This window comes from Miscanthus floridulus, chromosome 2 (genome assembly GCF_019320115.1).
Source record: "Miscanthus floridulus cultivar M001 chromosome 2, ASM1932011v1, whole genome shotgun sequence".
Lineage (NCBI taxonomy): Eukaryota > Viridiplantae > Streptophyta > Magnoliopsida > Poales > Poaceae > Miscanthus > Miscanthus floridulus.
This window is the reverse complement of record NC_089581.1, coordinates 135948109-136020197: the sequence shown is the minus strand read 5'-3', so window position 1 is coordinate 136020197 and position 72089 is coordinate 135948109. Positions and strand designations below refer to the sequence as shown.

Genomic DNA, 72089 nt, shown 5'->3' with positions numbered 1-72089 from the left:
AAGTGTTGGTCGACACAATGGGGACATAGCGTGTTGGCAAGCACGTAAACCTCGGGAGAAAATTGGTTGTCTCTTGCCCTTTGGTATTCTCTCAGTGATTGATTAAGTATTCATCTTGTGATTGGTTCACTCCTCTACACGACGGTATAATGACCCTACTCACTCATTTATATTCTTGCAAACTAGTTGTGGCAAGCTCTTTAGTGTAATTTGAATTGAGAGCTTGCTTTGTTGTTTTAAGTTCATCTAGTGGAGCTCTTTAGTGTAGCAAGTGTGAGAGCTCTTAGTGAGTAGTGACATAGCAAATTGTGTGTCTAGAGATCATAGCAACTAGAATTATTGGATAGGTGGCTTGCAACCCTTGTAGAGCTAGAGCAAGTTTGCATTTCGCTATTTTTATACTAATCAAATTGCTCTAGCTAATTTGTAGATTTTTAAATAGGCTATTCACCCCCTCTAGCCATATTAGGACCTTTCAAGTGGCATCGGAGCCGTGGTCACCATTTGATTGAAGGCTTAACAACCTCGGTGTCAAATTATGGCTCAAGTTATGTTCAATCATGTGGGGGGCAAACCACCGTTCTTTGATGGCATATGCTATGATTATTGGAAGAGGAAGATGATGATGTATCTTGGTTCAATCAATGATCAAGTATGGGATGTAACCAAAAATGACTATGCTATCATTGATCCCAACAATCTCACCAACCAAGACAAGACCAACAAACAATGCAATACAATGGCTCTCAACACCATATACAATGCCATTGATTCCAAGGTGTTTGAGCAAATCAAGGATTGTGAAAGAGCAAATGAGGTGTGGAGGAGATTGGAGGAAACATATGAGGGCACACCGGTAGTGAAGAGTGCCAAGTTGTACATCCTCAAGGATAAGTTGACAAGTTTCAAGATGAAGGATGATGAGAGCATTCCAGAAATGTTCCATCGGTTGCAAGTAATTGTCAATGACTTGAAGGCTTTGGGAGAGAAGATCAAGGATGATGATGTCTCTCATCAGTTCTTGATGTGCCTACCTCCAAGATTTGAGATGTTGAGATTGCTTATCATAAGAGGAGGATTGAAGGAGATTACCCCTAACCAAGTACTAGGTGATGTCATGACACAAGAGACATACCGTGTGGAAAGGGAGGGGGTTGACAAGGATGACAAGAAGGAAGATGAAGACAAGAAGAAGAAGAGTGTAGCATTCAAGGCTAGCTCATCATCTAAGAACAAGGGCAAGTTCAAGAAAAAATCAAGTGATGATGATGATCTTAGTGATATTGATGATGAAGCCATGGCTCTCTTTGTGCGCAAGATGGGAAATTCATGAAGAAGAAGGGGTATGGTGCAAGAAAGAGAAGAGATCACACCAAAAGTAAAGAATATGTAAGAAGATGCTACAATTACAAGAGCCCCGATCATGTTGTAGCGGATTGTCCCTACAATAGTGACAATGATGAGGATGAAAAGAAGAAGCACAAGGACAAGAAGGAAAAGAAGAAGAAGAAGAAGAGGATGACCTTCCAAAAGAAGAAGAATGGTGGAGGATATGTGGTCACTTGGGATAGTGATGGCTCTTCAGATAGTGATGACTCTAGTGATGGCAAGAAATCTATCAAGAAAGCACTAGCAAGCATTGCCATCAACAACAAGCCATCCATCTTTGACACTCCATCGACATGCCTCATGGCAAAGCCTACCAAGGTAAAATATGATGTGAGTGATGATGATGAATGTGAAAGTGATGCTTGTAGAAGTGATGATGATGATGATGAGGAGGAGGAGGAGGAGTACACCAAGGAGGAGCTCTTGGACATGTGTGAGCAAGTGCACACTTGCGTTGAGATGAAGAGAAAGGAGTGCAAAGAATTACACAAGAAAGTAAAATTTCTTGAGCAATCCTTTAATGAGCTCAATGCCACTCATGAGAGGCTAATGGAAGCCCATGAGAAGCTTGGCAAAGCTCACTCTAAGCTTGAAAAGGCTCACTCCTCTCTCATCGAGCAAGTCAAAATAGAGGAAGCCAAGAAGGAGCAAGTGATTGTCTCTTATGATGTGGGACTAACATGTGATATTATTGATGAATCTATTTATAAGCCCATTGTAGTTGATCCCACTAACCCTTCTTATAGCACTTCAACTTCAACTTCACCTTTGAGTGATGGTCTCACTTGTGATGCCTCACTAATGGTTGAAAATGAGACCCTAAGAAAGAGGTGAATGAGCTCACTCATGCCTTAGGCAATGCCTATGGTGGAGATGCCCGCTTGCTAAAGTGCTTGGGTAGCCAAAGATTTTCTCTCAACAAAGAGGGATTAGGCTATACCCTCAAGAAAGGCAAGGCGGCCTTTGTCCCTCCCAAAGTTAGCTTTGTGAAGGGCAATGGTCAGTTTTGCAATAGATGCAAGCAAGTTGGGCATATGAGCAATATTGCAAGACTAACAAGAATAAGCTACCTAATGTATCCTCAATTAAATTTGATTCTTGTTACATGTTTGTTAAGGGTGCCAATGGTGTGAAGGCTAAGTTCATTGGTACACCGATTGTGGGCCCAAAGAAGAAGGCTATTTGGGTACCAAAGACCTTGGTAACTAACCTTCAAGGACCCAAGTAAGTTTGGGTACCTAAAAAGAATTGATCTTCTTTTGTAGATCAATTATAAAGCCGAAGGAAGGCATTGTGTGCTTGATAGTGGGTGCACACAACACATGATCGATGATCCAAGAATGTTCAATTCAATCAATGAAAATAAGAGCAATGTGATTGATAGTACCACATTTGGTGACAATGGCAAAGGCAAGGTCAAAGGTCTTGGTAAGACTGCAATATCCAATGACTTGAGCATTTTCAATGTGCTACTAGTAGAGAGCTTGAACTTCAACCTATTATCGGTAGCTCAATTGTGTGATCTTGGTTTCAAGTGCATATTTGGTGTGGATGATGTAGAGATCATAAGTGTAGATGGCTCTAACTTGATATTCAAAGGATTTAGATATGAGAATCTATACTTGGTTGATTTCAATGCTAGAGAAGCTCAATTGTCAACATGTTTGAACTAAAGTCTAGCATGGGTTGGTTATGGCATAGAAGGCTTGGTCATATTGGAATAAAACAATTGAACAAGTTGATCAAGCATGACTTAGTTAGAGGCTTGAAAGATGTCACATTTAAGAAGGATAAGCTATGTAGTGGCATGTCAAGCCAGAAAGCAAGTTGGTAACACACATCCTAAGAAGAGCATGATGAGCACATCTAAGGCATTTGAATTGATGCACATAGACTTGTTTGGACCAACCCATACACTAGCTTTGGTGGAAACAAATATGGATTTATGGTTGTGGATGATTTCACTAGATAACATGGTGTTCTTTCTTGTTGACAAGAGTGATGTGTTTGCAACATTCAAATCATTTGTCAAGGGCATTCACAATGAGTTTGAAACAACCATCAAGAAAGTTAGAAGTGACAATGGTAGTGAATTCAAGAACACAAGAATTGATGAGTTATGTGATGAATTTGGAATTAGACATCAATTCTTAGCCAAGTACACTCCACAATCAAATGGCCTAGTTAAAAGAAAGAATAGAACTTTGATTGACATGGCAAAATCAATGTTGAGTGAGTATAATGTGAGTCATTCTTTTTGGGTCAAAGCAATCAACACGGCTTGCTATTATAGCAACCGACTCTATTATCACCCCATGATGGAGAAGACACCTTATGAGCTATTGAATGGAAGAAAGCCCAACATAGCATACTTTTGGGTTTTTGGTTGTAAATGCTACATATTGAAGAAAGGCACTAGATTGAGTAAGTTTCAAAAGAAATGTGATGAGGGTTTCTTGCTTGGTTACTCCACTACTAGCAAGGCATATAGAGTTTGGAATTTGGCTAGTGGTACTCTTGAGGAGGTTCGTGATGTGGAATTTGATAAAACAAATGGTTCCCAAGAGGAAGATGAGAATCTAGATGATGTAAGAGGCACTCAATTAGTCAATGCAATGAATAACATGGACATTGGTGATATAAGGCCTAGAGAAGTGATTGATGTTGAAGATGACAAGAATAAAATACTCTCTAACTCAAATGTGCAAGCTAGTGGTTCTCATGATCAAGTTAAAGCAAGTACTAATAATGACAAAGTGCAAGATCAACAATAAGTGGCTAGTTCATCATCTCAACCAAGTGATCAATCAAATACAAGCAATCAAGTGCAAGTGCTTCAACCAACCAATGTTGCAAGAGATCATCCATTGGACACTATCATTGGTGATATTTCAAGAGGTGTGCAAACTAGATCAAGATTGGCTTTATTTTGTGAGCATTTCTCATTTATGTCATCCATTGAATCTAAGAAGATAGATGAAGCTTTGAAGGATGTTGATTGGGTGAATGCTATGCATGAAGAGCTAAACAACTTCACAAGAAACCAAGTATGGGAGGCCTAAGGATCATAATGTGATTAGAACCAAGTGGGTCCTTTGGAACAAGCAAGACCAAGATGGGATAGTAATAAGAAACAAAGCAAGATTAGTGGCTCAAGGTTACACTCAAGTTGAAGGTCTTGACTTTAGAGAAACATATGCCCCGGTTGCAAGATTTGAAGCAATTAGGATCTTGTTAGCCTATGCTTGTGCCCACAACATCAAGTTGTACCAAATGGATGTGAAGAGTGCATTTCTTAATGGGTACATCAATGAGCTTGTGTATGTTGAGCAACCTCCCGGTTTTGAAGATGAAAAGAAACCCAACCATGTTTGCAAGTTGAGAAAGGCTTTGTATGGATTGAAACAAGCACTAAGAGCATAGTATGAGAGATTGAGGGATTTCCTACTCTCTAAGGGATTCAAAATGGGAAATGTTGACACCACTCTCTTCACCAAGAAGCTTGGAAATGACTTGTTTGTAATGCAAATCTATGTTGATGATATCATATTTGGGTCAACAAATCAAGATTTTTGTGAAGAGTTTGGCAAGATGATGGCAAGTGAGTTTGAGATGTCCATAATTGGAGAGCTTAGTTACTTCCTTGGTCTTCAAATCAAGCAAATGAAGAATGGCACATTTATGAGTCAAGGCAAGTATATCAAGGACATGCTCAAGAAGTTTGGAATGGATGATGCTAAAGCTATTAGTACATCAATGGGGACAAGTGAAAGCTTGGATAGTGATGCTAGTGGCAACATGGTGGATCAAAAGATGTATCAGACTATGATTAAAAGCCTACTCTATGTGACCACATCAAGGCCGGATGTGATGTTTAGTGTATGTATGTGTGCTAGATTTCAAGCCTCACCAAGAGAAAGTCATTTGAAGGCAACAAAGAGAATATTGAGGTACTTGAAGCCTACACAAAATGTTGGATTGTGGTATCCTAAAGGAGCAAGATTTGAGTTGATTGGATATTCGGACTCCGATTATGCGGGATAAGTTGAGAGAAAGAGCACATCAGGCATATGTCAACTCTTGGGAAGATCACTTGTGTCTTGGCCATCAAAGAAGCAAAATAGTGTAGCACTTTCAACCACTGAAGCAGAGTACATTTCGGCCAGTAGTTGTGCTCAATTACTTTGGATAAAGGCTACTTTGAATGACTTTGGAATCAAAATCAAGCAAGTGCCATTGCTATGTGACAATGAGAGTGCCGTAAAGCTCACCAACAACCCGGTTCAACATTAAGAACAAAGCACATTGATGTCCATCATTTCATAAGAGATCACCAACAAAAAGAAAACATTTGCATTGAGAGTGTGGGCACCGAAGATCAACTTGCCGATATCTTCACCAAGCCACTTGATGAGAAGAGGTTTTGCAAGCTAAGGAATGAATTGAATATACTTGACTTCTCCAATATGTGTTGATGACCCCCCATTATATTGCATGCCTCTCCTTCGAGCAAAGCAAGATAAAGTTGATTGACATATCATCCATCCATTGCTAAGGACTTGTTTAGTGCATCTAGTCATTCCTATCATGTCCTAGGCTCATTCATGAAAATCAAATGAATTTGATGCTTGTATGGTACCACTATTGCTTGCATGTTTGAAATGATCTAGTGGTAGCATATGACATGTTTGTGGGCTTGTAAACCTAGTGTTTGATCTAGAAAATGAGCTCTAAGTGTTTAACTCAACATGAAGATAACCCTTATTTGGAGGTATGAAGAAACTTGTCCTTGGATCAAACCGAGTTAAAAATCTTTTGCAAGTGATCTAGATTGAACCAAACTGGGAAAATAATCCTCATTTCACATGGTTTCACCCCAACCTATCTATAATTTGAGCTCACCTTTTTGTGCTAATTATTGACAAAGGGGGAGAGAAATTCACAAAGATAGTAAGATAGGAGGAGCAAACAAATGAAATAACATTGTAAGGGGATCAATAAAAAATGCACACAAGTAGGGAGAGCAAGCTCATAAACTTGTATGTTGCATTTGAATGTGCATTTCATATATTTACTTGCATGGCACAAGTTTTAAATTTCAACACCCATGCTTGTGTGGTGTATGCTAGTTATATGCTTGAATGGTGAAATAAAAAACTAGCATGCATAGGCTAAAGCAACTAGACTTATGTTCATTTTATGGAAACTAGACCCTTGCTTATAATGTTGATCTCATGGGGTATTCTAGTTTTTGTGTATGTCTAGTTACTAATGGTTCTAAGGATGGTATATTGGTGCACTCCGATTGGTATCACGCTTCAAAGGTCCATCTCTTATACCTTAACATCATTTGGTAGACATTGTCTCTTATATTTCCTATCTATGCATATGTGCAAGCTTCAATCCAAACCCTTAGCACATATGTAGGGGGGGCAATTGCTACCATATGGGATTCATCAAACTTGTCCATGTCCTTTTACACATGATAAATATGCTTGGGTAAGCAACGTGGATTCAATTAAATCTCAATTCATATCTTTGTGTAAGGGTTGTCATCAATTACTAAAAAGGGGGAGATTGAAAGCTCTAGTTTGGTTTTAGTTAATTGATGAAACCCTAAATGCTAACCTAGTTTATCAAAGTGATTATGAGATAGGTAGCACTATTCCAAGTGGTGAAGCAAATGAAGATCATGACATGATGATGGTGATTCCATGGTGATGATCAAGTGCTTGGACTTGAAAAGAAGAAAGAGAAAAATAAAAGGCTCAAGGCAAAGGTATAAGTTGTAGGAGCCATTTTGTTTCGGTGATCAAGACACTTAGCGAGTGTGATCACATTTAGGATCGATAGCCGTACTATTAAGAGGGGTGAACTCGTATCGAAATGCGGTTATCAAAAGTGTCACTAGATGCTCTAACTCATTGCATATGCATTTAGGATCTAGTGGAGTGCTAACACCCTTGAAAACATTTGTGAAAATATGCTAACACATGTGCACAAGGTGATACACTTGGTGGTTGGCACATTTGAGCAAGGGTTAGAAACTTCACCGGTGCCCTATACAGAAAAGACAGGGGTTCACAGAGTGACCAGATGCTGGTGGCACAGGGACCAGACGTTGGGGTCCTGTGTCCGGTCAGTGGCGCAGTGAAGTCTGCCCTCGGTCTCTTGACTAGACGCTAGCGTGAGGATTGACCGGACGCTCAGGGCCTGAGTCCGATTAGTATGACGTATGATGATATATGTGGTGCACAGGGGAGATGTTAAGTGACTGAACGCTGGGTGAGTCCGGTCAGGCATGATTTTTTGCTTCTAGATGCTTACTGGAAACGATCGGACGCTGAGGTCCTACATTCGGTCACTTTGAAGCAGCGCGTCCGGTCAGAACTTAAATGTACTGATGACCGTTGAGATCGGGTAATCAACGTTTGAAGCAGGGGGACACATGGCCCACATTGCGCGATCGGACGCTGGGGTCCAATGTCCGATCGATTTGACCTGTGCGTCCGATCGCCCCTTTTTTCAGTGGACTGAGGAGCCAGCGGCTCTATTTCATGGGGGCTTCTATTTAAGCCCCATGGCCGGCTCAAGCTTATTCTCTTGGCCATTTGCATTGACATAGCAACCTTGTGAGCTTAGCCAAAGCCCTCCCACTCATCTTCATCATTGATTCATCATCTTTGTGAGATTGGGAGAGAATCCAAGTGCATTGCTTGAGTGATTGCATGTAGAGGCACTTGGTATTCGTGTTTCACTGTATTCGTGTTTCACTATGGGATTCACTTGTTGCTCTTGGCGGTTGCCACCACCTAGATGGCTTGGAGCAGCGGAGGAGGATTGGCATGAGTTGGTGATTATTCGTGGCCATCTCCGGTGATTGTGAGGGGATTTGTACCTTCCCCGGTGGAGCACCGAAAGGTAACCCTAGTGGATTGCTCGTGTCATTGAGTTACCTCACTTGTGGGTAGGTTCTTGCGGTGTCCAATTGTGTGGACGAGGTTCGTGCAACACCTCTTAGCCACCGAACCACCAAGTGTTGGTCGACACAACGGGAACGTAGCGTGTTGGCAAGCATGTGAACCTCGAGAGAAAATTTGTTGTATCTTGCCCTTTGGTATTCTCCTGGTGATTGATTAAGTATTCATCTTGTGATTGGTTCACTCCTCTACATGGCGGTATAATCACCCTACTCACTCATTTATATTCTTACAAACTAGTTGTAGCAAGCTCTTTAGTGTAATTAGAATTGAGAGCTTGCTTTGTTGTTTTAAGTTCATCTAGTGGAGCTCTTTAGTGTAGCAAGTGTGAGAGCTCTTAGTGAGTAGTGACATAGCAAATTGTGTGTCTAGAGATCATAGCAACTAGAATTGTTGGATAGGTGGCTTGCAACCCTTGTAGAGCTAGAGCAAGTTTGCATTTCGCTATTTGTTATACTAATCAAATTGCTCTAGTTGATTTGTAGATTTTTAAATAGACTATTCACCCCCCTCTAGCCATATTAGGACCTTCTAGGTGGAGAATGAGTTTGTGGTGCTTGATCTCAAGAACCCCACACCAAGAGAGGAAGAGCTATTGCAACCCAATGATCAAGCCCTTGACGTGTATGTCGTGCTAGATGACAAGGCGTTTGAAAGCATAAAAATCTTGAACACGATTTCCAAGCTTGGTCAAGGCTAGAAGAAGCTTATGATGACACTTCAATCAGCTCCTTTTCCGAATGCCCTATCTCCCAAATGTTGTCCAACATGAAACAACTCCTTTGGCTCTAAGTTAGCATTTTTCAAATATTTTTTCAATGGATTTTCACTTGTGCCTCAATGCAAAGTCATTTCACACCTAGTGGCATTTAGATAACTTATTAGACTTTAGAGTTTCTCTCTTAATAGTATGATTATCTATCCTAAACCCAACCACACACTCTATTGCATCTCGGTCGGTGAAAGCAAAATCCCTAGCATATACCTTTCCATTCAATTTCATCATAGGGTTTTGTTTTTCTCTTTCTTCTTTCCAAGTGTGAGCTTGCATCATTTGGAATGATCACCCTTCATCCAACTCCTTGCATGGAAAAACATTCTTACTTGCCTGGAAACTATATAGATCATGTCTTTAAATCTTTGGTCTTTTCCATGCGTATATGGAATTTTACCCATGATAGCAATCACCATAATAATATTGCCCCACTTTTTACTTAATGAAAACCATTCATACCTTTTTTACACAAATAAAAGTTGATAGAACTAGGAAGCAAGAAAAAGAATAATTGGTCCAATAATTCAATATTTTTAGTAGCTTCTGTGCAATTTATGATAAACTCTAGCAGTTTTATTTATAAAGACCATGCATGGATATCATTGCATTTGTGGTCCAAACCCAACAAACTATATTAGCCAACAGCGTACACTTGTCCTCAGTGATGTCAGCCTACCTAAGACATAAGTCAGTTTGCAGTCCATCCACCCACTCCGTCCCTATATCACACTATCTCTGCCCCTAGGTCCCCATCTCTAAAGTCCACTCACCGCAAAGCCAGCCGAGAGATGGCGTATCCCCTTGATTTCTTTGCCGAATCCTCCCTTCTCTCCACTGTCACCACCACTAACTAGGTGATCCTCGCCGATGAAGGGTCGAGATGGCGACTAGAAGGGGGGTGAATAGTCCTTTTTGAAACTTAATCACGTTGGCTAACCGAAACAAGTGTGGAATTAAAACTATATATGTGGAAACTTAATCACGTTAGCCAAGATTACACCCCTCTATATATGTTCACTAGCACCTTGCAAAGATACTAATTATGCAACTAAGGTGCCGGGCTAGCTAGAGCTCTCCTAAACAATTCTAGGAGCAAGGTCACACAAACCTATGGCACTAGTACTTTAAGCAACAAGGGAGCTCCTACACATGCTAGTAAGCAAAAGCACAAAGCCAACTAAGCTCACTAGCAAAGCTTAATAACAAGGCAACCAATGCCTAATTAGAGAGCGCAAATACTTATCTACACAAACTAAGCAATGTGACTAACAAGGTTACTAAAACCAAATTAGCCACGCAAGGGAGCTACTTCTATGCTACACAAGCAAGAAGGTAATTAGCAAGCTACATAAGCTATCTAATTACAAGAGCAACTACACAAGCTTAATATGAAAAAAGGTAATTGCAAGCTTGTGTAAAGGGGATGCAAACCAACGGGAAGAACAAGGTTGACACGATGATTTTTCTTCCGAGGTTCACGTGTTTGCCAACACGCTAGTCCCCATTGTGTTGACTGCTCACTTGGTGGTTCGGCGGCTAATTAGCATCACCCGCTAACCCCGCACATCGAGCGCCGCAAGAACCTACCCCTTGAGTGAGGGTAGCTCAATGACATGCTTTTACTAGAGTTGCTCTTCGCGGCTCCCGCGGGGCGAGCACAATGCCCCTCACAAGCACTTCTTCGGAGCACCGCACGAGCTTCTTGCGGGCTTCGACGGAGACCACCACCAAGCCATCTAGGAGGTGGCAACCTCCAAGAGTAACAAGCACCACCGGCTTGCAACTCGATCACCTAGTGCCACTCGATGCAACCTCACGATGCAATCGCACTAGAATCACTCACTCACACAATCGAATGATCACTATCAAGCATATGTGTGATGGAGGGCTCCCAAGCACTCACAAGCATGGACACTAAGTCCCCTTAGGTGCTCAGCACCAACCATGGCCGAAGGCCACTTCTATTTATAGCCCCAAGGGCTAAACTAGCCGTTACCCCTTCACTGGGCAAAAGTCAGGCTGACCAGACGCTGGACCTCAGCATCCGGTCGCCCACAGACGGCCATGTGTCCCGATTCCAATGGTCACTTGACTTGATCGGACGCTCCGGCTAAACTGACCGGACGCAGAAGCCTCAGCATCCGGTCGTTTCCAGTAAGCTCCCCGAGGCGTATTTCTTCGACCGGACGCGTCCGGTCCACCTTGACCGGACATAGACCAGCGTTCGGTGTAATACCCACAGTACTGTATAGACCCGTCAGTTTGACCGAACGCACGCTGCCAGGGTCCGGTGCTTTCAGACCCAGCGTCCGGTCAGTTGACCGACGCCAGCGCCTTCGCGATCAACTCGTTTTCACTTCTAACTTCTTCACCCTTGCTCCAATGTGCCAACCCCAAGAATTTGCATCCGGCGCAATAGAAAATAGGCATTCCATTTTCCCGAAAGCGTCGAATCCCGCCTCGTAAGCTCGACGGGAGGGAGAGAGGGACCCAAACCCATCTCAACCCTACAAACACCACCTCCTTTGTAAATGTGCCAACACCACCAAGTGTACACCACCATGTGTATGTGTGTTAGCTTTTCACAATCATTTTCAAGGGTGTTAGCCACTCAACTTGCCACGCCACTCGATCCTAGCGACGATGCAAAGTTAGATCACTCGAGTGGCACTAGATGACCGATATGCAAACAAGTTTGCCCCTCTTGATAGTACGGCCATCTATCCTAAATCCGGTCATATACTTCTCTACACACCTATGACCGGTGAAATGAAATGCCCTAGGTTATACCTTTGCCTTGCGCATTCCATTCCATCTCCTCCAATGTCGATGCAACACATGCACCAACATGATCAACAATGATATGATCCACTTCATATCATCATGTGATCATATTGGTTCATCGATCTTGACTTTACTTGCTCTTCACCGTTGCCATCGTCCATCGGCGCCAAGTCTTGCTCAAGCTTCACCGCCACGCGGTCCATCACTCCAAAGCCTTCGACTTGCCCTTCACGCTTGCAACCGATCCATCAAGCCAAGTCTTGTCTTGATCTTCTCCATCTTGATCACATGACTCAATGTCATGTCTCATGTGCATTTAAGCTCCTTCATCATCACATGTGTGAGCTTTGTAACATTTCCAAGCCATTTTCACCTTCATGGCATATGTTGCTCGCACACATGTATCTGTGGAATAATCACCTGTGTATCTCACATAAACACAATTAGTCCACCTAGGTTGTCACTCAATTACCAAAACTAAACAAGGACCTTTCAGCCGAGCTATAAATATCGACCCTCTCACAACTTCTTCAAAACAGCCATATAAGTTCCTCTCAACTTCTCCTCTAGTAGAGGCGGAGCCACCACTAGGGCGAGCTAGGCGGCCGCCCTAGGTCCCCTTGGCCGGGCACCGTATCCCACCCCCTGGAGGACGCTGGAGTTGGAGCCGAAGGGCGAAAGCGGCGAAGGCGACAGAGGTAGCAAAATTTTTTACCCAAAACATAAGTTATCGTTGGTAGCGAAAATTTTAGAGTATAAGTCTGCCCTAGGCCAATTCTCAGGCTAGATTCGCCACTGTCCTCTGGTGTTCGGCGTCACCATTGCTAAGGCTCTGCATCGACCATCGATTGCCAACGATTCGTCCCGCCAGAGGTATTCAAAATCACAACCTCTAGAGACGGTGATGATGGGCGACAAAGATCCTTTCCCACCAAGCGATTTGGTCAAATCATCAAAGAATGGTAATTTTCTTCTTCTTTTTATAGCTTTTCTCTGGCAGTTTCTATCCTTCGAAAATTATTTCTACCCTTTTGAAAAGAATAAGAGAAAAGGGAAGAAGTTTTCCCTTTATAGCCGGAAAAAGGGGGAAAGGAGTTAGCAAAACAAAAGGTAAGATGCTACAGTTACATCTCTCTGGTTGGGCCCCCACTAAGCCCATAAATTTTTGGCCCAATAAACGAAACCCAACTACATGATTAGCGCTGGCCTGGGTCTCGAAATTTAAACCCCAAGCAAAGCAGACCCGACGCCGACAGCGAGGCAGCGAGCCAGGCAGCCAGGCAACCCAACGCCCACGGGCCACGGCCCACCTCGCGTATTTAAACCCCCGCCTCCTCTGCTGTCGCATTCTCCCTTCCCAATCCTCTGGTCTCTTCTGTTCCCGTTGATCAGGCAGACTCAAGTGCGTCGAGGCGGAGAGAGAGACAGAGCGAGCGCCTTCAATAGCTTCTATTCTACGATCGGGTAGCCGAATCCCCGGTACGCGCTCTGCTCGATCACCGCAGCATCCTCCCGATTCGAATGCTTGCGTTTTCGCCTGAATTTTGGGATGATCCTCGGACTATTTGGTTCCGATGCTTCGAGGTAACCGTTGTGTTTGTAGCGCTTGTTTGGATTTGTAGTCGATCAGTTTTCGGTGATTCCTGGTATTTGATGATACTTGGGGAGTTGGGGTTCGTGCGCGAGGCTCCACTGGATGATTCGATGGTTCGAGTTTCCCCCGAAACTTCCGATTTCATGCAGTGCTGCTACGAAATCAGAGCAGTTCAAACAGCGCTCCACCTCCGTCGACAACAACGGGCCCAGCAACAGGGTCTCCATCAGCGACCTCGACCTCGTTTTGGTCTCCTCCGGCTCTCAGGGCTCCAGTGGAGGTGGGAGCGGCGGCAGGCGCAGTGCCTCCAATGATCAGGTAATTATTCGCTAGCCACTTGTGAATTGTGATCTCATCTCATAAACGTTTCGGGCACACGCTGTACCTGTATTGGGGGTGAATTGGTGATGTGTTGCGGTGATATACGGGATTATAAGCAGGATAACGTGGGTTAATGGTATTGATACATTATTTGGACGACTGCGTTTTGTTAAAGCGGGTTATGCTGCATGTTTGACGTGGTTTGAAAATGAAAGTCAAATTCTCAGTGCCATTTAGCTGAAACTGTTTACCAAAATGCATTGGTAGATCATGTACGAAATTTAGTTCATGCATTGATATCATATGGCTACATCTGTAGGGTAGAATTTGGTATTTTCATAATCTTTTACTTTGAATTTCTTATGCCTACATTTGAGGGTGCAATTTGCTAGTCATTTGTAGGGAAAGGAAGTGATATGTCATCGGTTTACTATTACTCTGAATAGCATTGCATCAGTGGTCTAAACTACTTTACAGATATGACTGAATATTCCTAAATCACGTGCGGTACAAAGATAACCTGTAAGGCTGTAACCAATTCTTTTGTTGATTAGCGCCATATATCATTCATCAAGACATGGACCTGTTAATTAGAAGACATGCATGTTCCCGCATTTGCTCACTATTTTTCTTAGAAGGAAACCTTGCCGTTTATTTTTGTATCTGAAAGTTGTTTCGTTGTATTTGGTGCTTTTTTTTTTGTATTTGTATTCCCACCAGTGCTGAATAGAAATGCTCCTGTAATTTACCATACCAACTTAAATGAAGGGATAATTGAACTGTTTAGAAAAGAAGAGGACTGTGGGTGGAGGGAAATCTTCTCACTCTTAGCGAATCCGTGCTCTGGCACCAATAATTAATAGGGACAGAATCGTGAATAAAATCGAGGAAGTAGAACTACTGAGACTCGAGAGGAATATGGCAGCACTCAAATATGCAGAAACTGATCAATCATTTCTGTTTTTCATTCAATTCTTCAGTTTCCCCAGAGGGAGGGACATCGTAGGATGTATGCCCCAAGGAACAACAGATATTATGAGGTAAATATTTCTGGGGCCATTTGTATTTATTCATGAGGTTTAGATCAAATGATAGATGATCTCCTGCATGATTTTGTAACTGTATTTGTTTCTTAAAATTATGAAGTAGTCTGATAGCACTATTGGGGCATACTCTTGCTGCGTAAATTCAGACAACAAGGCAAACACATCTAACATCTTACTGTTGCTTTCTTTCACAAGGTTCTTCCCTGTTACTGAAATAGTAGTAGTGAGTAGGGATTAAGCTCTTTCGAATCACATTTTGTCTTGTGGATTGCATGTTCACCTCTCATGAAGCCATTTACATAAGCCTGAGTAGTAGCTGTCTCCTTTTCCTATGCTTATGTCTGGTAGTTATCTCAGAGGACGAATCGGCTGTTAAGTTCAGTTGAATGCGCGATTGCCAAAGTTGCTGTTACACTATGATGGAAAACAAACATTTATGATTCTTTGAATTGAATCAATTGATTAACCTGATATCACTAGGTTTGTTCTTAGTCCCTAATTGTGTCAGAGCTTATAAATTGACCCTTAGGGGTTGTCCAATGAACAAACATCTGAATGAACTAGAGACATAAGAACTGAGCCACTGACATAAATGATGTTCCTTTCAACAGAAGTCAGCAATGAATAAGTCTTCATCCTATCTGTTCTTGTTATAGTTCAATGTATTTTCAGGCTACATCTCATATATTTGTTTTGATATTGTAAAATATACATCTCAAAGACGAATTTTATTGGGAATTCCATACTTCCATAAGGGAGTTCAGCTTTAGCTTCTGTTTTCAGTAGATAATTCCACTGGTAGATTATGTTACCAGTGATGCATTTAAACTGTATAAATAAACAGAAGTTGTACACAATCTAGAGATCAACTACCGTACAATTACGACACTCCTCATATATGTGGCTGCAAATTAGCAAGAATGTTTTCGCGGACATAAAATTGAACTTCATTCTTTTGTTTCTGGCACTATGATGCTAAAAAAGAAAGTGTTGCATGTGCAGATGTAGTTCGGTCATCAGGCTAATGCCGGTCACAACTGTTTATTGCAACCTTAATACTGTTTCTTCTTTCTGCTGCCTGAATACAGACGTTCAATTTTTGTCACATACACCACACAGTGCTTTGCTTGGCAATGATTTCAGTTACCTGCAAGTTTTTAGTTTCTCCACCTAAAGTTTACTTCCTATCGTCTCGGATGTTTGGACACGTGCATGTAATATTAAATATAAATTAAAAAATAACTAATTGTGCAGATTACGACTAATTTGCGAGACGAATTTTTTAAGCCTAATTAGTTCATGATTTGACAATATGGTGCTACAGTAAATATGCGTTAATGACGAAACAATTAGGCTTAATAAATTCGTTCTAAGAAATTACTGAGGACTTTTGTAATTTGTTTTATTATTACTATCCGAACTGACATCCCGATGTAACACAATCCTAAACTTTAAATTTAAACACCACCTCGAGTGAAAAATGAGATGAAAATGTGCGGGATGATGCTACTATCTGCTGCATCTATGATTGCTCATATGTGATGTGCTCTTAACCAACGTCAACAGATGCCATTTTCGGTTGATAAAAATAATCTCTGGTTCTGATTCTTTTCACGAGGTTTCACATACATTTGTGTGCTTCTTCTACAGGCAGGATCCTCGAGCCGGCAGCCAGCGCCAGGGCAATGGCAAGGTGTCGGGTCCGCCCAACATCCAGATCCAGCCCCAGCAGGGGCCGGAGTTCCCCTACCCCTTCAACTTCCATACGCCGCCGGGCTTCCGCATCCTCCCGAACAGGAACTTCCAGCTGTTGCAGGTCGGACCGGAGTGCCCCATCTGGGTGCCCCCGCCGACCCCGCCGCCGTGTGTGGGACCGAGAATCGGTGCCGGACTGAGAGTGCAACTGTACGGGTCACCTGCGCTCTACCCGCCGCCCGGCGTCACCACCATGATCATCCCCAGGAGGTCCTAAGGACTCTATCCGCCGCCCGGCGTCACCATCCGCCACCCCCCAGGACCCAGGCAGCCGGAGGCAACGCCGCCGGAGCAGACGGTACCATCCAGGGTCACCATAAAGTCCCCGCCGGCCGGCGAAGGGAGCTCGTCGTCGCCGCCCAAGCAGCCGGAGTAGCCCAAGATGCGTCCGTCCCAGCCGGTGCCGTTGGCGCGTGTGCCGACGTTCTGGTGGCCCCCGATTGCGGAGGAGGACGCAATCTTCACCGAGTGGCTGCATGGCCCCAGCCGCCGTACCAGGAGGCTGCCCGTGTTCCAGGACATCTGCCCCGGCGACGAACCTAGCCAACCCCCTCCTCCTCCGCCTCCGCCTCCGCCTCCGCCTCCGGCGCCTCCTCCAAGCCAACCCCCTCCTCCTCCTCCAAGCCAACCCCCTCCCCCTCCCCCTCCCCCTCCCCCTCCCCCTCCTCCTCCTCCTCCCCTACCCCGTCGTCTCTGCAAAGTCGTCTCGCACCGGACGATTACGACGGTGAGTGAACTAGCATTCGAAACTTCCTCGCGCCCTCGCTGCGGTAATGACTTTCGTGGGCGCGCGCTCCTTTTCGGCTGAACCTTGAGTAACTGCGGCTGCGTCGGATTCCTCTGCAAACAAAATGCTCTGGTTTGTGGAGCTCGGAACCAAAGACATGTAGGACAGGGCATCCGGAGTAGTATGGTATACCTGGATAGCCAGGGCAGGACAAGTCCAGACACCTCAAGTGCAGGCTGCTCTGTTGAGAGCTGAAGGCTCATCGTCTCTGGACTGATCTTGCCTTGACCATTTCAGCCTCTTGCAAAACTAGCTCTTGCCACAATTCAGTCCTGAGAAGTGGTGTAGTAGCATTTGCTATCTGTCACGCATTTTTTGCTTTTAGGTCTTGTTCAATATCACATCAAGTGTCATACGGGTATCGTATGGATAGTTCGGATACTAATAAAAAAAATAAATTACAGAATCCGTTAGAAATCCGCGAGATGAATTTATTAAACCTAATTAATCTGTTATTAGCGCATGTGTGTACTGTAGCATCGCATTATCAAATCATGGACTAATTAGATTTAAAAGATTCGTCTCGCAAATTAGTCGCAAACTTTATAATTAGTTATTTTTTTAGTCTATATATAATATTTTATGTATATATCTAAAACATTTAATAGGACAGGGAGTAAACTTTACCAGGATGAACTAAGACTTTATTTCATCTCTGTCCAGGTTTGACATCTTCCTCTCGACGGTGAAGAGAGAGCCAACATATACTATAACCAACAAGCGGACTGATCCAGAAGCGGAAATCCAGAACTCAGCTCACATACCAATCGCGCGCATGGCTATGGCTCTGGGTTGAGCTTATAAACCAGAATCAGTCCTACTTTTTTAAGTCATGGAGCAGTGTTTTTCTCTTATAACAAATCAGCTCTATAAATCAGGCATAGCAGCAATAAGTCACGCCAAACTTAGCCTACGCTGCCTATGCACTAGTACACTAGACTAGTCACTGTAGGGAAGACTGGTGTACATATATGGGACATGTCACATGTGCGGTACAGTCTTTGGCTCCGTCGGCTTACCTTAAAAGCCGACTTATTCGGTTTTTTTCACATGAAACAGTGTTTTTCTCGCACAACAATTCAGCCGGAACAGTATTTTTCAGCCAAATTCAGCTAAGCGAACGGAGATGTTCGTTTGGGCTTGTTTAGCAGCTAAGCCATGACTGAAAGTATTATTGACTGATTTGGTATGAGAGAAAAATACTATTTATTAGCTGATAAGTCATGTCTTATAGACCAAATACGACCCGAGGAACAGGCTGAGAGCTCAGCGCCGTCGGACGGCGAGGCTGCTCCCTTCACCTTTTCATTGGCCGTCTCAGCGGCGTCCCGCGTGGCCCTTGCAGTGGACGCCGCCGCCTGCTCCACCGTCTCCTTGCCCATCTCGAAGCTCCTCTTCGCGGCGTCCGCCAGAGGCGGCGCTCCCGGTGGCGGCATCGTCGTACCTTGGCACAAGGAAGGACACACACGGTGACGACGTCACATACGTACGTATCCTTAGCTGATAAATACTGATTAGGCTATGCGGCACACAAGCAACGGAGCAGGAAACCGAGAGCTAGCCAGTTCACATTCACACATGACATACCGTGGCTCGTCGGAGCACGGCCGCCAGAGCTTCGTCCACGTCAGCCTGCTGCGATCTCCAAACGGGCAACCGAAAACCATGCGCATTAACCTGTTTCCGGTGGCCGCCACGCCACCAGACTGTATCCTTCGATCACTTATGGATGGGCGGTGCATGGGCCACCGTTTCCGATCCATCACCCTCCCGCGTAGGTCGCAGAGGGCAGCATTCATTTTATATGACATGTCATTTTTGGAAACAGCGTCATGAAATTATTCGCTGCGAGTGACCTGAGAAAGACATTATGTTTTTTATAAATTTAAGATTAACTTGCACAAATGACATATATAGAACTTCCTCTCTGTGCACCGCATGCGAATTCACTTTCTACAGCTCCCTGCACAAGCATAAAAAGTGAAGCGAAGTCTTAGGGTTATCTTAACTTTAACTGTTTCAAACTTAGATTATAAGCTATTTTTGTTTGTTCCGATGAATTCACTGCTACAAACATATTTTTTTAAGACGTCCTTTTTTTCCAAAGCCTGGGCAGAGGGAAGCCCCGTTGCCGTAAATCATCTATGTAAGAGCTTTTGTAACAACTGGGAAAAAATATTCTCAGAAAACACTGTTTTTAGCCAAAAGGTAAAAGGTACCATAAGGGAAACGTTTTTATATTCTTACTTGCAGATCATTTTTAGGATCGCTCAATAGACACGTTTCTAGGCATGTCGTATTTTAAAGATAACAGCTGAAGAAATTTTCACCAAACAGCTGCCATACCGAGTTTGAGATGGGAAAATGGTGGAAAGGAAGGAGGCCGACGTACCTCATGGACACATTGAGGTTGGTGGCGGCATGACATGGTTTCACCTACTAAAAATTTAGTCCCTGACATATCGAATGTTTGACATATGCATGGAGTATTAAACGTAGACTAATTACAAAACTAATTACGTAGATTGAGATTAATTTATGAGACGAATCTATTAAACCTAATTAGACTCATGTTTAGTCTTTCTAATTAGTACCTAAATATCCGATATGACATCTACTAAACTTTAGTCCTGGATCCAAACACCCCTTAGATCACGCGAGAGATGAATTCCTACCCTGTCGTGGCGCAAACTCAACCATAGGGAGTTGTTGGACTTTGGCTTTTGACCTCTTCGGCAAAAATCAGTTTTAGAGAGTGGTTTTATCAAGTTGCTAGAGATGCTCTGACAAGTCAGTTCTCGCTTAAACCAATTGTCTTGGAAAAAAAACTTATGAACAGGCAATATGATATGTACGCAAGAAGCCATACCAAACGGTTTAATAGGAGGAGCTGTTCATAGCTGTTTTTCAATGGAATAAAGAGAAGCCGGAGGTGTCTAATTTCAGTTATGTGAGATAATATAAGCAGATTTTAAAATAAAAGATGTGGTCAAAGTTACTTTATCTGCGACTAGAGGCTCTCATTTAATTAGATCTAACTCTTAACTGAATCACAATAAGTGAGTGCTGCTATCTGAACGGTTGCAGGAAGCCGGTGGCAACTCAAAGTTACCAGTATTTTCTAGTATGAAATTATCGATAATTAGGAAAAAAAACAAAGAATACCTTTTTTTGAGCAAAAATAAAGAATACCTAAAAGGTATGAGCTGAGACTGACCTGAGAAAGACATTATGTTTTTAATAACTTTAAGATTAATTTGCACAAATGACATATATAGAACTTCCTCTCTGTGCACCGCATGCGAATTCACTTTCTACTACTCCCTCCACAAGCATAAAAAGTGAAGCGAAGTCTTAGGGTTATCTTAACTTTAACTGTTTCAAACTTAGATTCTAAGCTATTTTTGTATGTTCTGATGAATTCACTGCTACAAACAGATTTTTTTAAGACGTCCTTTTTTTTCCAAAGCCTGTGCAGAGGGAACCCCCGTTGCCGTAAATCATCTCTGTAAGAGCTTTTGTAACAACTGGAAAAAAAATTCTCAGAAAACACAGCTAGCCAAAAGGTAAAAGGTATGAGAAGGGAAACGTTTTTATATTCTTACTTGCAGATTCAATAGACACGTTTCTAGGCATGTCGTATTTTGAAGATAACAGTTGAAGAAATTTTCACCAAACAGCTGCCACACCGGGTTTGAGATGGAAAAATGGTGGAAAGGAAGGAGGCTGGCGTACCTCAGGGACACATTGAGGTCGGTGGCCGCATGACATGGTTATACCTACTAAAATTTACTCCATGTTATATTGAATGTTTGATATATGCATGGAGTTTTAAATGTAGACTAATTACAAAACTAATTGCACAGATTAAGATTAATTTACGAGACGAATCTATTAAGTCTAATTACACTCATGTTTAGTCTTTCTAATTAGTACATAAATACCCGATATGACATCTACTAAACTTTAGTTCTGGATCCAAACACCCCCTAGATCACGCGAGAGATGAATTCGTACCCTATCGTGGCGCAAACTTTGATGTGTCATAGCAGCGTTTTACGCCACGTGGAAAATGGGCAACCATTGATAGGGAGTTGTTGGACTTTGGCTTTTGACCTCTACGAGCAAAAATCAGTTTTAGAGAGTGGTTTTATCAAGTTGCTAGAGATGCTCTGACAAGTCGTTCTCGCTTAAACCAATAGTCTCGGAAAAAAAACTTATGAACAGGCAATATGGTATGTACCCAAGGAGCCATACCAAACGGTTTAAGAGGAGGAGCCGTTCACAGCTGTTTTTCAAAAGAATAAAGAGGAGCCGGAGGTGTCTAATTTCAGGTATGTGATTCGTCCTATTCGCTGATTGGTTTCTAGGCTGATAAGCCCGGCTGGTGTTGTCTTGTTGTGAGAGAAAAATACTGTTGACTGGCTGGTAAGCCATAGCTGAAACCAACGAGCGAACATGCTGAATATAAGCGGATTTCAAAATAAAAGATGCGGTCAAAGTTACTTTATCTGTGACTAGAGGCTCTCCTTTAATTAGATCTAACTCTGAACTGAATCACAGTAAATGAGTGCTGCTATCTGAACAGTTGCAGGAAGCCTGTGGCAGCTCAAAGTTACCAGTATTTTCTAGTATGAAATTATCGATAATTAGAAAAAAAAAAACAAAGAATACCTTTTTTTGAGTAAAAATAAAGAATACCTAAAAGGTTGGTCGAAAGTACAAAATAGCCCAGCAAAGCCCGTGTTCCTCTGAGCCAGGCCCCTTGGCCCAGCTCCTCTGGCGGAGCCGGGCTCGACTCGCGCGCGGCGCCTATATAAACACACTATAAGCATGCAAGTAATCACACACTCAACTTCTCTTCTTATGGTGCCAGACCAACGTGCCTAGTAGCTCAAGCACCAAGATCAAGAGAACCAATCCAGCAAGATCCACTGATCGATGGAGCTGCTTCCTCTGCTCACGTGGGTCATCCTTGCGCACGCCATGGCGTACCTGGCCTGGACGGCCGCCGCACGCCGCCGGCAGTCGCGGTGCTACCTCCTGGACTACGTGTGCCACAAGCCCCGCGACGACCGGAAGCTGTCGACGGAGACGGCCGGCAACGTGATCCAGCGCAACGTGCGGCTGGGTCTAACCGACTACCGCTTCCTCCTCCGCGTCATCGTCCGCTCCGGCATCGGCGAGGAGACCTACGCCCCGCGCAACATCCTGGAGGGCTGCGAGGACACGCCCACCCTGCAGGACTCGCTGGAGGAGATGGACGCCTTCTTCGACGAGGCCATCGCCGAGCTCTTCGCCCGGACGGGGTTCGCGCCGCGCGACGTGGACGTGCTGGTCTTCAACGTCTCCATGCTCTCCCCGTCGCCGTCGATGTCGTCCCGGATCGTGCGCCGCTACGGCCTGCGCGAGGACGTGGCGGCGTACAACCTCACGGGGATGGGGTGCAGCGCGGGGCTCATCGCGCTGGACCTGGCCCGGAACGCGCTGCGGACGCGGCCCCGCGCGCTGGCGCTCGTGGTGTCGTCCGAGTCCATAGCGCCCAACTGGTACTCCGGCACCGACAAGTCCATGATGCTGGCCAACTGCCTGTTCCGCTGCGGCGGCTCCGCGGTGCTGGTCACCAACGACCCGGCGCACCGCGGGCGCGCCAAGATGGAGCTCAGCTGCCTGGTGCGCGCCAACATCGGCGCCAGCGACGACGCGCACGCGTGCGCGCTGCAGCGGGAGGACGGCGAGGGCCGCGTCGGGATCAGCCTCAGCAAGGCGCTCCCCAAGGCCGCCGTGCGCGCCTTCGCCGTGAACCTGCGCCGCCTCGCGCCGCGCGTGCTCCCCGTCGCCGAGCTCGCGCGGTTCACCGCGCGCCACCTCGCCCGGAGGCTCTTCTTCGAGTTCCCGCAGATGCAGGGCTCCGGATCCGGCAAGCAGCAGAAGGGCGGCGACGTGGCGCCAAAGATCAACTTGAAGGCCGGGGTGGACCACTTCTGCCTCCACCCCGGCGGCACGGCCGTCATCGAGGCGGTGAAGCAGAGCCTGGGCCTGGAGGACGAGGACGTGGAGCCGTCGCGGATGACGCTGCACCGGTGGGGGAACACGTCGGCGAGCAGCCTCTGGTACGTGCTGTCGTACATGGAGGCCAAGGGGCGGCTCAAGGTCGGGGACAGGGTGCTCATGGTCACCTTCGGGTCCGGGTTCAAGTGCAACAGCTGCGTGTGGGAGGTGACCGGCGACATGGCCGACAGGGGAGCCTGGGCCGACTGCATCGACGCCTACCCGCCGGCGACGCTCGCCAACCCGTACATGGACAAGTTCGGTTGGATCAACGACGTCGACGGCGACACCTTGATGCTCTAACGGTACAACACGGTACGGTCACGGCTCACGATCGAGCACCATTTGATTTGGGCTCGTGTATGCCTGCCTGCATGCTACAGCATGAAACCGGAGATGACGACCACGGAAGCAGTAAAAAGCAGGTTGTTCGTTCAGGTGATGCATGCGTGTTAGCTAATGCGTACGTAAGTGTATTTATTTACCCCCAACTTGATATATTACGGGGCTGGCCATGGTACGTAACATTAAGTGTTGTATGAGTTAATATTGTATGGGATTTTGACTGAACGTTTACTAAGCTTATTTGATTGGAAATTATACATCTTAATTGAGAAGCTGAGAAAAGGACACATGAGTGCCACACGCGCGCGCGCCGCTGCCGCCGGCTGGGCCGGGGGCGTGGCAGGCGGGCGGGCGTGACCAAGTTTTGCCACTTAATCCACATAATCACGGGAGTTTCTCTCCTTTTTGGTGGAGGCGAACTGATGGTGTCAGTTACCGTCTCTTCGTGTCTCCATCTCCTGGGTTCCTCCGCTGCCTTTCTCCCTCCCTGCCGCAGCCATAAATCTGAAGTCCTCCGTCAATCCAGATCTTTCGCTCCGCTTCCGAGAGACCACATGCCTCCGGAACTCTTGTCCGCCTGCGAACCTTGCACGGGGTGTGCAGCGATTAGGTTTTTCGGGAGCGATTCCACGACTGCTCGTCCGACGTCTTCTTCCTGGTGATCGCTCGCGAAACCCGTCTTCTTCCTGGTCATCGCTCGCGGAACCTTTCTTCCCGGTGATCGTTCATGGGACTGCACTGCGAACACCTTCTTATATCGACTGTGGTCCACGACTTCGGGCAACGCACTATGTCGACTAGTGCGAATGGAGCCTCCGATGCCCTTGGCATGGGACCCTCCGCTGGGTACAATCTTAACTCTGTGATTACCGCACTTTGCGTTCTTACTGTATCGATCTGTATGTCATACTTGCATGCTGTAGCGTTTGTTAGTGATATACACATGCACATATATGTTGTCACAAACCTGCTGATGTTTTATTTCTGGATTAAATTGATCATGAAAATGCCTAATTATCTAACAATCCAAAAACCTAATGTTAGGCAATTTTCTGTCAGTGGTTTTGCTGTTGTTTTGAAGCCAAATAATTTTGATAGCAAGAATTTCATGATATGACGTGCCAAGATGGTATTGTGGTTGATTGCTATGAACTGCTATCACGCCGCACAGGGGAAGCCTAACAATTTACTCCTGAGGAGGAGCAAAAGTTCTTGGCTGCCGATAACCTGTTTCGAGGCGCCGTGATTAGTGCACTTCATAGTAAGTATGAGAAAAACTATATATCTTGCACATCAGGCAAAGAGTTATGGGATGCTCTTGAGGCAAAGTTTAGAGTTTCTGATGCTGGTAGTGAGCTATACCTTATGGAGCAGTTGTATGACTACAAAATAGTTGAAAACCGTTCTATAGTGGAACAGGCTCATAAGATACAGGCGCTAGTAAAGGAAGTAGAACATTTTTCATGTCTGTTACCCGATAAGTTTGTGGCCGGCGGTATAATCGCTAAGCTGCCACCTTCTTAGAGGAATTTTGCTACTTCTCTAAAACACAAGAGACAAGAGTTTAGCGTGACTGAGCTTATTGGATCTCTTGATGTTGAGGAGAGGGCGAGAGTAAAAGACAACCGTGAAAAAGGAGTTGAGTCTTCCGCTGCCAATATGCTGCAGAAGAAAAACTCATTTGCATCCCGTAATAAGAAGAAGAACATGCAAGAGAACAACAATACAAAGCTTAAACAAACTGCACAGTTTAAAAAGAAAAACAACAAGAAAGGTGGAGGTTGCTTTGTTTGCGGGAGTGATCAGCATTAGGCAAGTGCATGCCCAGACCGCAAATATAAGCAAGAAAAGAAATCAGCAAATGTGGTGATTAGCGAGACTAGAGGAGGAACATCTGGATATGTTAATTCTTTACCTTTTATTCTTTCAGTTTTTTTGTCACCTGAGTGGTGGATGGACAGTGGTGCTAATATTCATGTGTGTGCTGATGTTTTTTTGTTTATCTTTGCTTGATGATGTGTGTAATAAAGTAGTGAACAATGTTAATGTTTCGAATGAGTCGAATATATGGCATTCACGACTTTATCATATTAATTTTGGTTGTCTCACGCGGCTTGTAAATCTGAATTTAATCCCAAAATTTAACTTAGTCAAAGATTCTAAGTGCTAGATGTGTGTGCAATCAAAGCAACCGCGCAAGTCTCACAAGGCTGCTGAGGCGAGGAACTTGGCACCATTAGAACTCGTTCATTCTGATTTATGTGAAATGAATGTTGAATTGACTAAAGGCGGTATACGATACTTCATGACATTTATAGATGATTGTACTAGATTTTGCTATGTGTATTTATTGAAAACTAAAGATGAAGCGTTGCATTATTTTAAAGTCTATAAAGCTAAGGTAAAAAATCAACTTGAGAAGAAAATCAAACGTTTGTGGTCAGATCACGGGGGAGAATATTTCTCAAATGAATTTTCTGAGTTTTATGTGGTGTATGGAATTATTCATGAGAGGACGCCACCATACTCACAACAGTCCAATGAGATTGCAGAGAGAAAGAACCGCACTCTAACTGATTTGGTTAATGCCATGTTAGAGACTGTGGGACTATCTAAGGAATGGTGGGGTGAGGCTATATCGACAGCGTGTCATGTCCTGAATAGGGTGCCACAAAGAATAAAGAAATTACACCATTCGAGGAATGGGAGAAGAAGAGATTAAATCTCTCTTAACTGTGAACTTAGGGTTGTTTGGCAAAGGTGAATGTGCCAATAAACAAAAAGCAAAAGCTTAGACCAAAGACCGTTGATTGTGTTTTTCTTGGTTAGGCTATTCACGGCGTGAGTTATAGATTTTTAATTATAAATTCTAGTATTCCTGAGATGGCTATTGATACAATTATGGAATCTAGAGACGCTACATTTTTTTAGAATGAATTTCCTATGAAAAATGCACCTAGCACGACTGGTCATGAATTTATAATTCCCCATGAGCATGAAAATTTTACTCCGATAGAATAAATTGAGGAACCCTATATGCAAAATCTCGAGGAGGATGACACTATAGTTACTAGAAAAAGTAAGAGACAGAGGACTGCAAAGTCTTTTGGTGACGACTATATTGTGTACCTTGTGGATGACACACCAACGACCATTGAAGAGGCATATTCCTCTCCTGATGCTGACTTATGGAATGAAGCAGTACGGAGTGAGATGGATTCTATTATGTCTAATGGAACTTAGGAAATAGTTGATCGTCTCTATGGGTGCAAGCCTATAGGGTGCAAATGGGTGTTCAGGAAAAACTTAGGCCTGATGGTACTATCGAGAGGTACAAGACAAGACTTGTGGCCAAAGGTTATACTCAAAAGAAAGGTGAGGATTTCTTTGATACTTATTCACCGGTTGCCCGATTGACTACAATTTGAGTTTTGCTTTCCCTGGCAGCCTCTTATGGTCTTATCGTTCATCAAATGGACGTTAAGATAGCTTTCCTAAACAGAGAGTTAGAGGAGGAGATCTATATGGATCAGCCAAATGGGTTTGTAGCAAATGGTCAAGAAGGCAAGGTGTGTAAATTATTAAAGTCATTATATGGCCTAAAACAAGCTCCTAAGCAGTGGCATGAGAAGTTCTTCAGAACTTTAACATCTGCTAGCTTTGTTGTGAATGAAGCTAACAAATGTGTGTACTATCGGTATGGTGGGGGTGAAGGAGTTATTTTGTGCTTATATGTTGATGACATACTGATCTTTGGATCCAGCCTCAAAGTGGTTGAGGAGGTGAAGGAATTTTTATCTAATAATTTTGAAATGAAAGATTTGGGAGAAGCTGATGTTATTCTTAATATCAAGCTTCTGAGAGAAGGTGATGGTGGGGTAACTCTATTAGAATCCCACTATGTGGAAAAGGTGCTGAGTCGCTTTGGGTTTAGTGACTGTGAACCTGCTCCTACACCTTATGACCCGAGTGTGCTATTGAGGAAAAATCGGAGAATAGCAAGGGATCAGTTGAGATATTCCTAGATAATTGGTTCGCTCATGTATCTTGCTAGTGCAACAAGACCTGACATCTTATTTGATGTGTGCAAGCTGAGCCAGTTTGTGTCAAACCCAGGAGATGATCACTAGCGTGCTCTTAAGAGAGTGATGCGCTATCTAAAAGGCACTATGAGCTATGGTAATCGTTATACCGGACACCCGAAGGTGCTGGAAGGCTATTGTGATGCCAACTGGATCTCTGATGCTGATGAGCTTTATGCCACAAGTGGATATGTGTTTTCGCTTGGATGTGGTGTTGTTTCCTAGAAGCCTTACAAGCAGACTATCTTAACGAAGTCTATAATGAAAGCAGAACTCACATCATTAGACACCGCTGGCTCTGAGGCTGAGTGGCTTCGTGATCTCCTTATCGATTTACCGGTTGTTGAAAAACCTATACCGACTATTTCTATGAACTGTGATAACCAAACTGTGATTACGAAGGTTAACAGTTCTAAGGATAACATGAAGTCTACAAGGCATGTTAAGAGACGACTAAAATCTATCAGAAAATTGAGAAATTCTGGAGTAATAGCGTTGGACTATGTTCATACGTCTAATAATCTGGTAGATCAGTTCACTAAGGGTCTGTCACGCAATGTGATAGAAAGTGCATCGAGAGAGATGGGTTTGAGACTCACATAAAATTTACTATAGTGGTAACCTATTCTATGTGATCGGAGATTCTGTGAAGTAGGATGGTGAAACAAGCTAGTAGTAAATTATGAGAAAAGATCCTTAGTAAGACACATTTCTGATGCATATCTTTCCTTTCTGTAAGGCAGGTTGTTTTTTACCTTAATGTGTTCCAAGTGGCTTGCTAAAACAAAGATGTTGTCCTATAGAACATCTTTTGAGAAACACACCTATATGAGTCAGACTGTTGGTCATAGTCTATGAGATTTGGGTGATCTCTAAATACTTATGAAAGGCACTGAAGTATGACTTATATGCTTCAAACAGAGGGGATGCCTTTTGTAGCCTAGTATCAACTAAGGACTTTAGTGACATTCACCTCACACAAAACTGTCAATTCAAGGCTTAGTCCATTGTTCAGTTGTGACTAAGTGAAACTATTGCTCTAGATGTATATTCAACTTAACAGTCTCCATCGAAACACTGGTATATAAAAGAAATGTGGTTCTGAGACTACTTTGTTACAAACCCTAAAGTTTGATGGGGATTGTTGGATATATTATGGGCTTGGCCCGTATAATATTTAATAAATCAAATAAACTCTATGGTACATAACATTACGCGTTGTATGGTTTAATACTGTATGTGATTTTGACTGAATGTTTACTTAACTTATTTAGTTGGAAATTATCCATCCTAATTGAGAAGCTGAGAAAAGAACACAGGAGTACCACACGCGCGCACGCGCCGCCACCGCCGCCGCCGGCTGGGCCAGGCCAGGCCGTGGCCGTGGGCGTGGCGTGGCGATGCGAGGCAGGCGGGCGGGAGTGGCCAGGTTTTGCCACTTAATCCACATAATCACAGGAGTTTCTCTCCTTTATGGTGGAGGCAAACTGATGGCGCCAATTACCGTCTCTTTGTGTCTTCGTCTCCTGGGTTCCTCCGCTGCCTTTCTCCCTCGCCGCCGCAGCCATAAATCTGAAGTCCTCCGTCAGTCCAGATCTTCCGCTTCGCTTCCGAGAGACCACATCTCAGCCGCCATTTGGCTTTCCCCGTTCCGGGCGGGCATGGCCAGGTTTTATCACTTAATCCACATAATCACGGGAGTTTCTCTCCTTTACGGTGGAGGCGAACTGATGGCGCCAGTTACCGCCTCTTCGTGTCTCTGTCTCCTAGGTTCCTCTGCTGCCTTTCTCCCTCCCCGTCGCATCTATAAATCTGAAGTCCTCCGTCAGTCCAGATCTTCCGCTTCGCTTCCGAGAGACCACATCTCAGCCGCCCTTTGGATTTCCCCGTTCCGTACCTCTGCGCGCACGGAGTAGCGGGAGAGCAGGTGCCTCCAGAACGCTCGTCCGCCTACGAACCTTGCACGGGGTGTGCGGCAATTAGGTTTTTGGGGAGTGATTCCGCGACTGCTCGTTCGGCGTCTTCTTTCTGGTGATCGCTCGCGGAACCTGTCTTCTTCCTAGTGATCGCTCGCGGAACCTGTCTTCTTTCTGATGACCGTTCGTGGGACTGCACTGCGAACACCTTCCTGCATCGACTGTGGTCTACGACTTCGAGCAACACACTATGTCGACTAGTGCGAATTGGGCCTCCGATGCCCTCGGCATGGGACCGCACATTGTGTTCTGAGTACAATCTTAACTCTGTGATTACCGCACTTTGCGTTCTTATTGTATCGATCTGTATGTCATACTTGCATGCTGTAGCGTTTGTTAGTGATATACACATGCACATATATGTCGTCACAAACATGCTGATGTTTTATTTCTGGATTAAATTGACCATAAAAATGTCTAATTATCTAACACAACATATCAACATATGTGTAGTAGCCTGAGCCAGTAGAACCATATATTCTTTTTATTATTATTTTCTTACCGCAAAGAAAAAATATATATAGTTTTTTTAGAACAGAGGATCAGATCATGTATTTTTTTTTTTATGATCTTATCTTGTCTGCTTGTTAAATGACGCTGTCCCTGTCCATACAGAAATGTATGCAAAAATGAAGTGTAATTTTACCCCTGAATATATGGTTTTTATTTGCCCATTAATTGGATCAGAGGCGGATGGATGGTGGACGATGGGATCCGATCGTCCGATGCAGGCAGTATCCTGACTGATGCCCCCAGCGCGAGCGCGTTAGAGCAAGTATTATGGCTGGCTGCAAGCCGGCTGAATCCCTGCTGGCAGAGAGAGGACAGGAGAGAGAGTGCGGAGCGGGCGTTTCGCAAAACGCCGGTTTGAAGCGGGTGGATACGCGTGTGCTGCGTTTTTACTGGCTGCCGCTGCTGTATTTAATGGAAGCCAAGCTGGAGTTTATTTCGCCGGCAGCAGGCTGTATCATTGCACTTGCTCTTATGCACAGTGGTTTCCTTCAGTTTGCTGTAGTAGCAGGCACAGCTCACAAGCACAATTTGGCAATAACCAACCCTGTCGGCCTGTGACCAACCTCTTCATGTTTGGGAACCAGTTGCAATAACCACACTGTCGGCCTCGCCGCATGGAGCACAGGACGAGGATCTTTTGCATTGCGAGCAGCTATAACCAGGGATGCATTGAGTGGCCAACTAGGTTAGCTTATTTCCCTCTAATTTAATTTTAACAAGTTTCTGATCGACCCAGTGCAATCAATCAGAACAAATTGCGCTCGCATTGCCTCCCTAACTGCAGCACATCTATATATATGAAACAAATAAAACCATCTCACTATGCAATAGCTGTGTAAACTGATATGAGCAGAGAGCACCAAAATGACACGTAACAATTCACCAATTTTTTGGTAAACCCCTAAATTAATTTAATTTAGATCTACAAACTACTAATCCAACCTAGAATTTGGAGCTGGAGCTATGGCAAACGGGTCAGAAACTCTGAATATATGTATATGGTTGTACGTAGAACATCTATGCCTGCCAACCATTGTCCGTGTTTGGAGTTACCCCGATGAGTAAATTTTTAATATTGCGCGTCTGGCTCGGACGGTGTATTTAGAGGACACGAGGTTTATACTGGTTCGGGCAGAATGTCCCTACGTCCAGGCCGTCGCTGCTGCTCATGTTACTAGCACCGAAAGTTTGTAGTAGGGGTTACAAACGGACGAGAGAGGGACTTGTCCCAAGTCTTTGGTGGGAAGAATGAACAGGTGCTGAGAGCTCTGTCGCTGCTCAGCCGTGCACTCGTGTGTTTGTTATCTCGTGGTTCAGGGTTCTATGGGTTCGTTGGTCAAATCGGGTCTGGCCCGAATCGATGGGTCGATCTCTTCCATGGACGCCCTGCTTTCCCTTTTATAAGCTAAGGGAAAGCACGGGTTACAGCGGAGGAAAAGAGAAGAATGAGAGAGAGAGAAGTTCTTCAGGATTGCAGGGTCCTTCTTGCGGATCCCGCCGACCCTGTAAATGTCAACATGGACGACTCCACGTCGTGGCCCTATCCGTCACTGGCGCCATGCGCAGGCGTCGTCTGCCGGTCATGGCGCTCCACTCCGTCCTGGCGGACATCGCGGTGAACTGACGCGTCTGTTAGTGTTCGTACGAGGGTTAGGCAGAACAACACCGGTACGCTCGACTCTGTTACTGGCGTGAATCCTCGGGTATGGCCCGTCGTGGCCGTGGGTTACATCGGGGCGTGCCGGTCTCTTTTCTGGTGTCAGAGTTTTGACCCAGGCCCATACGCCTGGACCTCGTAGGGCGAGATGGAGCCCGCGGCCTCGAGGTCGGGCGAGGCGGAGCCCGCAGCCTCGTGGTCAGACGAGACGGAGCCCACGGCCTTGGGATCAGGTGAGGTGAAGTCCGCAGCCTTGGGGTCGGGCGAGACGGAGCTTGTGGCCTCGGGGTCGAGTGAGGCGGAGCCCACGGCTTCGGTGTTGGGCGAGACAAAGCCCACAGCCTCACGGTCAGGTGAGGCGGAGTCTGCGGCCTCGGTGTCAGGCGAGGCTGAGCCCGTCCCTAGAGGTCGGGCGAGACGAAGCCCGCAACCTTGGGGTCGGGCGAGGCGGAGCCCGCGGCCTCGGGGTCGGGCGAGGCGGAGACCACGGCCTCGGTGTCGGGCGAGGTGGGGCCTGCCCCTAGAGGTCGGGCGAGGTAGAGCCCGTGACCTTGGGGTCGGGCGTGGTGGAGCCCGTGGCCTCGGTGTCGGGTGTGGCGGAGCCCGCCCCCAGGGGCTCCGCAGAGGTCGGTCGAGGTGGAGCCCGCGCACCTAGGGGCTGGTTGGAGCCGTAGTCATGCTCTTGACTGCTCAGATAAAATAATGTTGATGACCATTAGCCTCTCCTCTTTGGGTACCCTAGTATTGGTCCCTGACAGTAGCCCCCGAGCCTACGGAGGAGTAGAATACTCCTTCGGAGGCTTTTCCGAACGAGAGGACTCTAGGGGCCTTGGCCTTCTTTTGTTGCCCACAGCGTGACCTGGGGACGGTGATTCCCTTTCGTCGAGATCAGGCTCCTTGGGGGTATAGCCATGAAATTTGATGGTTCGGAAAAGGTCTTTCCTAATTTTGACCACTACGGGGGTCTATCGTTCTATAGCCGTGCATTCGACATTCGTGTGAGTCCAACTTTCCTCGAGCCCATGTCCGTAGCAGGGGTCCGATCAAGGATCAGCTCGTCTTTGTGATTGTTTTCCCTCGAGCATTTTTTCTGATAAAAACAGAGGAGCTGAGTTGTGCCATGATTTTCCTCTATGGATGAATCATGGCGCTCGGTGAGCTGTTAATGGGCTAGTCCGAGTGGGGCCCTGACATCCCATTCGCAAGGATCCGTCTTGGGTCAGCTTGGTGACCGACTCAAGATTCTTAGTGGTCAATCCATATAGTTCTCGGGTCCGTTCGACCGATCCTGAGGGCTCTGTGCCTTTCTTCAAGGAAAAACCATGGATCGTATCCATTCGAGACTCGAACGTGGGCCAGGATGCCCACGGCCCTCATGCACCTAGGTACTAGCCGTTAGCGGGCCCATCCCTTTCCACCTCTTACTCTAAAGGTGCCCAGAGCGGTTGTCGAACCCATCGGTGGGCCAACCTTCGAACTCTTGGGCCTAAACGGGCCATATGAGCGTTTTTAGCTCCGTATCCCTTTTACCTGTGTTCAACTACATATAATTACTGATATAAAGGAATAAACTATTTTAATGTTAGTGGATGGTATGGCATGCTAATGTGGACAACTATATCTTTATTAGTGGATGATGTGTCTTACTAACGCGTATACCATAGTGGGCCGTAATTGATCTGACAATGGACTTACTTAGTTTAATTCTTTAGTTGCAAATCCTTTTAATACATAAACCCCACTAGAGTTCTAGTTCCACTAAGTGTGAGTTTCATTTCCATATGCATTGCGCTTAGTGACATGGTGAGGTGCAAGAGAAAACCCTTGAAAATATTTGTGAAAGGCTAACTCACGTGCGCAAGTTGTTGGAACACTTGAAGAGTTAGCAAATTTGGAAAAGGGAAAAAAACTAGTGCTTGGAGGGTTCTGGTGAGCACCGGATTGTTCTGGTGCTACACATAAGGATGTACACAGAGCCTAGGGTTAGTCACAGGATTGATTCGGTGCTATACACTATGGGGCATCGGACGATGTGCATGCACTGTTCACTGCGCGGGAGTTTCAAAGGTGGTCACTAGATGGACAGTGCTAGGCACCAGATCAATTCGGTGGCCCAAAAACCTCTCTAGTCGCTTACTAGAAGTCACTGGATTGATCTGGTGTGTTGGTAGAGGGATCACCAAACTATGTGTTAGAGGTGAATTTGACCACTGGGCTTAACGGCTAGTTCTAGCCTTTCGACTGTTGAGGAGGCATCAGATTGATCCGATACTACCACTGGATCAATCCGGTGAGTGCGCAAAAATGTATTGTTTGTTCCCAACGGCTCTTGAGTGGTGGGCTCTATAAATGGTCGCTTGGCTGGCTCTTTTGAGTCTCTTGGCACCCTTGTCTCATATTGTCGCATACATAGAGCTCAAGCAACCACTCCAACTCACTTGCTAACTTCATGATCACATTCATGTGAGATTATGAGTGATTTAGTGCATTGCAAATTGATATATTGCATTCGGTGGCACTAGGTGGTCTTTGTGACTCCGAATTTCCTGTTACTCCTGGTAATTGTCGTCACCTAGCTGGCCTAATGCTTGTGAGATTATGGAAGGGGCTCTCATTTATTGTTGTCGATTCCGGTCATTGGCTTGTGAGGAGCTTTGTGCTCATCCCCGTGGGAGATTCACGAAGAGTAACTATTATGAAATCAATCGAGGTTTGGAGAGGTCTTTGGTGATCAACCATCTTCTATGTGAAGTGGTGATCTAAGGATCCACCTCAATGGGGACATAGGTTGCCAGCAAGCAACCCAACCTCGGGGGAAATTGTGTCACTTGCCCTTAGTGGTTCGCTCTCTCAGCACCTCCATTTACTTTCATATTTTGTTCTTGTGTTGTTGCTTGGTAGCCTAGCTTAGATCTAGTGAGTAGTGTAGTGTAGTTGCTCTCTTTGGTAGCTCACTAATTGCTACTTGGTAGTTCTAGTTGCTTGTTTGGTTGAGTGTTTAATTCATGTTCTTGCAATTAGACTTGTGTAATGGGCTTGTGTTATATTGACTAGGCTAGACAAGTAGTGGCTATTAGGATTGTCTCTTTTACTAACAATCTTTGCCTAGTGTTTTGATTTTGTAGAACATTTTATTAGGCTATTCACCCCCCTTAGCCATCCATAGATCCTTTCAAGTGGTATCAAAGCCAAGTCACCATATTTGCAAATGTGTTAACCACCCATGGTGTAAAGGATGGCCGCTCAACGCACTTCTAGTAGCTGTGCTCCACACTTTGATGGCATCGGCTATGACTATTGGAAAAGAAAGATGTGACAAAACATCAAGTCAAGAGGGAGAAAGATTTGGGGGTGTGGTGGAGAATGAGTTTGTGGTGCTTGATCTCAAGAACCCCACACCAAGAGAGGAAGAGCTATTGCAACCCAATGATCAAGCCCTTGACATGTATGAGGTGCTAGATGACAAGGCGTTTGAGAAGCATAAAAATCTTGAATATGCTTTCCAAGCTTGGTCAAGGCTAGAAGAAGCTTATGATGACACTTCAATCAGCTCCTTTTCAACTCCTTTTTCATATGCCCTATCTCCCAAATGTTGTCCAACATGAAACAACTCCTTTGGCTCTAAGTTAGCATTTTTCAAATATTTTTTCAATGGATTTTCACTTGTGCCTCACCCCGTCACTAGGTCTAATGCATATGCAAAGTCATTTCACACCTAGTGGCACTTAGATAACTTATTAGACTTTAGAGTTTCTCTCTTAATAGTACGATTATCTATCCTAAACCCAACCACACACTCTATTGCATCTCGGCCGGTGAAAGCAAAATCCCTAGCATATACTTTTCCATTCAATTTCATCATAGGGTTTTGTTTTTCTCTTTCTTCTTTCCAAGTGTGAGCTTGCATCATTCAGAATGATCACCCTTCATCCAACTCCTTGCATGGAAAAACATTCCTACTTGCCTGGAAACTATATAGATCATGTCTTTAAATCCTTGGTCTTTTCCATGCGTATATGGAATTTTACCCTTGATAGCAATCACCATAATAATATTGCCCCACTTTTTACTTAATGAAAATCATTCATACCTTTTTTACACAAATAAAAGTTGATAGAACTAGGAAGCAAGAAAAAGAATAATTGGTCCAATAATTCAATATTTTTAGTAGCTTTTGTGCAATTTATGGTAAACTCTAGCAGTTTTATTTATAAAGACCATGCATGGATATCATTGCATTTGTGGTACAAACCCAACAAACTATATCCGCCAACATCGTACACTTGTCCTCAGTGACGTTAGCCTACCTAAGACATAAGTCAGTTTGCAGTCCATCCACCCACTCCGTCCCTATATCACACTATCCCTGCCCCTAGGTCCCCATCTCTAAAGTCCACTCACCGCAAAGCCAGCCGAGAGATGGCGTCTCCCCTTGATTTCTTTGCCGAATCCTCCCTTCTCTCCACTGTCACCACCACTAACTAGGTGATCCTCGCCGAGCTATAAATATCGACCCTCTCACAACTTCTTCAAAACAGCCATACAAGTTCCTCTCAACTTCTCCTCTAGTAGAGGCGGAGCCACCACTAGGGCGAGCTAGGCGGCCGCCCTAGGTCCCCTTGGCCCGGCACCGTATCCCACCCCCAGGAGGATGTCGGAGTTGGAGCCGAAGGGCGGAAGCGGCGAAGGCGACAGAGGTAGCGAAATTTTGTACCCAAAACATAAGTTGTCGTTGGTAGCGAAAATTTTAGAGTATAAGTCCGCCCTAGGCCAATTCTCGGGCTAGATTCGCCACTGTCCTCTGGTGTTCGGCGTTGCCATTGCTAAGGCTCTGCATCACCACCATCGATTGCCAACGATTCGTCCCGCCAGAGGTATTCAAAATCACAACCTCTGGTGACGGTGAAGATGGGCAACAAAGATCCTTTCCCACCAAGCGATTTGGTCGAATCATCAAAGAATGGTAATTTTCTTCTTTTTACATCTTTTCTCTGGCAGTTTCTATCCTTGGAAAAGTATTTCTACCCTTTTGAAAAGAATAAGAGAAAAAGGGAAGAAGTTTTCCCTCTATAGCCGGAAAAAGGGGGAAAGGAGTTAGCAAAACAAAAGGTAAGAGGCTACAGTTACATCTCTCTGGTTGGGCCCCCACTAAGCCCATAAGTTTTTGGCCCAATAAACAAAACCCAACTACATGATTAGCGCTGGCCTGGGTCTCGAAATTTAAACCCCAAGCAAAGCAGACCCGACGCCGACAGCGAGGCAGCGAGCCAGGCAGCCAGGCAACCCAACGCCCACGGGCCACGGCCCACCTCGCGTATTTAAACCCCCGCCTCCTCTGCTGTCGCATTCTCCCTTCCCAATCCTCTGGTCTCTTCTGTTCCCGTTGATCAGGCAGACTCAAGTGCGTCGAGGCGGAGAGAGAGACAGAGCGAGCGCCTTCAATAGCTTCTATTCTACGATCGGGTAGCCGAATCCCCGGTACGCGCTCTGCTCGATCACCGCAGCATCCTCCCGATTCGAATGCTTGCGTTTTCGCCTGAATTTTGGGATGATCCTCGGACTACTTGGTTCCGATGCTTCGAGGTAACCGTTGTGTTTGTAGTGCTTGTTTGGATTTGTAGTCGATCAGTTTTCTGTGATTCCTGGTATTTGATGATACTTGGGGAGTTGGGGTTCGTGCGCGAGGCTCCACTGGATGATTCGATGGTTCGAGTTTCCCTCGAAACTTCCGATTTCATGCAGTGCTGCTACGAAATCAGAGCAGTTCAAGCAGGCGCGACTACGCGAACGCGTTCGAGCTCCGTGCCCTGTTTTCACTGCTCTCGATTGCACGATCCAATTCGAATTCCGAGCTCTGCAGTTTCCGTGTGTTTGTGCGTCATTTTGCTCGCAATCCGTTATCGTGTTTTGCCAAATTTTGGTTTCCGAAATATATCGAGAATATGGTATCTGCAACGCTAATCAGCTTCCTCGAATGCAGAGATGGACCCCAGCAACGACTGCGCCACCCCGAGAAGCTATGGCCGCGGCAGCAGCAGCGGCAGCGGCAGCGACGGGAATGGGGGCCGCTCGGCGAACACCTCGACCTGGAGGGTGTGCTCCTCCTAGCCACCCCGGTGGCAACGGACAGCACCATCATCATGGAGGGTGAGCTCCTCGACGACGACAACGAACCAGGTACCCCCTCCGGCACCAGGCGCTCCGCTTCTCTCGTCGACAACAACGGACTGGGCACCTCCTCCAGCGCCAGGCGCTCCACCTCCGTCGACAACAACGGGCCCAGCAACAGGGTCTCCATCAGCGACCTCGACCTCGTTTTGATCTCCTCCGGCTCTCAGGGCTCCAGTGGAGGTGGGAGCGGCGGCAGGCGCAGTGCCTCCAATGATCAGGTAATTATTCGCTAGCCACTTGTGAATTGTGATCTCATCTCATAAACGTTTCGGGCACACGCTGTACCTGTATTGGGGGTGAATTGGTGATGTGTTGTGGTGATATACGGGATTATAAGCAGGATAACGTGGGTTAATGGTATTGATACATTATTTGGACGACTGCGTTTTGTTAAAGCGGATTATGCTGCATGTTTGACGTGAGTTTGAAAATGAAGTCAAATTCTCAGTGCCATTTAGCTGAAACTGTTTACCAAACTGCATTGGTAGATCATGTACGAAACTTAGTTCATGCGTTGATTTCATATGGCTACATCTGTAGCGTAGAATTTGGTATTTTCAGACTATTTTACTTTGAATTTCTTATGCCTACATTTGAGGGTGCAATTTGCTAGTCATTTGTAGGGAAAGGAAAGTGATAAGTCATCGGTTTACTATTACTCTGAATAGCATTTATTAGGTGCTCGCAAAACAGGTATAGGAAACCGATTTGTTGTTATTTACTGGACTACATTTGCATAAGTGGTCTAAACTACTTTACAGACATGACTGAATATTCAATCACGTGAGGTACAAAGATAACCTATAAGGCTGTAACCGATTCCTTTTGTTGATTAGAGCCATATATCATTCATCAAGACACGGACCTGCTAATTAGAAGACATGCATGTTCCGCATTTGCTCATTATTTTTCTTAGAAGGAAACATTGCCGTTTATTTTTGTATCTGAAAGTTGTTTCGTTGTATTTGGTGCTTTTTTTTTTGTATTTGTATTCCCACCAGTGCTGAATAGAAATGCTCCTGTAATTTACCATACCAACTTAAATGAAGGGATAATTGAACTGTTTAGAAAAGAAGAGGACTGTGGGTGGAGGGAAATCTTCTCACTCTTAGCAAATCCGTGCTCTGGCACCAATAATTAATAGGGACAGAATCGTGAATAAAATCGAGGAAGTAGAACTACTGAGACTCGAGAGGAATATGGCAGCACTCAAATATGCAGAAACTGATCAATCATTTCTGTTTTTCATTCAATTCTTCAGTTTCCCCAGAGGGAGGGACATCGTAGGATGTATGCCCCAAGGAACAACAGATATTATGAGGTAAATATTTCTGGGGCCATTTGTATTTATTCATGAGGTTTAGATCAAATGATAGATGATCTCCTGCATGATTTTGTAACTGTATTTGTTTCTTAAAATTATGAAGTAGTCTGATAGCACTATTGGGGCATACTCTTGCTGCGTAAATTCAGACAACAAGGCAAACACATCTAACATCTTACTGTTGCTTTCTTTCACAAGGTTCTTCCCTGTTACTGAAATAGTAGTAGTGAGTAGGGATTAAGCTCTTTCGAATCACATTTTGTCTTGTGGATTGCATGTTCACCTGTCATGAAGCCATTTACATAAGCCTGAGTAGTAGCTGTCTCCTTTTCCTATGCTTATGTCTGGTAGTTATCTCAGAGGACGAATCGGCTGTTAAGTTCAGTTGAATGCGCGATTGCCAAAGTTGCTGTTACATTATGATGGAAAACAAACATTTATGATTCTTTGAATTGAATCAATTGATTAACCTGATATCACTAGGTTTGTTCTTAGTCCCTAATTGTGTCAGAGCTTATAAATTGACCCTTAGGGGTTGTCCAATGAACAGACATCTGAATGAACTAGAGACATAAGAACTGAGCCACTGACATAAATGATGTTCCTTTCAACAGAAGTCAGCAATGAATAAGTCTTCATCCTATCTGTTCTTGTTATAGTTCAATGTATTTTCAGGCTACATCTCATATATTTGTTTTGATATTGTAAAATATACATCTCAAAGACGAATTTTATTGGGAATTCCATACTTCCATAAGAGAGTTCAGCTTTAGCTTCTGTTTTCAGTAGATAATTCCACTGGTAGATTATGTTACCAGTGATGCATTTAAACTGTATAAATAAACAGAAGTTGTACACAATCTAGAGATCAACTACCGTACAATTACGACACTCCTCATATATGTGGCTGCAAATTAGCAAGAATGTTTTCGCGGACATAAAATTGAACTTCATTCTTTTGTTTCTGGCACTATGATGCTAAAAAAGAAAGTGTTGCATGTGCAGATGTAGTTCGGTCATCAGGCTAATGCCGGTCACAACTGTTTATTGCAACCTTAATACTGTTTCTTCTTTCTGCTGCCTGAATACAGACGTTCAATTTTTGTCACATACACCACACAGTGCTTTGCTTGGCAATGATTTCAGTTACCTGCAAGTTTTTAGTTTCTCCACCTAAAGTTTACTTCCTATCGTCTCGGATGTTTGGACACGTGCATGTAATATTAAATATAAATTAAAAAATAACTAATTGCGCAGATTACGACTAATTTGCGAGACGAATTTTTTAAGCCTAATTAGTTCATGATTTGACAATATGGTGCTACAGTAAACATGCGTTAATGACGAAACAATTAGACTTAATAAATTCGTTCTAAGAGATTACTGAGGACTTTTGTAATTTGTTTTATTATTACTATCCGAAATGACATCCCGATGTAACATCCTAAACTTTAAATTTAAACACCACCTCGAGTGAAAAATGAGATGAAAATGTGCGGGATGATGCTACTATCTGCTGCATCTATGATTGCTCATATGTGATGTGCTCTTAACCAACGTCAACAGATGCCATTTTCGGTTGATAAAAATAATCTCTGGTTCTGATTCTTTTCACGAGGTTTCACATACATTTGTGTGCTTCTTCTACAGGCAGGATCCTCGAGCCGGCAGCCAGCGCCAGGGCAATGGCAAGGTGTCGGGTCCGCCCAACATCCAGATCCAGCCCCAGCAGGGGCCGGAGTTCCCCTACCCCTTCAACTTCCATACGCCGCCGGGCTTCCGCATCCTCCCGAACAGGAACTTCCAGCTGTTGCAGGTCGGACCGGAGTGCCCCATCTGGGTGCCCCCGCCGACCCCGCCGCCGTGTGTGGGACCGAGATTCGGTGCCGGACTGAGAGTGCAACTGTACGGGTCACCTGCGCTCTACCCGCCGCCCGGCGTCACCACCATGATCATCCCCAGGAGGTCCTAAGGACTCTATCCGCCGCCCGGCGTCACCATCCGCCACCCCCCAGGACCCAGGCAGCCGGAGGCAACGCCGCCGGAGCAGACGGTACCATCCAGGGTCACCATAAAGTCCCCGCCGGCCGGCGAAGGGAGCTCGTCGTCGCCGCCCAAGCAGCCGGAGTAGCCCAAGATGCGTCCGTCCCAGCCGGTGCCGTTGGCGCGTGTGCCGACGTTCTGGTGGCCCCCGATTGCGGAGGAGGACGCAATCTTCACCGAGTGGCTGCATGGCCCCAGCCGCCGTACCAGGAGGCTGCCCGTGTTCCAGGACATCTGCCCCGGCGACGAACCTAGCCAACCCCCTCCTCCTCCGCCTCCGCCTCCGCCTCCGCCTCCGGCGCCTCCTCCAAGCCAACCCCCTCCTCCTCCTCCAAGCCAACCCCCTCCCCCTCCCCCTCCCCCTCCCCCTCCCCCTCCTCCTCCTCCTCCCCTACCCCGTCGTCTCTGCAAAGTCGTCTCGCACCGGACGATTACGACGGTGAGTGAACTAGCATTCGAAACTTCCTCGCGCCCTCGCTGCGGTAATGACTTTCGTGGGCGCGCGCTCCTTTTCGGCTGAACCTTGAGTAACTGCGGCTGCGTCGGATTCCTCTGCAAACAAAATGCTCTGGTTTGTGGAGCTCGGAACCAAAGACATGTAGGACAGGGCATCCGGAGTAGTATGGTATACCTGGATAGCCAGGGCAGGACAAGTCCAGACACCTCAAGTGCAGGCTGCTCTGTTGAGAGCTGAAGGCTCATCGTCTCTGGACTGATCTTGCCTTGACCATTTCAGCCTCTTGCAAAACTAGCTCTTGCCACAATTCAGTCCTGAGAAGTGGTGTAGTAGCATTTGCTACCCTGCGTTTGTTTGATTTCTGTCTTGCATCTTTCGCTTGTAGGCCTGCTTTAAATTCAGGATATAAAGTTCTGGGTGTCACATCGAATGCATCTTTCGCTTATAGGTCTGGTTTAAATTCAGGATATAAAGTTTTTGGTGTCACATTGAGTGTAAAACAAATTATAGAATCTGTCAGGAATCCACGAGATGAATTTATTAAACCTAAGTAATCCGTTATTAGCGCATGTGTTATTGTAGCATCACATTGTCAAATTATGGACTAATTAGATTTAAAAGATTCGTCTCGTTAATTAGTCGCAAACTTTACGATTAGTTATTTTTTAGTCTATATATAATATTCTATGTATATGTCTAAAAATAATTTTTAGACATATACATAGAATATTATATATTCTATGTATATGTCTAAAAATTATGGACTAATTTTCTATGTATAAATATTCTATGTATAAGATTCGTCTCGTTAATTAATCGTAAATTATGGACTAATTTTCGTATTTTAGTCTCTTTTGAAAACAATTTTTAGAAAAATACCAACGCCAAAACAATTTCTAAAAATAGACCATTTTTAGGCGTCTTAGCACATGACGCCGAGATATGAGGCTCGGCGTCGTGTCACTCCACGCCGAGGTACTGCCACGTCATGGGAGACCGGGGTCGTCGTCGACATGTTGGCGCGTGGGTCCGAGACGTCGGCGTCGTGTCAGCCGACGCCAAGTGCCCAACATCGACGCGGTCGGACTGAGCGCCGAGCTCTGGCCCCATCCGGAGAGCGGCCCAGGCGGCCCAATAAAGAACGGTGGCCTAGAAGCTCGGCGTTGGGTCACTTAACGTCGAGCCTCCAGACCTCGGCGTGATCCGACTCAACGCCGAGTCCTGGACCCTTTAGGCCGCGCCGAGGCCCCTTCTTCTTCCTCCCTTCATTCTGAAACCGCCGGCCTCCCTCTGTTTCTCTTCTCCCCCGCGCCGCCACCAAACCCTAACCCCCAAAATCGACCCCCGGTGCCACGATCTCGGCTCCCGAAAGTTCCTCGAGGTAATGGTCCCTCCCCTCCTCCATTCTATCCGCATAGATGTGCTTACATTGTCCCTAATCATTTAGAATCATGGTTGTTTGGTGATTTGGTATATTTGTGTTTGCATTTGCAAAATGTATGGCTTAGGATGATTGAGTGCATTGTTGTTTAACTGTTATATGTGATGAACATGTTAGGTTAGTTTGGTTTCTAGTTATTTTGGTCATTAGGGTTATTTGTTTATTGTAGGTGTCATTAGGGTTAGTTATTTGTTGGTCATTAGGGTTACTATGTATTTTATTAATTTGTTGGTCATTACATTTCAATTTGTTATGACTAGAAATGATTATGTTGTTGGGGTTGAAAAACGATGAAATGATATATTTTAGTTTCTACTTATTGGATTGAAATATATTCATATGTTACACTACTTGTTGTGTGATGGCTGTAGATGGATAAATTAGTGAGGTTGCATCATGGAGGCCGTATTGTTAGGACAAGAGATGATAGTTTAGAATTTCTGGACATGTGTGAGGAGTTGTTGATTTTTTTCTGAAACACCATCTTTGACCCAGTTAGTGGAGCGAGTGAAGATTAAGTTAGGCTGGAATGAAGGAGACGTGCATGTTCAGTTTGAAGGTGTCATAGATGTTGGGTCGTCGAAGGGTCCTCGGATCAAGCGGTTGCTCAAAATTACAAACGAGTCTGAATGGAATGATTACAAGGCAGTTGTATTGGCCTCAGAAGTGCGATCTTTGGATTTAGTAGTAAGTAAGGAGTCCGGCTTAGGAAATGATAACTTTGAAGCATGGCCATCTTCCCCCGCTCACATAGGTTATGGTCCTTTGCCTGAAGAAGAAATACTTGTCACACAACTAGGCTACGGTGGAGATGAGGAAGAGAATCCGGTTGCCGATGGTGAGGACAATCATGATAGTGATGAAGAGGATGATGATTATGTAATTGTTGATGCAGAAGAAGGTTTGGACGACGCTAGCGGAGACTTTTCTATTGAGGATGAGCTTAGCGACGAAGATGATCTTAGTAGTGAAGAAGACTTTGGTGATGCTAGGGCTACGAACCGTTTTGACATGGAGATAGCTGGAGATGATGAGTCCTTCGTAGAGGAGATAGCCGAAGACTCTGATGACGATCGCCCTGTTGGTCGTCTGAATTTAAGGGAAATAGAGATATTGTCTAGGGTCTTGCCTTGGAGAGATTCACTAGTTGGTGATTTCGAGGACCTTAGCCATGGTCATAGGGCAGTAGCTGATGGTGGGCCAAGTGATACAACTGTGCCTGATGTTAGCGGTTGCCTCATCATACGGAAGGGCATATTGTTTGCTACCATGGATGAGTTGAAATCATGGTTGCAAGAGTACTCCATTGTACACAACCGACCTTTTAGGGTCATCAATTCATTCAAGGAGAAGAGGTACACTGTTGCTTGTGAAGAACAACAGTGTGGTTGGAGAGTATGTGCTAGGAAGACGAAGGCAGGCAAATGGAAGATTACCTCAGTGAAGCAACCACATGTTTGTGCCACTGCTGAGGCAGAAGAGAACCATCTGCAGCTCAATTCTAGGTTCATTGCAAGGCAATTATGCCCCGTGGTGAAGCATATGCCAACCATTACGGTGTCTGCGTTGGTTGAGATCATCTTCCAACGGTATAATTACTATGTCAAGTATGGGAAAGCATGGAGGGCAAAGCAGCGTGCACTGGAAATAATATTTGGAAATTGGGAAGAAGCTTATGAGCGCCTCCCTGTAATGTTGAACGCAATGAGGGCCGTAAATCCTGGGATGCACTTCGAGTATTTACCTAAGGAGGGTGAAACAAGGAATGGTAGCTAGGTATTTGGAAGGGCATTTTGGGCGTTCGAGCAGAGCATCGAAGCATTCAAGCATTGCAGGCCCGTCGTCTCAATTGACGGGACCTTTCTTACAAGGAAATTTGAAGGCATAATGCTTATTTGTATTGGGACAGATGCAGAGGACCAGCTTGTGCCATTGGCCTTTGCGATTGTTCGGAAGGAGGACACGGATAGTTGGTGTTGGTTTCTCAGGCTAGTAAGACAAGTGGTAATTGGTCTGGGACGTGATGTTTGTGTGATATCCGATAGGCATGCTGGCATTCTAAATGCCGTAGAACAAGAGATTCCTGGTTACGGCCAAATACATCACCGGTGGTGCACCAGACACCTTGCTCAGAATCTTATAAGGTGTGATCACACAAAGGACAACTTCAAATTATTTGAGGAGGTTTGCAGGCAGCAAGAGGTTTAATTATTCAAAGACAAGTTAGATGCCCTGAAGTTAGCCACAAATGTTGATGGTAGGCAATTCTTGAGCGAGTTGATGGCGTCGAAGGATAAGTGGTCACTTGCATATGACACGGGTGGTTGGAGATGGGGCTTCATGACTAGTAACATGGCAGAGATGTTCAATAGCCTTCTAAGAGGTTGTCGTGGTCTGCCTGTGACTGCTATTGCCTCATTCACCTTCTACAAGTTGAATTCTTGGTTCGTTTCGAGGAAGAAGCATGCGAGGTCTCTATGGACAGCAGGCAAAGCTTGGCCACTTTTAGCATCTCAGGAACTAGCTTTCTCAAAGAAAAAGTCTAAACGACAGACAGGTTCATGTTTCGATCCGATCAACCATGGATATGAGATTCTAGAGGGTGGCGGAACTAACATTGGTGGTGAAGACCGGGGTGCTCGAAAACATAAAGTAGTGATCAATGAGAACAAGTGTACATGTGGAAAACCGATCATATACCATAGGCCTTGCTCCCACATGATTACAGCCTGTCGCCTTAGACGTGTTGACCCTGAGGTCCCTCCCCGTATGGCCGCGGAGTTCTCTTTGAGGAACCTAATGAGCACCTGGAATCCTCAGTTCGAGCCATTCCTTGACGAGAGTCAATGGCCTACTTATGATGGCCCCAAGTATGTGGCTGATCTTGGTTTACTCTGGAAGAGTAGAGGACCTAGGCGGCGGAAGCGGTTCAGGATGGACATGGACCGAGCCACGAAAGGTAGATCAACCACGAGTAAGGTTGGGAGACATTTTGTAGAGGACACCCAAAAGAGACGTTGCTCTGGTTGCCATAAGCCGGGCCACAATAAGAGAAAATGTCCTGAACTACTTAGACAACAGGTATCCATCAAGCTAGCTACTAGAATTGCTTTGTGTAATGGTACATTGGTTTACTTTTGTTTTTTTATTTTTATGTTACTAATGGTTTGGCATTGCTTATGTTGCAGGATGGATCGGTTCCCCCTTCTTGATCCAAGGTTCGATGAGCACCACCGGGCTCGGAGGATCGAGAACGGAGTGGTATATTCAACAATTCGTATGAAAACACTGCATTGTTCATGTTTTGCTCTATAGTCCATGCTCTTTATAAAGTGACATGAACTAATACTTTTTCATGCTTGTTTTTTTTGCAGGTTTTGAATGTGCTGAGGCCAATGACACATGAGGCCTCTACGACCATGGTCTACGACGAGAGGTACACACCCCTCCTGAAGCTGGCGAACCTTGCTACCGTTGCTCGTGTTTGTCGTCGAGGCACGCCACCTTTCAACCCAGCGGCGCTGACGGTGTTGATAGATCGGTGGCGTCCGGAGACACACAACTTTCACCTACCATGCGGGGAGATGACGGTCACTCTCGAGGACGTTGCCATGATCCTTGGAGTCAAAATCCAAGGATTCCCAGTGACAGGAGACACGGAGTCTGAAGGATGGCAGCAGCGGGTTGAGCACTTCTTGGGACGGCCCCTAGCGGCAGTTGAGGCTGGCAAGAAACGGCGCAGCAGTGGGGTGTCCCTGAGGTGGCTTCGTCAGCAGTTTCGGGAGTGCCCACCCAATGTAGACGCCGAGACCGTGACATACTACTGTTGGGCCTACGTCCTCCACATGTTAGGTATGGTTCTCTTCCCTAATGGCACTAGAGACACGGCGTCCTGGATGTACATCCCGTGCCTTTTGAACTGGGAGGATGCCGGTAATAGGAGTTGGGGCTCGGCTATACTTGCCTTCCTATACCGTCAGCTTTGCGAGGCTTGCTGCCGTCCTAGAGGCGCGCACGCTACAATGTCAGGCTGCATCACACTGTTGCAGGTAATAAAGCAAAGTTGTACAAGTTACCACTACAATTCAATGTTTTTTCTTAACAAAAGTGATTAACATTCATGTTTCCACTCTTTTTTTGCAGATTTGGATGTGGGAGAGGCTTCCAGTTGGGAGACCGCATCAGCTTGATCCCCCACAACCTTGGTTTCCTCAAGGAGACGCAGTTGTCGCCCCTACCGTGGCACACCTCTACGAGCGAGCCCACGGAACATACCATGTGTCACGCCACGCGTACATCAGCTTCACCAATGAGCTGGACACCCTTTTGCCACAGCATGTAAGTTTCCCACCCTTTTGCCCTAATCGAGGATATGTGCACAAATTGAGCGTCGACTAGTTGATGACAACATTGTGTACAGGTTCAATGGAGCCCATATCGGCGGAGGCAAGTAACGGATCTCAACTTGAGCGCCTTGTGCATGGCAGACGAGGACGTCTAGATGATGAGGACCCCCCTTATTTGTTTCTATGCAGTTGAGTACCATCTCCCTCACCGTGTAGCACGGTAGTTTGGTAGGCTGCAGCCTTCTCCGCCCGATGATTTCTCCACCGGTTGGTAGCTCCACAAGTACGTAACATACAATATTTTGTTCGTTTCACATGAAAGAATCATTGAGTAGGCCTTCATATTGCCGATTTGGTGTAAAATTTGTAGGTTCAACAGACAAAAAATAAGAAGATCACCAACTGGCAGCTGGAGCACCAGCGCTACATTGATGAGTGGATGTTGATGGAGCAGAACAACATGGGCATCCACGCTGTCCATCGTGACAAGGCATTCCATGATTACCTTGTTTGGTTTGGTCAACGAACAAGGCTTCAATTGAGGCCCGCTTGGACGGAGCAAGACATTGCTGACATTGCGAGCGAGGATGAGGGCAACAACCCATATGACCAAGCTACCCGAGAAGGCAGGCAAGTTGAGATCGCCCCTGCGTTAGCCAGAGCTGTAAGTGATACAACTATTTCAATCTTTGAGGTCTTTACTGTGATAGAGACTTAAATTATTGTTTTTGTTGCATAGAGCATGGAGATAATGAGGACAGTGGCCGACCAAGGAAGGGCATTGATGATTCCTGTGGGTGATCCTGATGAGGCCTCCATGTTACGACAGCACATTCAGGTAGTCTTCTCTCATTCAGTTGATGTTACATCTTTATATAGTTTTGCGACCAACCCCACTTACTAATAGTGCTTTCAAAATGCAGCGTGCCATGCATCGCCTACGAAAGGTAGCTGCACGCCTTGGATGTAGACGTTCCCCGGATGTGGCAGTCCCACAACAGCTTGGTGCTGGACCTTCTACTGCACATGTTGGAGGGACTTCATCTTCACATGGTGCACATGGTGGCAGGACTTCTTCTTCACATGGTGCAGCAACTACTGCAGAGGGTGGTCAAGGACATGGTCATTATGATGATGAAGTTGATGAAGGACAGGGAGAGTATGATCATGAGTATGATGAGATTGGCATGTCCTAGCTTGGAGATGCGCCCCAAGGAACTCAAGGCCCCTCCGGTTCTGGACGTCCACATAGGACGCTCAGACCAGTGGACAGGTACACTCCAGGTACCTATCCGTTTGGGAGGGGAAAGCGTTACGCTCGCCGTCCACGTTAAGGTACAAGGAGCGATAAAAGATCCAAAGACTTCATATGCTTTATTTTGTGCATGGACTATGTATGCATTGGACCTTGTACTATGTTTGGACTATGTTTGTTGATTGATGAAGCATATGTATGGACTATGTTGGATGTTGAATGTGTTGGACTATGTTGGATGCTTAATGTGTTGGACCTTTTGTATGTACGGATGTTGAATGAATGTGTCTGTCGGTGTGGTCATGTGTTATGTGAATGTGTGGAACGTCGCCATGTTTCATGTTTCCAGCTATTAAGGGCCTCCGTCGCAACTCACAAGGAAGAAGGGGTGTCATCATCCCCATCCTCCATGTTACGATCAACCTCTGTTGGATCCACGGTGACATGTTAGGATAGTCAGGGAGCTAGCGAAGGGGACGCAAAGGGGATGAAGCACGCAAAGAAGAGATGATATATTGGTGAACCCAGGGGCTCGGCGTTTAGTCATTTGACGCCGACCCCTGGTACGTACTGGAAAGCATTTCATCGAAGCGCTGAGGTGCCCAAGCTCGGCGTTTAGTCATTTCACGCCGACCCCTGGTACTTACTGGAAACCCTTGCATCGAAGCGCCGAGGTGCCCAAGCTCGGCGTGTTACGACTAAGCGCCGAGGTTCGGCCCAAACCGGGCCACGGCCGTTGCCAAACCCTAGGGTTGGCGTGGGCCGCCTCGACGCCTAGCCTCAGCCCAACTCGCAGAAGGCCGAGCCAAACCCTAGGGTCGGCGTGGGACGACTCAACGCCGAGCCTTAGCCCACCACATGGCCGCCAAACCCTAGGGTCGGCGTGGGCCGACTCAACACCGAGCCTCAGCCCACCTCACACACGGCCGCCAAACCCTAGGGTCAGCGTGGGCCGACTCAACGCCGAGCCTCAGCCCACCTCACACACCCCAAACCCTAGGGTCGGCGTGGGCCGACTCAACACTGAGCCTCAGCTCAACACGTAAACGCCGACCCAAACCATTTGGTATATGTTGCGATCCTATTTGCATGATTCAAATGAAAAATCTTTCTCAACGATTCATCTTCGACTAACACGAGTTATACTAATAAGAGTAGACAAGTTATATTTATGTTTGTATATTTGTTCCTGCAGGAAAAACTGATTGTTGGTTCGATTTCAATCCCCTATTTTTAGAGAGACTCAAATCTTTTTTTCAGTTTGGGAATCAACCATAGTACATGAAACTTAGAGGTAGGTAAACTGCAATTTATGAATAGCGGAGGCACAACGATTACACTCACATCAAAAGTAACAATGGCATGTCGCAAACTAAACCTAGCATGCCTTAGGGGATTGAAAGAAACAAGTGATACAGACATTACAAAGGGAACACACTCACATAAAAACTAACAATGGCATGTTGCAAACTAAACCTAGCATGCCTTACGAGATTGAAAAGAACAACTCATACAAGCATTCCACATTCGGATTGACTAATAAATGTTGGTCCTAATAATGCTCCCACATATTGAACTGAGTTGTGCCTTCCCCATAGTATCCTCCAGTTGACGGAGATGGTGGTGGTGGCGGTGGCGGTGGCGGTGGAGAAGGAGGTCCGTCCTTCTTATGGTTCGTGCACTCGCAGTACGGATTATTGCATAGTGCCTCCTCTGCATCATTGCTGTTGTTGTCGTCTGACTTGTCCCTATTACCACTTCCAGGGCCATACTCTAGGTCAAAGATGCGTCCCTGTAGATATGTGATGTACTGTTGATGGGGATAGATAGGAGGAGGGTCGACCCATCTAGTGAAGCCACAGTTATCTGGACAGCTTGAATCCTGAAAACCCATCTACCAATAAGTACTACTAGAAACTACATGCAAATCTAAAAAAGGAGAGAGTTCAAAGGCAATACAAATCCTCGCGGGCATCTAAAGAAACGACGGCCTCCACCGTCACAGTCGTTGTACATCTGCACAACGCAATCCAAACCGTGGCGGCATTTTGGCCAATCTTCAATGCGCTTATCGTATGATCTAAGAGGTCTCTCACGGGTGAAGTCACTCTTCCTCTCCAAAGGAAATTCCTCTATTGCTTCTTCAAAAGAATCAGGACCCAGAGAACCCTCCCACACAATCGGAGGTCCCTTCCTCACCCCCTTTCCTCTCCCTCCACCTAAACCCTTTCCACTCGAGGAACCTCCGCTCGACATTTGCTAAAACTAAACCAGAAAACAAGTTGTGTGGATGTGGAGCAAGACATGGAGCACTATATATAGAGATGAAGGCAGGTTCACCATGAATGCTACGTGACAAAAAACATGTGTGCATACTCATTTATTGAATCTGAAAAGGCTAGATGCTTCATCTGAAAAGCCTACAACCATGACTGGTCATTTCATCTGAAAAGGCTACACCTGTGTTTTGTCACTTCATCTAAATGCAGTACATCACTCTGATATTAATTCATTGCATATACAGATACAACAGTAAACGAATCTAGGCTTTTCAGTGAGTTTTCAAATAGACTAGTAGCCCTTTCAGTGACTGCAACAGTACTTGTAGCCCTTTCAGTGACTGCAACAACACAAGTAGTCTTTTCAGTGATACAAATAGTACCACTACAGTCTTCGGATAGTTAACGAAGTACATGGCATAAGACCATCTGAAATAAAATCATAGTGCATTACAACATAATAAAAAAAGTCCAGGGAATAAGTTCATCTGAAATAAAAGCATGCATTACAACATAGTAAAAAAATCCAGGGCTACATGACATCGCTCGTGAATGAACCAAATACCTACTGAGTGCAACGAGACCACTTTCCCTTCCTCTCGGCATCGGGATTCTCCTCCATCGCTGCCTTCGCTCGGCGCACACGCTCAATCTTCTTCTCCCTCTCCGCCCGGTACGCAGCAACACGCCTCCTTTCCTCCTCTTCCTTATGCTCCTTTTCTATAGCCTCCAGTCTGCATCTCTGCTCAAACCTCTCCTTAACCTCCGCATCCCACTCCTTCAGGCCTTCTAGACGCTGCTTGTCCGACTCCTTGATCTCAGTGTCAATCCACTGCTCAAAGTCACACAGTGGTGGAACGGTCTGCAAGAAAAACAAATTGTTACAAAACAAATAAATAAGCAATACTTAATATCACAAGAAAATTAATTAACAAAATAAAAATTCCTCACAAACGATGCACGGCGTTGTTGCTTTGTAGGTTCCCATGCATAATTGGGACACATCCAGTACCTCTGCCTATATGTTTCCTCATCTTTAGAGATGTCTACCTTGCAAGGATCACCACAAAAGCACATTGGTCGAGGAACACCTTTAGGGAGAGGCTTTAGGTCGTACGGATTTGCCCTCTGGCGACCATAGCTACAATTGAAAGAATTTAGTCATATTAACAGAGAACCAAACCTAAACCTAGGGTTTTCTATTTGTTGCACAGATAATGAATAAACATTGGGATTACCTTGGAATACGAGCTTTACCATGCCTTGGCATCCTAACGTTACGAAGAAAACGCCTTGGTCATAACAAATTGAAATGTAATGACCAACAAATTAATAAAATACATAGTAACCCTAATGACCAACAAATAACTAACCCTAATGACACCTACAATAAACAAATAACCCTAATGACCAAAATAACTAGAAACCAAACTAACCTAACATGTTCATCACATATAATAGTTAAACAACAATGCACTCAATCATCCTAAGCCATACATTTTGCAAATGCAAACACAAATATACCAAATCACCAAACAACCATGATTCCAAATGATTAGGGACAATGTAAGCACATCTACGCGGATAGAATGGAGGAGGGGAGGGACCATTACCTCGAGGAAGCTTCGGGAGACGAGATCCGGGCACCGGGGGTCAATTTTGGAGGTTAGAGTTTCATGGGGGCCGTGGGGGATTTGGGAGCCATGGGGGAATAGAGGAGGGGAGGGAAGAAGATGAAGGGGCCTCGGCGTGGCCTAAAGGGTGCAGACCTCGGCGTTGAGTCGGGCCGCGCCGAGGTCTGGAGTCTCGGCGTTAAGTGACCAAACGCCGAGCTTCTGGGCCACCGTTCTTTGTTGGGCCGCCTGGGCCGCGCTCCGGATGGGGCCAGAGCTCGGCGCTCAGTCCAACCACACCAATGTTGGGCACTTGGCGTTGGCTGACACGACGCCGACATCTCGGACCCATGCGCCAACGTGTCGACGACGACCCCGGTCTCCCGTGACGTGGCAGTGCCTCGACGTGGAGTGACACGACGCCGAGCCTCATACCTCGGCGTCATGTGCTAAGATGCCTAAAAATGGTCTATTTTTAGAAATTGTTTTGGCGTTGGTATTTTTCTAAAAATTATTTTCAAAAGAGACTAAAATACTAAAATATGATCTTTCATATCAAATTTTGAGCATAAAAACTTCTTTGTCTCTAGTAGTAGACTGACATCACTACTAGCAAATAAGATATCATCCACATACAGGACAAGGAAGATAAACTTCCCATTCTTAAACTTTGCATAGACACAATTGTCCTCTACATTCTCTTTAAGCCCAAAATTCTTTATTGTCTGATCAAACTTCAAGTACCACTGTCTTGAAGCTTGTTTTAATCCATAAATGGATTTCTTTAGGCGGCATCATATTTGTTCTTTTCCTTCCATGACAAAACCTTTCGGTTGTGCTATGTAAACATTTTTCTCTAAGTCCCCGTTGAGAAATGCCGTCTTTACATCCATCTGATGTAATTCTAAATCGTAATGTGCCACTAATGCCATTACGATTCTGAAGGAATCCTTACATAAGACTGGAGAAAAGGTCTCGTTGTAATCAATCCCTTCTCTTTGCGTAAAGCCTTTTGCCACAAGTCACACTTTATATCTCTCTATATTCCCTTGAGAGTCAAGTTTTGTTTTGTACACCCATTTACAGCCTACTATTTTGGCTCCTTTAAGAATTATTTCCAAGTCCCAAACTTTATTGGCATTCATAGATTTTATTTCATCTTCCATGGCCTCAAGCCACTTTGATGAATGATCACTTCTCATGACTTCTTCAAATGAGGTGGGATCATCCTCCATTTGAAATCTCTCAATGTTGTATACTTCATAGTCAGTAGGAATAGCTGATTTTCTAACTCTTTAAGACCTTCTAGGGGCCTCATATTTGGCACATCTTTTGTTTGAGGCTGTTGTTGCTCCTCATCATGTGTGGCAATAGGTTCTACAAGATCCTGAAGAATAGGTTCCTCATCATCATTCATTGTTGCCACAGGCAGAATAACAACAGGTGCTGACACCACAGTATCTTGCACTGTCGGTGCAGCGATAGCAGGTAATGAGAAAAAAGGCTCATGAATCATCGAAGTGGGCACATACACCTGCTTCTCTTCAAGGTAAATTTCTTGAGCTACCATGCTCTCTCTTATCATTTCATCCTCTAGGAAGACAGCGTGTCTCGTTTCTACAAACTTTGTATATCTGTCTGGATAGTAGAAACAAAAACCTTTTGACTTTTCTGGGTAGCCAATGAAATAACAACTTACTATTTTGGGATCTAGCTTCTCAATGTTTGGGTTAAATACTTTAGCCTCAGCAGGACTCCCCCACACACGTAAGTGATTTAGTGAGGGTACTCTTCCAGTCCACAACTCATACGGTGTTTTGGGCACCGACTTACTTGATACTCTATTGAGAATATGAATGGCGGTTTTTAACGCCTCTATCCACAGGCTCAACGGTAAGGTGGAGTAACTTATCATACTGTGCATCATATCTATCAGGGTACGATTGCGTCTTTCAGTACTCCATTCTGCTGAGGTTCGTCCGGTGTAGAATACTGGGCTACTATGCCATTATCTTGTAAGAACCTTGCAAAAGGTCTAGGAACTTGGCCATATGGGGTATGCCGACCATAGTACTCCCCCCCACGGTCGGACCTGACTATCTTAATTTTTAAATTGTGTTGGTTTTCAACTTCTGTCTTAAATATCTTAAATTTATCTAATACTTCTGTTCTTTCTTTGATTGGATAAATGTAGCCATAACGGGAGTAATCATCTATGAATGTTATGAACGAATCATAACCATCCATACTCTTTACAGGAAACGGACCACAGATGTTTGTGTGAATAATCTGTAAAATTCCTGTGCTTCGTTTGGCATTTTTCTTAATTTTCTTTACATACTTTCCTTTTATGCATTCTCTGCATTGTTCTAAATCTGAGAACTCTATTGGAGGAAGGATATCATTCTTAACTAGTCTTTCTATTCTCCCCCTCGAAATATGGCCTAAACGATAGTGCCATAATTTTAACGACGCATCGTGAGCTCTCTTTTGTTTTCTGTTTACATCCACAGATGAGGATACATTCTCATTGTCTCACGCAACGTTCACATCATTGTATACAACATTCACATCATCACGTAGTGATAACAAATAAAGCTTATTTTATAAGATAGCAAGACCAACACATGCATTATTAAATGTTATCTAACATTTGCTATTTCCAAAATGGCAATCATATCCATCATTGTCCAAGCATGAAACACTAATCAAGTTTCTCTGTAAAGAGGAAACATAAAGTACATCTCTAAGTAAAAGTGTGAAGCCATCAGGAAGCTCTAGAGAAAGATCGCCAACGGCTTCAATATCTGCTCGGACTCCATTTGCAAGTTTAACGTGTCTTTCTCTTTTTTGCGTAGTCCTCGTCGAATGGAACCCCTGTAAAGAATTATCAACATGAACAGTTGCACTTGAGTCAATCCACCAAGTAGATTTTGAATACTGTACATATAGGGATTCATTTATGAACGTAATAATGTTCTCACCTTTCTTTGTCATGATCATCTTTAAGTAATCGGGACAATTTTTCTTATAATGTCCCGTCTTCTTGCAATAGAGACAATAATCTTTCTCTACTGTGAACTTGTTCTGCTGAGGCTGATGCAGCATGGGACCCTTTTCCTTTGACTTTGAGGAGTTAGCATTATTATTCTTTTTCTTGTTGTCTTTCACAAAATTGATAGTGCCACCATTGGCAGCTTTTATTCTCTCATCATCTTGCACACACATAGCCATGAGCCTCTCTAAGTCCTACTTCTCGGGCTGTATGTTGTAGTTGACAACAAAAGTGTTAAATTCCTTTGGCAAGAAAGCAAAAATCAGATGGATAAGGAACTCTTCCTTGAGAGCCAGATACATTGGTTTTAGCTTGGATGCCAAATTGTTCATCCTTAGTATGTGCTCTCTTATGCCACCATTTCCAGAGTACCTCTCTGTCACCAGCTGCTTTATCAGCTGGGTAGCATATGTCATTGAAGAGTCAATGAACTGACTCTTTATTCTATCGAGGTACTCGGTGACCATGTCACACTCTAGAATTAAACCCACAATTGTAGGCTCAATCGTGTCCTTTATCATAGCCAAACATTTTTTGTTGGCAGTGACCCATTTCCTATGTTCAAGGTCATAGGACATCTTTTGGGATACAAAACCCCTCTCTCTAGTTGCCCAAGCAGCATCAACCTTGTTTGTCTCCCTCATCGGTGTCACAGGCTCAGTGGGACACGGTGAGATGACTACCTAGTCCACCTCAGCCAAGAGAAGGCTAGGTCAATCTTTTTCTTCCACTCCGTGTAGTTCTCACCTTTGAGAGTGGGGATCTCTTTGGTACAACCCATCAAGTTGTATCCGTTTGAAAACACAATTCATATAGAGTGAGAACATAAATAATAACAATAATTGCATGCCTTGATTCCAATGTTGGTCAAAATTAAAACATACAACTATTTATACATTAAATCTACATCACCGTTTGGCAGAAATAAAAATAATGCATAAAATCATTAAAATTATGATATTGTTATTAACAACGTTGGTCAGAAAATAACAACATCATAATCATGTCAAAATCTCTTTTTCTCCAATTAAATATCACGTTGGTTTAAAATAACTAGAGAATAAACTATTTCTTTAGCAGCGGAAACATGAAAAAATTCATTATCTATTTTTCAGAAGCATTACACTTTTTTTAAAGGGGATATTCTCTGAAAAATTATCCCGTTGGTTCAAATTTTAACAGAGATATTAAACTAGACAAAATTCATCGAAATCTGCTTCTGAAAATTAAATAAACTCGAAACTTTATTTATTGTTCATTCTGGCCTGATTTGTTGCAACAGTAACCAACCCAGCAGAAACAGTGCGCGGCCTGGGTGGTGGAGTGCGGCCCGCACAGCCTGCTTCACCCGGCGTGCGCCCGCTGTCCCGCGCCCAGGCCGCAACCTGGGCCTAGGCCGGGAATCTGCTGCCCCGCCTGGGCCTAATGTCGGTCCAGACGATCTCGGCCGCTGGTTTCCATCCGATGGCCAGGTGTCAATATCGCAAGATCAAAAACCCTAGGCGTGGCTCATCCCCAAAACCCTAGACTCATTTTCTTCATTCCCTTTCTCTTTCCTCCTCAGCGCCGCAGTCGGGAGAGAAGGAGCAGCGTAGCAGTGCCACCGCCGGTCCTCTTCGGCTCCCCCGTAGCCCCGTTCGCCGGTGAGCGCATTCACTCGAGGGTGAGCGCGTCGCCGTCGAGCTGTGCTTTGGGTGATCCTTTCGCCGGCGGTGCTACCTCGAAGACCTGGCGCGAGGCCGAAGGCCGGCCGATCTAGGGTTACCTCGCTGGCGATCTTCCCAGAGTGAATCCAGTGACGGAGATGGAGAAATGTCAGTTCCCCCCCCCCCCCTTCTACTTTTTAACTTCCCCTCTTTCTAGGGTGGGGTTTTGGTCTTGCTACCGGCGGCCGTCGGTCCAAATCCGGTGAGCCGTCGTCGTTTCTGGAAAATAAAACTTTGTTTCGATTCGTTCATCTCCTTCTTTTTGTCTCCTACCCCACGCGCCCACGACAGCTCGGGGTGGCTTCCTTCCCGCACGCCATTGAAGCGGCGGTGCGGTCTTCTTCCCGCGTGATGGTGGTCTTCTTCCTTAGAGTTAGGGTTACGGTTCTAATTCTATTTCATTTTTCTACCCCGATCTACGATCTACACACTAGGATAACCCGGCTCTGGTACTATTGTTGGATCCTTAGGATCATCTAGGTGTAGATTGGGGATTGATTCATTTCTATTTGGCTTAGAACAACCAACAACATGAACTAGAGAGGGAGAGGGAGAGAGAGGAATAGAAGAAGAACGTGTCGAACCTGACACCGCAGAGGGAGATGATCCAGAAGCTGCCATCTCGTTTGTCGGTGAAGTCTGCGCATGGGCAGCGATGTTCGGGGAAGAGGTCAATAAAGTCGTTGACGTTGGTGGAGCGGGGCGGCGCGGCTGGTGGCTTCCCGTCACTGGCTGCGCTCCTCTCTGATCGGGATTAGGGTTTAGGTTTCGGTGGGGTGCTCGGCTCACGGTAAACCTCGTACTCAGAGCCACCGGCCCCCACCTCTATATATAGCGCAGTGTGATAGGGCCCTCCAGCCATAGTGGGCTGGTCGCCCCCGATCAGGGCGTGGATCAAAGGCCCAACTGGGCCGTTGGACCTAGTTTGAGATTAGAGATCAATCTAACAATATAATATATATACAAGAAAAGAAAAAGTTAGGTTTACTTCATTCAGACAGCATGATTGTCCGATTTTTCTTCACAAACTACAAAATAAGTATTTTGACCTCCTCGGATTTTAAAAACTTTATTTTTGCTTGGGTAGTTTCGACGATGGTTTTGCTGATATAGCACCACGTCAGAGGGCGTAAATACTAAATAGGACTAAGTTAAAAATTCAAGAAAGTAAATCTAACTAAAAGTGTTTTTAAAGTATTATCCAAAAAATCAGAAAAAAATATATTTTCAAAAAATATGAAATAAAATGGTTAGAGCTAGTAGCTCATAAGTCATCCTCGTCCAAGCTGACCCTCTTCATGTAATTAAGAACGCGTGTGGCACAGTCGTCTAGTTTTCCATTCCTTTCTCTGCTAATGAATCTCGTCTCTGTCTTTCCCTCGGTCGCCTCTTCAGTCTTCGTGCATGTATATATGCACGCCGACAAATCAGCGATCACTGTCTCTGGTATGTTCAACATCTCAAAGAGAAACATATGGACGATCGCGATCTGCTAACAATTAAGGAGAAACTTTAATAATGATCATGATATGTGTTCTAATTTGTTTTAGGATTGAACTTCGCACCGTGCCTGTATACTTAACTTGTATGGGCTTGGAAGAGAGTAGTGTGCACCATGGAAGCACTTCGTTTTTAGAATCAGGCTGCACATCGTGGTTAGATACACTGCTCTAACTTGTACAAGCACGGGAGAGACTGAGTCTGTCAGATCCCCATCGGACAATGATGAAGGACTAATAAACTTTTTGCTCTTTAATATCAGAGAGATTTGGTTATTTCAACATATAGTTCGATTATTTTGTACGTAGTCAATTTAGTTTTTTAAGCAAATTCTGATTCATTATTTGATATGGTGGTAATGAGGGCTCAACGTACAGCTCAACGAATGACGGTATAATAACTTCGGTGGTTCCAAGTGGTGCAATCGATAAAAGTAGCGAGGCTAGTGGTAGTGATAATAATGGAGGAGAGAGTTGATGCATCGATGTGTTTCACATTAGTTGACTTGATGTTGTTAGGAACTATGTTATCGGGCAAACAATATTTTTTAAATTCGAATTAACTTGACTTAAATTCGTGTATTTAAGTATTTCTTGTTTATATGACTAGTAATATTATTGTATCAATTTAACCCGACAAATCAACGATCACTATTATATCTATGGTACGTTTTAACATCAGGAAACACATATGGACTCTAACAAATAATGAGAAACTTTGTCACGCGTTCCTGTTTGTTTTAGGATCAGATTTCGCACTTCCTAAACACTTAACTTATACGTGCGCGCATGGGAGAGAGTAGCAGACCACGGAAACACTTTGTTTCTAAAATCGGACTTGGCACCGTATTTGGACATGCTAATCTAACTTGAACACGCACAGGAGAGACTGAGTATGTCATATTCCTATCGAACGGTTGTAAGTGATGAAGGACGAAGAAACCTTTCGTTGTCTAATATTAGAAATAGATCTGGTTATTCCAACATATAGTTTGATTATTTGGTAATCAGTTTAGATTTTTAGCATATTATGATCTATTTAATATGGTGGTAACGAGGGCTCATCAATCTACAGCTCAATGAACGACGCCCCAATAACGTCGGTGGATCAAGTGGCCGGTGCAATCAGCGAAAGTAGTGAGCCAAGTGGTGGGGTGATAACAATGGAGGAGAGAGTTGATATGCATCGATATGTTCAAGTTTGTTGACTTAACGCTGTGATGAATTATGTTATATTGCGAACAATAACTTTTAAATTCAAATTTAAATTTGAATTAACTTTGTTTGAATCATGTATTTATGTATTTTTCATCTATATATAAACTCATAATATTATAGTTTGAATTTATGTCAAATCAAATTAACCGATACTCTCTTCATTCTAAATTATAATGCGTTTTGGTTTTGGTAGATATATATAGCTTTTGATATAGATGTAGATATATATAATTTCTAGATACATAGTAATAGCTAGTAAAACAACGGTGTCAAAACGTCCTATAATTTGAAAGAATACGTAAAGCTGCTGGAGATGGCTTACCGACGATGGACCAGTCTCAGCGACCCTTAAGGCCGACTAATAAGATAAGCTGTACTTCAACGTGCATGTCAAGTCAAGGAAGTGCACGCCACGAGCATGGTATCATATATTCACGTCGCATCACGGGGGCCATGTTTGTTAAGAAGAAGGGACGACGAAGAAAGGATGGAAGTGGTCGCCTGCTGCGATCTCCAAACGGGCAACCGAAAACCATACGCATTAACCTGTTTCCGGTGGCCGCCACGCCACCAGACTGTATCCTTCGATCACTTATGGGCGGTGCATGGGCCACCGTTTCCGATCCATCGCCCTCCCGCGTAGGTCGCAGAGGGCAGCATTCATTTTATATGACATGTCATTTTTATAAACAGCGTCATGAAATTATGCGCCGAGACTGACCTGAGAAAGACATTATGTTTTTAATAACTTTAAGATTAATTTGCACGAATGACATATATAGAACTTCCTCTCTGTGCACCGCATGCGAATTCACTTTCTACTACTCCCTCCACAAGCATAAAAAGTGAAGCGAAGTATTAGGGTTATCTTAACTTTAACTGTTTCAAACTTAGATTATAAGCTTTTTTTTTGTATGTTCTGATGAATTCACTGCTACAAACAGATTTTATTAAGACGTCCTTTTTTTCCCAAAGCCTGTGCAGAGGGAACCCCCGCTGCCGTAAATCATCTCTGTAAGAGCTTTTGTAACAACTGGGAAAAAATATTCTCAGAAAACACTGTTTTTAAGCTAGCCAAAAGGTAAAAGGTATCAGAAGGGAAACATTTTTATATTCTTACTTGCAGATCATTTTTAGGATCGCTCAATAGACACGTTTCTAGGCATGTCGTATTTTGAACATAACAGATGAAGAAATTTTCACCAAACAGCTGCCACACCGGGTTTGAGATGGGAAAATGGTGGAAAGGAAGGAGGCCGGCGTACCTCAGGGACACATTGAGGTCGGTGGCTGCATGACATGGTTCCACCTACTAAAATTTAGTCCCTATCATATCGAATGTTTGGACATATGTATAGAGTATTAAACGTAGACTAATTATAAAATTAATTGCACAGATTAAAATTAATTTACGAGATGAATCTATTAAGTCTAATTAGACTCATGTTTAGTCTTTCTAATTAGTACCTAAATACCCGATATGACATCTACTAAACTTTAGTCTTGGATCCAAACACCCCCTAGATCACGCGAGAGATGAATTCCTACCCTGTCGTGCGCAAACTTTGATGTGTCATAGCAGCGTTTTACGCCGCGCGGAAAATGGGCAACCATTGATAGGGAGTTGTTGGACTTTGGCTTTTGACCTCTTCGGCAAAAATCAGTTTTAGAGAGTGGTTTTATCATGTTGCTAGAGATGCTCTGACAAGTCGTTCTCGCTTAAACCAATAGTCTCAGGAAAAAAAACTTATGAACAGGCAATATGATATGTACCCAAGGAGCCATACCAAACGGTTTAAGAGGAGCCGTTCACAGCTGTTTTTCAATGGAATAAAGAGGAGCCGGAGGTGTCTAATTTCAGGTATGTGATTCGTCCTGTTCGCTGGTTGGTTTTTGGACTGATAAGTCTGGCTGGTGCTAGCTTGTTGTGAGAGGAAAATGCTGTTGGCTGGCTGATAAGCCCTGACTGAAATCAACGAGCGAACATGCTGAATATAAGCATATTTCAAAATAAAAGATGTGGTCAAAGTTACTTTATCTGCTACTAGAGGCTCTCCTTTAATTAGATCTAACTCTTAACTGAATCACAGTAAATGAGTGCTGCTATCTGAATAGTTGCAGGAAGCCTGTGGCAGCTCAAAGTTACCAGTATTTTCTAGTATGAAATTATCGATAATTAGAAAAAAAAAGAATATCTTTTTTGAGCAAAAATAAAGAATACCTAAAAGGTTGGTCGAAAGTATGAAATAGCCCAGCAAAGCCCGTGTTCGTCTGAGCCACCCAGCTCCTCTGGCGGCGCCGGGCTCGACGCGCGCGCGGCGCCTATATAAACACACTATAAGCATGCAAATAATCACACACTATAAGCGGTTTACTGTAACGTTATGTTAAATATTTTCGTGTGTTATATATATATACACACAGCAACGCTATTCTAACTGACCGGAAAATACTAAATAGTACTAAACCGTGTTCAGTATCACTAACTACTACACCCATGACAACGAAATACTGAACAATATTGAAACGCGACTACTGAACGTGTTCTATTATACACTAGGGTGTAGAATAGTGTGTGTGTATATATATATATATATATATATGATAATTTTATATATTAATTTATGATAATGTCAATACATATTTACGATAGTTGGGTTACTATAACACATGGGATATTTACCATAACGTTACAGTAAACCACTTAGTAAGGAGTTACTATAATCTCGTAAATTAACATAATAATTATCGCACTCAATGTGGCTACAGAATAAACTAATTAAACTTGATTAGGTGTGTGTGTATATATATATATATATATATAGAACTACTACTCTATAGCTGGCTACAAAATAACTTATTCTGTAGCCACTTTGGGTTACAATAATTACTATGCTAATTTACGAGATTGTAGTAACTCCTTACTAAGTGGTTTACTATAATGTTATGGTAAATATCCCCATATGTTACGGTAATCCAACTATCGTAAATATGTATTGACATTATCGTAAATTAGTATATAAAATTATCGTAAATGGAGGTGGCTACAAAATAACTTTTTTTATAGCTGGCTACTGAATATACTTATATATATATATATATATATATATATATATATATATATATATATATATATATATATATATATATATATATATATATATATATATATATATATAGACACACACACTCACCGGCCTGATCGAGTTTAACTAGCTTCAGCGATTAGTTACACTCACCGGCCTGATCGAGTTTAACTAGCTTCAGCGATTAGTTGTGCAGCACGGTGTTACTTGGAGCCAAGAATCTTGACCTCATCTCTAACCGTCCTGCTGACCTTCAAGCTGGTCCGGTCACTGGCCACCTCCAGTCCAGCTAGCAACACGCCAACACTAGTGCTACTGCATGTGGGCTTAAATAATACAAACTTTTGAAAAAAAAAGTTTCACAGTAAGCAGTGGCGGCCGGGTTCAAGGTTCTACTCCCTCCGTTCTAAATTATAAGTTATTTCAACTTTCTTAAAGTGTCAAAGCATCTCAACAAGTTTGATCTCTCGTTGATCGCGCCTGATCCTGACCTATTGTTGGCAAATCCAGGCTACCTACCACACATAGTGGCTTCTCGTCGTGCGCAGATGCAACCACACTATATGCCAAAGAGAGGGGTTAGCGGTGGTGGAGAAGGGGATCTCGGTCATTGTACCAAGACCCCGATCAGCCATGTTGTGCCGAGAGAGGCGAGCAGAGGAGTGGATCCTAGCTGTCATGCCGTAGAAGCGGCTAGGAGGATAGATGGGGGGACAGTGAGGACTATGTCAAAGAAAAATTGGGGGCGGTGGAGAGAGACCGGGTGGCAGGGGGGACTAGTAGGCGATGGATTATATGTATTAGGAACCTAGAGTTTATACCAAGATGAATATGATTTACAGAGACAGCCCATTGCACGTTCTTCCTCTAAAAATATTAATGGGTCGACTCTTATGATTCACATAGGCTGCCCATTAGGACATTCACCAAATACAATGATCCTTATGCCTGCCTCTGAAAATCAATTATGTATTCAAAAAGCAGTTTTGTAGTAGTGCTTTAGAAGAATACCGGAGCAATCGAAGTTATATAGTGATTATCCAAGGTAATTTGCACAATATTAGTGAGTGATTAGTGCAATATCTAGCCTAGAGAGTTTCAATAAAAGGTAGTTGTCTTGCTATTATTGTCTGAGCCACACTTGTACTCTTGGTGTGCCAGTGCCACGGAACCTTAGGGGCTCACTAGCTGAAGCGACCCCGATTTCCGTGAAGGGAAATCCACAGCGTCGAAGTGTAATAAGACCGTTGTAGGTCATATTACCCAAATTCCAGTCGAATATCACATCCATACAACAATAATATCAGAGTACAAATAGTGCGGAATTACATAAATTATTACATCGCCGCATTGGCGGAATCAAAAGTAGCATTCATTCAGAACAGCTTGAAGATAAGATCGCCAAACTCGAGCGTAGGCACGAACCCCTCAACCGTTAAACTCCTCGGAACTAAACTCCTCAGCAGAACCTGTGTGCCAAAATTTATCAGTACGATTTGTACTGGCCACTCCCAACCCTATGAGCATTGCTTTGTGGAAATTGGATGCAAGTTGGATATAGTCAAAAGGAACTTATAAGGCTGGGGTTTCCTATGCATTAGCATATCAAGTATATAATAGTAGTTTGTCAAGTTTTAACACCATTTCCACACACATTCCACCCCATTCCAGAGCCAGGTTTCGATCCTAGGATAGATATACCACCATCTCCACACCATTACCATACCATCGCTCAGTCGACAGGCCAACTCCCTCTCGACACTGTCTCAAGGCCCGTAGCCCCTAGCTACGACCGACACTCTCTTACGGGGGAAGAAGAGAAGGACTCATCTCACTATCTAGTTTAAGCGAAACCCAGGAAAGGTCCACAGCCGACAAGTCGGCACATGTATCAATCGATCAACCATACACTCTGCAGAGGTTTTACATAACCACAAGATCTGCCTTCCTCGCTGACCGTCGTCAACTGGGCTGATTCCGGCCGCTTGCTAGCCTAGGATAATGCCACTCTACCATTCAGCCCTGGTACACCTCAAGTCTAGTCTGGGGTGGCTGAAACTGTGAGTCATGAGCCGGGTCCACAAGGTCTCCATGAAGTCTCGGAAGGGTGTGGGGGAAATCCTCCGCGCCCCGTACCTCCTTACACTGTTCGCTATCAACCTAGCAGTAGTGGCAATATCCTACCAAGTAGTCCGGCCATCCCGCACCATATAGGGTGAGTGGTACGTAAGGCTTCCCGGTGAATCTGAGTACTAGTAAGTCCTTAGGGGTGACCAAGCCAGAATGTCTTCATCAGGGTTTCCATTTACCGTGCCACCATAGCACCTCCATCCCGGGCTCCTCCCATCACAGGTTCACACCCAGGACCACCTCGTATACCACTTACCCACCACAGGTATCCATTTCCAGGGGTGCCTAGGTAGCACCCCATGGCAAGACTTGCCCCAAGCTCATCGTATACTCCAACTTGGTCGACTCAACCCTCACCCTCCACGCACCCAAGTCACACATGCAGCACTCTCCCCACAGTCCAATTAACACCAGTTTCCACCACGCATCAACGTAGTACAAGCATAGTAAAAGTAATAAGTAATATAGCAGCAAGCGTGTGTCTAGCCTAATAGCAGGGTGAGCAGGGGTAAGGTTGCGTCAAGGTAAAGGCCATCAAGAAAGCATACTACCATGCGAGTCCTATCATAGTATGATTGTAGCAGTAAAGTAAAGCAATAGCAGTTCTATATTAGCCATGCGTAATAGGTGCTACGAGATTGGGTGGGATGTGGCACCTTCAGTGTAGTCGTCTCCGTACTCCTCATGGTACTCACGATCCTCGTCCGTCTGGTTCTCCTCCGAGTCTGCATCGATCGTATTATAGTCGCGTTAGCGACGTCTATAGAATAGCATAAAGAAGCAATGAAAATTCAAAAGAGCCAAATGCACTCCAACATGGGTTCATTGCGTAGAGCTTGATTTTAGATGAATTTTGGTCCTAGTTTCGTATTTTTCTGAGGTCATATGAATTAGTTATGAATTTCTGAAGTTTAAATCATTTCTGAAAATGGAAAAGGCCGAATTAATTCTGGGCTGACATGTGTCACGCTGTGACTGGTCCACGTGGCATGCTGACGTCAGCATGACATCAGCGTCTCGGTTCTGAGATGACAGGCGGGGTCCAGCTGACGTTAGCAACGTCATCAGTCCCGATAGGTGGGTCCAGGGCTCTTGGGTCACTGACATGTGGGTCCGGTCAAAGTCAACATCAGTCAACGGTGAGTCAACGGTCAACGGTCAGAGTCACTGACATGTGGGGCCTGGGCTGCTGACGTTAGCAGTTGATGTCATCGTGACGTCACCCTAGCTGTGTTGGCTTCTGACGTGTGGGTCCCGTGTAACGTCAGCATCTGACGTGTGGGTCCAGAGTGCCTGTGCCACTGACATGTGGGGCTAGGTCAACGGTCAACGTTGACCGGTCAACGGTCAATACGGGCCGGGTTCAAACTGGGCCTGGACAGGGCTAGGTCTGGGCTGGGCTTGGCCGCCACGTGGCATGCTGTGGCGCTGCCACGTCATGGCCTTGGGCCTTTACTGGGCTTCGTTTCCAGGCTATGGGTGTGAGCGTGGCTCACGGTGGACCCATGTTCATGGTCCATAGACCTAAGGTAGGGTCCATGGTGGATCGAGTCCACCTTCTTTTCCCTCGGCTCGGCTCACGTGCACCGAGTGCAGGGCTGCGCTGCTCAACTCACCCCTTCTCGATTTCTTCCATGGCCGTGCTCCCGCCGGCGGCGTGCCTCGTCGGTGAGCCTTGCCGTAGGTGCTGGTGCCCAATTGAGGAGGGGAAAAGCTCCGTCGAGCCTCGGCGTACACGGTGGTGGGATCTAAGTGGTGGCCAGGGCTTTCCAGAGCGTCGGCCACGATGGTCGGTGGCTTGGCGTGGCGGCGCTCGTTGGTGTGGCATGGTCAGGCTGTGGTGGTGGCCAAGAGTGGGTTTGGCGGGGCGCGTGAGTTTCTTGTGGCTCTAGCGAATAGGGCGAGCGAGTCAGGGAGGCGCCAGGTGCTCCCAGCGGTACTGGCCACGGTGGTCTGGTGCTCTGGCCGGTGGTGGCGGTGCTCGTCTGTGGTCGGGTGCTCTGGCCAAGGGGCTGCGGCTGACTATCATTGACTTGGTCTACGCGGCTACCTTCCGGTCATCATGGTGATGCTCTACGGCTACGTTCTGGTCTAGCGAGGTGGTCGGGTGCGCCGGTGGTGGCTGCTCCATGGCAGCGGCGTCGTGAGCGTGGTGTGCATGTGCTCGGCTACGGCGTCCGTGGGGGTAGGAGGGGTCTCAGCAGCGAGAGGCTCACCGTAGGTGTCGTAGACGATAGGATGGCGGTGTGGTGGTAGGTCGAGGCCGTGTAGCTCCGGTAGCCGTGCAGTGCCGACCCGCGACCGTGATGACGACGACGGCATCGCCCTCGGCTCCGGTGACTTCGGCAGCACACGGGGGCTCCGATCCTCCTCTCACGATCTCCTTCCCGGCCCTCTACTCTCGGTGTGGTGCGGCTGCTGGGCCACCAAGCGGCGGCAGTGGCTGAGGGAGAGGCTGAGGTGCCGGGCGTGGCTTTATAGCCGAGCACCATGCCTCCAATGGTGGCTGGCATCGTGCGGTGGAGCGACGTGGGGCGCATCCGACGGTGGTGCGGGGTTGCGTGACCACGGCGCATGGGGGAGCAAGGCCATGCCCCCGGCGTGACCCCCTGGCCCGCCCCTGCCACCGCTGTCGGCCCCCGGTCGCGCGGGCGGTTGAGCGTGGCGTAGAGAAGATGAATAGGGGAAAGCTGATGGGTGGGGCCCCGCGTGGCAGCGGCTGCAAGCGATGGCGGGGAGGCACGTGGGCAGGTGCGGCGTGCGGCTGGCTACTGGGCCTGTGCGAGCTCGTGGGGCGGCTCGCTGTGCGTTGGCGGGCCGAGCCTGCGAGGCCTTCTTTTTCCCCTTTTCTTTTTCTATTTTATTTTCCTTCTTCTTTATTTGAATTCAATTTTGATTTTTAAATTTGGATTCTAAATTGGTGCACCATATTCATTGGAGTTTTTGATATGAGGCCCATAACATACTTATATAAATACTAGGAATTTATTTAGCTATTTTGTATAACAAAAATATGTGTGGTTTTTGTTATACAAAAGTAGAATTAGTTTTTCTCTTTAAACCTTTATTCCTTGGTTTGAGTTTTAATTATTTTATGGTTTATTATTTTATTGGAGTTGTTAAGCATATCATAACTCAAATGGAAATCCAAATCACATTTTGAATTAACAATGTATGCAATTCTTTATTTGTTAGAATTTAAATAAACACAATTAACTAATGACATGCCATGCTTATGTGTTAACTTGGGTTGGGGTTAGACCTAATGCATTTTTTAGGTTGGGTTTCTATACATGACACTCATCATCACCTGGGAGTTTTAAGAAAAATTTTGTAGTTGGTATTTTTGGGTGTATAGATTTTTGGGTTGTTACAGTCCTACCCCCTTAATAGAATCTCATCCCCGAGATTAAAGCGTAACGTACTCTTTGAAGAGGTAAGGATAGTGTAGCCGGAGGTTAGACTCTTTCTCCCATGTTGCTTCTCTCTCTGTGTGATTGCTCCATTGGATCTTGCACATAGGAATAGTCTTGCTTCGGGTCTCTTTGGTATCTCTGCCCAAAATTCTGATAGGATGTTCTTTATACTCAAGTGTATCTTGAATGTCAAGTGTATCAGTTGGAACTACTTCATCGGGCACTCTCAAACACTTGCGTAGCTGTGAGACATGGAATACGGGATGTACACCCATTAATTCCTCGGGTAGCTCAAGTTTGTAGGCGAGCTTTCCAATCCTCTTGCAAATCTTGTATGGGCCAACAAATCTAGGGGCAAGCTTTCCTTTCACATGGAATCTGACAGTTCCACGTAGCAGGGATACCTTGAGATAGACAAAATCTCCCACATTGAACTCCTGTTCTCTTCTTCTTTTGTCAGCATAGCTCTTGTATCGACTTTGAGCAATCCTCAAATTCTCCTTCACTTGAGCAACTCCTTCTTTGGCATCTTGAATTTTAGCGGAGTCAAAGAACGACCTTTCTCCCAGTTGGGACCACATCAAAGGTGTCTTGCAAGGTCTGCCATATAGAGCTTCAAATGGCGACATCTTGATACTGGCTTGGTAGCTATTGTTGTAAGAGAACTCTACATAGGGTAGGCATTTCTCCCAATCAGAGCCATAATTCAGTACACTAGCGCGAAACATGTCTTCTAAGATCTGATTCACTCGCTCTATCTGTCCATCTGTCTGTGGGTGATAAGCGGTACTGAAATCAAGTTTGGTTCCAATGGACTTGTGTAGAGCTTCCAAGAATCGGGACACAAACTGGGGACCACGATCAGATACAATACTAGAGGGAGCTCCATGCAGTCTGAGAATATGCTCAACATATAGATCTGCTAATTTTTCGGCACTGGTCTTGGTCTTAACTGGTACAAAGTGAGCAATCTTAGTCAGATGATCAACAATCACCCAGATGGAATCATTGCCTTTCTACGAACGGGGCAATCCAACTATGAAATCCATGGATATGCTCTCCCACTTCCACTCGGGAACGTCAAGAGGCTTTAGCAATCCTGCAGGCCTTTGATGTTCAGCCTTGACTCTATTGCAGATGTCACAACGTGCCACATGCCCTGCAATGTCTGTCTTCATACCTTTCCACCAGAAGTGTTTCTTCAAGTCTTGATACATCTTCGAACCTCCAGGGTGAATGCAGTACTTGGAATCATGAGCTTCTGACAGAATTTCCTCTCGTAGTACTAGGTCAGATGGAATATAGATTCTGTTCTTGAACAAGATGGTTCCTTGTTCATCTTCTTGGTGGTTGGTCTTGTAGCCTAGTTTCATCAGACCACGGAGATATTCGATCTCTTCACAACTTTTCTGAGCTTGACGGATATGATCTGTGAGATCATACTGTATGTGGAGCTCATTCAACAAGCCATGCGGTAGTATCTCTAGTTGAAAATCATCAATCTCTACCTTGAGCTCAGGTGGTACGGATTCAGTGATCAAAGTGTGACAGTAACTCTTGCGACTAAGAGCATCTGCGACCACATTAGCTTTCCCTGGATGATAGTGAATTTCTAGGTCATAGTCCTTGATCAACTCTAGCCATCGGCGTTGCCTCATATTCAAATCTTCTTAAGTGAAAAAGTACTTCAAGCTCTTGTGATCGGTGTAGATGTCACACTTGTTGCCTATCAAGTAGTGTCTCCAGATCTTCAAGGCATGCACAACTGCTGCTAACTCAAGATCATGGGTTGGGTAATGGTTCTCGTGTTCTTTCAACTGTCGAGATGCATATGCTATCACTCTCCCATCTTGCATCAGTACACAACCAAGTCCTTGATGGGATGCATCACAATAGACCACGAAATCTTTGCTGATATCAGGCAATGCTAGCACAGGAGTTATGGTAAGCTTCTGTTTCAGTTCCTGGAAGCTTTGTTCGCACGTGGGCGTCCATTCAAACTCCTTAGTCTTCTTTAGAAGGTTGGTCATTGGATGGGCTATCTTGGAGAAGTTTTCGATGAATCGGCGATAATATCCAGCCAATCCCAAGAAACTTTTGATTTCTGTCACATTACGGGGTTGATCCCACTCTTCCACAGCTTCAATCTTGGCTGGGTCAACTGCGACACCTTTAGCTGATAATACATGGCCCAAGAAGGCAACTTCCTGTAGCCAAAATTCACATTTGCTGAACTTTGCGTAGAGCTGATGCTGGGCTAGTTTCTCAAGCACCGTTCTCAGATGATGTTCGTGCTCTTCAGCGATGGATGAATAGACAAGGATGTCATCAATGAATACTACCACGAACTTATCTAGTTCATCCATGAAAACCGTATTCATCATGTTCATAAAGTATGCGGGAGCATTCGTGAGTCCAAAGGACACCATGGTGAACTCAAACTGCCCATACCTAGTCACGAAAGCTATCTTTGGGATGTCACTCTCTCGAATCTTCATCTGATGATAGCCGGATCTGAGATCAATCTTGGAGAAATACTTGGCACCTCGAAGCTGATCAAGCAGATCATCGATTCTTGGCAGAGGGTATTTGTTCTTGATGGTGACTGCATTCAAGTTCCGGTAATCAATGCACATTCTCATCGAGCCATCCTTCTTCTTAACAAACAGAATAGGGGATCCCTAGGGTGAAGCACTGGGTCTGATATATCCCTTCGAGATGAGCTCATCAAGCTATTTCTTGAGCTCAGCCAGTTCATCAATGGACATACGATAGGGTCTCTTGGCAATAGGTCCTGTTCCCAGCAAAAGATCAATGATGAACTCTACATCACGGTCTGGTGGCATACCTAGTAATTCTTCGGGGAATACATCGGGATAGTCTCTGACCACAGACACATCATGAACTGTCTTCTCCTCTTTCTGTGATTCTGAACTGGCTTTAAGGGCACATAGGATAGAGGTATCATCGATTCTTGGCAGAGGGTATTTGTTCT

General features: G+C 45.0%; 1 protein-coding gene and 2 long non-coding RNA genes across 3 annotated transcripts; all 3 read left to right on the top strand.

Moving 5' to 3' along the window:
- The first annotated feature begins 22351 nt into the window (after positions 1-22351).
- Positions 22352-24006, top strand: LOC136539778 (3-ketoacyl-CoA synthase 12-like). Its single transcript, XM_066531756.1, has one exon. It carries the CDS (start codon positions 22373-22375, stop codon positions 23783-23785), a length of 1413 nt encoding a protein of 470 aa, XP_066387853.1. The 5' UTR covers positions 22352-22372; the 3' UTR covers positions 23786-24006.
- A 22446-nt stretch (positions 24007-46452) lies between these two features.
- On the top strand, positions 46453-47296 carry LOC136539777 (uncharacterized). The gene is made up of 3 exons (XR_010779773.1): positions 46453-46572; positions 46680-46768; positions 46866-47296. It is a non-coding gene; the product is annotated as an uncharacterized lncRNA (long non-coding RNA).
- A 1341-nt stretch (positions 47297-48637) lies between these two features.
- On the top strand, positions 48638-49395 carry LOC136539776 (uncharacterized). Its single transcript, XR_010779771.1, has 2 exons — positions 48638-48675; positions 48761-49395. It is a non-coding gene; the product is annotated as an uncharacterized lncRNA (long non-coding RNA).
- Positions 49396-72089: the final 22694 nt, after the last annotated feature.

What these genes read in the sequence shown, in the direction of transcription:
- LOC136539778 (XM_066531756.1), top strand. Translation starts at nt 22,373, where the DNA reads ATGGAGCTGCTTCCTCTGCTCACGTGGGTCATCCTTGCGCACGCCATG.